Here is a 72089-nt window from a genome sequence, read left to right as displayed (position 1 = left end):
AACTTCTGTATTCAAGGTTTCTCTAGATTTGGCAGAACGAAGAATTAATCCGAGAAGGATAAGAAAGGCTGATTTAGCTAAGTCATGTTTATCTCTATGTCATGTTTATCTCTTATGTAAGCACTTAAGGCAAGTCTAGTTAAGTCATGTAAGCCACTAAGGCAAGTTTAAATAAGTCATGTAAGCCTCTAAGACAAGTCCTAGTTCGAGTCGTATAAGCCTTTAGGGCTAGTCCAAATAGGACTCATTGTACCCGATCTTTATATAGAGGGGCTGGGCTTCTTTGTTTAGGATGGAATTGAATGGAATGAATATTGAGTTAAGTTAAGTTTATTTACCTTTCATTACTTATCGTCCTTATCTTTTACCGTAGCTGTTAGATCGTCATTATCTTTCTAGGAGTATATCTAATTTCGAAACCCTAATTCTAACTCCAACCAATAGCCACCATCACCTCCAGCAGCCACCCTATCCTGCGGCCGTCCACCACCACGCTTGGTCATCTATCACCCTCCCACCGCAACATCTGATATTTGCTATTCTGCCTCATTTTGATCTTGCTCCACTATTTTATTTTTAGCTTTTCATCTAACCTCCGATTTAGGTAAAACAAGAATCATTAGAACCCTATCTCACGAGGCTACCTCCACCTAAATTTTCATAAATTTTTTACATCTGGATCAGTCCAGATCTGATTCATAACATATCGCTGCATGGGTGCATGTCGTTCCCTCTAGCTTGTGGGTCCCATTTTGCATGGGTCTTTAGCTCTTCCCTTGTACGTGATGCACTATCTTGGCCTTTTGCACCAACTTTCACCTTCTCCTTCTTCCTCTTTGTTAGTTTGTGAAATTTTGTGCTGGAGTTTGGCTTTCAGTGGTCGCCTTCTACGCCATATTCATATTTTGGGTCCTTTGGTTGCTCAATGATCTGCTTGGGGTTTCCCACCCTAGGCCTTGCTTGTTGTAGCCTCACTCTTTGTTCCCCCTAGTCTATGCATCACTCTCCTTCTTGGCTTGCGTTAGACCGTAACCCATGGGCCACAGATTGCTCCATGTTCATCATTTTCTTCTCCAACTCCATCCACGTCGTTCACATTCTCTATTGCTGCCCGGTCTTCTTCTCACTATTCTCCTTCTTCCTCTCTAAGCTCTCTCATTTGGTTGAGGAGCAAGCTTCCAACTTGTGGCCTATCAGCCCACATCTATAGCAAACCGTGGGAATCCCCTCATAGATCGTCGTTTGTTCTAACTCCTCTAAAGTTGGGGCTAGCCACACCACCGTCTTGAGCGGTTTTGATAAGTTGATCTCCACACATATGCGGGTGAATCGAGTTCTCAGATGATCCAAGGTGGATTCATCCATCCTGAGCGTTTCTCGAAGTAAACTGCCACTGAGATAAGGGCTTCCAACTCCTAGTATTCTTTGGGAAGATTTGGTAGTTGAATCCATATTGGCATAGTTGCGAACATTCACTGGTTTGAAGTTATTCCGCTAAGGTATTAGCTTGAGCACTTTCCCCATGATTGTCCAAGGACCATTGAGCAAGGGGTATTCCATATCTTACTCGTTATCGAATCTAAACACATAATACCCGTCTTCCATGACTAAAACTGAGAAGCCTTCTATCCCTTGCCATAGCCTAGCAAGGGTTCCTTTGAGCCTCTCCAAAGGGATGCCTCTTCCACTTCTCCTTGCATTGCTCGAGCACTTCTGTAACACCCGTCACCAAGTACGTGCTCCTCACATGAGTAGAACCCACATGATTATCACATGTCCTACTGGTCAATGTTTCAACACAATATACAAGCGAAAAGCCCACATTTCTATAAATAATACAGACAAGAAGCCCATAACACCAAGGCCACAACAAGCCCAAAATACATGTCCAGAACAAAAAATAAGACAAAGCCCATGCTAGAGCTACAAGCCATTTAGCTTAATTTACATGAATAAAATAAGAATAAGAATAAGAAGTAGAACAAGAAGACTCAAGCCAGTCTTCGCCAGATATGGTACGAACTCTAGCTCATCTACTAATCTGAAAATATTTCCACCGGAAGATGGTGAGTATAAAGCCTAGCAAGTTTCTGCTTCTACAGTCTAAAAGTAGTGCAATGAATGATGCAATAATAAGTAAATATGAATATGCGTATCATGATCAAATCAATGCATCAGTCCAGACTATCAAGTTCTCAACTCGAGCTCACACTGAGCTCCGCCCATAGGCCATATCAACACCACACCACATAATATGCATTATCTCAAACTACCAAGTCTGTAATATAGGATCATACAGAGCTACGCCCGTAGGCCACATCAATCCTCACACTTGACCACACACATACCCCTAAGAGAGGGTAGACCCTTGCAGTAGAATCATCTGCCCATCACCCGGCGAATAGCATAACCGATTGTTCGCCACCGCAGAATAAGGACCTCAGTCGTAAGCCCATCACCAAGGTTAGTATCGCACATCGATACTAACATCTGAGCCCTCAACTCTACATCATCGCACCATTATGTGAAAATCATGAGCCGTCGCTCATGGACGCCCTCACCCTACATCATCAGGTATCACTAGGTCTACGTCATCCTATCCTTCTCTCTCTATCTTAAATACCTTAAAGGGTATGACTTTTATCGATCGACAGTAAATCACCCATCACTCGATGAAACATCTATCTGATTATCTATGATCAACAAACTAAGAGGAGCCTTTTCGCGCCAACCGGACACAAGTGAGCTAGCTTTCTTTTGAACACTAACCCTTCCTCTATTTTTCAGATCTGTAGGGGAACCAGTGTAGAGGATCGAGTCATGGAGGAGCTTGAGTCAGAGTTCAATGATCGGTTCCCCAATTTCACACCTTGAGGATAAGGTTGTGGTCGCATGGTGGATTGATACTATTCGGACTTGAGATCCTTTCCAAGCTTTCTTAATAAGCAACTCCTTCAGTTCCTAGCCAAACCTTGAGATCATGGCTCAATAAATATGCGTACACATCATATTATGTGAAATCTTACCGAACTGCAAAATATAATTACCATGCATGACATACAATAATAACGGTAAGAAAAACATATGCATATGCATGATATGAATGTGATTATTTCATAAGGTACAATATTTCCTTCTCTACACTACTCCTAGATTATAGAAGTTTCGCATGCCTAAACTGCTTTCCTGATACTAGCAGTAACTATGCCACGAGATCATTATCATAGAGTACGGAGTCCACCTCAATAAGAAAAGTAAAAGAAAAGTATGAGAACAGTATTCCTATCACTAATTAGTTAAATAATCTTATTGATGTGCACTACAGGCTTGAGTAGGCCCATCTCATAATTTCTACCTCTAATAATTAGGTAGAGCCAGCACAGCTATAACAAGGCCTAACACATTATTAAACATAATAAAAATAATCTCCTCAAATTATCGCCCAAATAACTATTACCAAAATTTACGGAAGATCGCATAGCCAATATTTAATTAATAAGCTTCGTAAAAAAAATACAACTTGTTTAATATTAGTTTCCTACTTTTATATGTATTAATGGTACAATCCTCCTCGGATTAGGTTTGATCTACCTAGTTATCAAACTTAGACAAGACCTGGCACATAACTTTAGAAGGAGATTCCTGAATATATAACTGTTAGATCAAATGTGAAATAGCCCTGGAAAGGAGCTTTCCAATGAATTTAATTTCAGGTAATTCAGATGACGGGATCGGGAGATATCTTCAAACAAGTGGGAAAACGTCAAGGACTCTGATCTACAAGATTTAGATCAGAATGTGGTTTTAGAATCCGTGGATGGGGCACGAGATCCTGATACGATTCGGACTTCACCGACGTCGTCTCGAGCATGGATTCACTTTAGGAGTGTTTTTATTTCAGGTTTTAGTGTTTAATTTCCATTAAAATAAGTTTTCTATAAGTCGCGTTCGAACGCGGGTGGAGTGAGTTCGAACGCGTTTGTGAACGGGGTTGTGAACGTGGAGAAGAGAATGTACTGTGCGTTCGAATGCGGTGCGTTCGAACGCACTGTGAACGCCTGCATCGCGTTCGCAAATACCGACAGGCGCGTTCGATCACGCGTTCAAACGTCTGCATCGCATTCGCAAATCCAGAAGAGCTAATTCGGTGCGTTCGAACGCGGTCGGGCGAGTTCGAACGCGGTCGGCGAAAATTGTGTTTTAGGGTTAATGTGAGTTGTTGGTTAGCCTATAAAAGGATGTGTAGGGCAACCAAAATGATATTGATTATTGAGATTGAGTTTTACCTTGCCTCCTGCGTCTTCTTCGTTCCCGTTCTCTCAATCCCCGGCGACGCCGCTTCTAATCTCCCTCGTCCGGCTAATCACCCTAGTCCCTTAGGGGTGGCCCTCTTCTCCCCCTTCGTCCAATCTATCCAACACTTGCCCTAATCCTTCCATCAACCACAACCGTTCCACCATCACTTTTCACCGGTGCCACCACATTAACGCCGGTCCACCACCATCCACCATTACCTAGGATCTCGTACCTCCATCCACGAATCCAAAACAGAGCATCCTGACGTTCATCCACTAAACGAACGATATCTCGAGATCCCCAACTCCGATTCGCCTGTAACTAGATTTGTTGGAAATCTCTTTTACGAGGCTACAACATATCAAAATCTCACGTCGATCCGACGACAACATATTTTGGGATCTAATTTCAAAGTTCCGTGCCAGATCGTATCAAGCTGGTATCAGAGCTCCATAGCCAGAGGTGTGATCGTATCAGATCCTAGGTGGAATATGGAGGGGGTAGGGAAAGATTATGGATGATGGAAAGGGTTGGGGCGAAGGTAGAGAGATTTGAAGAAGGGGGAGGAGTGGGCTGCCCCTAAGGGACTAGGGTGAGTGGCCGGTCGAGGGAGGCTAGAGGTGGCAGAGTTGTGGGATGAGGGAACGAGAGGGAAGGAGAGGAAGAAGATTAGGGCAAGAAACTTAATTCATTCATAATATTTTTGGTTGCCATCCACACCTTAAGATGCTAACCAAACAAGTCAAAAATAACAATTATTAACCCTAGAAACAGTGGATTTTCGCTGACCGCGTTCGAATGGGATCGAAGGCGTTCGAACGGGGTCGAACGTGTTTGAACACAAAAATTACGTTATCTATCGATGCGAACGTATGCAGGCATGGCTTTCGAACAAGGTCAAGCGCGCTTGAATGCACAATTTGCATTCTTTGTCGATGTGAACGCCTATAGGCATTCGCAAGCGCGTTCGAATGCACCCACTCGCATTCGAACGCAACCTACAGAAATCTTATTTTTCTCTAAATAAAATACTAACACAATAAGAAAAGACACCTGTAATGTGTATCCATGCTCGAGACGACTCGATGAGGTCCGAATCGTATCAATTAATTCTTCGATAGGAGCACTTAATACAGATACACTCGGACCACCGAGTCCTTTGATAAAATTGAATTAGCCCAAAATTATAATCAGCAAAAGTGAGATTGATCTTTCGTCTAGATAGCCCTTAAGACGAAAGATTAAGTTTTGTAGATGAGTGGAACCTTGATAGTTGAAGAACCGATGTAGCCTCAAGAAGTCTCCTTCAATAATGCTTCTTCAACCACCCTCAAGATAGGGCATCGCAATCCTTATATATGATCTCCAAGATAGAGCCAAATCTAAGTCTTATCCGTACTCACGAAAGTCCAATTTTATCAAACTTCGTTGGTGCGTTCGAACGCGGCCCGGGTGCGTTCGAACGCAGCCCGGGTGCGTTCGAACGGCATGACTTGAACTTAGGTGCGTTCGAACGGGCCCGAGTGCATTCGAACGCGACAACTTGAATTCTTCAGGTTGCGTTCGAATGCGTTTGTGAACGCAGCTCTCGGTCTGTGTGAACGTAGTACCCGTGTTCGAACGCGTTTGTGAACGCGGCTCTCTGTCTGTGTGAACGCAATACTCGCGTTCGAACGCGTTTGTGAATGCGGCTCTCTGTCTGTGTGAACGCAGTACCCGCGTTCGAACGCGTTTGTGAACGCGATGTGAACTCGACGGCTTTTCTCCAATAATCTTGCAATTCTTCAGATCAGAGATATTCTAGACTTGTGTAAAGCTCATATACATGAAAAAATACACTTAGAATATTTTGTACACAATTGCTAACAAATAAAAACCTAACAATCTCCCCCTTTGGCAATTTGTGACAAAACACCTAGGTTACAAGATATTACATACACTTCAAATTGAGCAATCAACAAGACTAGAATATTTTGCACATCAATCCCTGCAAATAAACATATATCAATCCAAGATCAAGTGAAAATAACTTGAAATGAATAAACAATCCAAACACAAGTTATCAATAGAGCATAAGTTCAAAAATACTTAAACAAACAAAGTTCACAATTTCTCCAAGCAAAGTTATAAGCAAGATTAGAAAGACAGAAAGACTCTAATAAACTCCCTGTATTGACATGCTCCCCCTACACACCTAGACACCTAGACACTCTCTCCCATTTTGCCAAAAATGCCAAAGACTAGGAACTCAGAGGAAACTGGCGCTAAAGAATCGTCAACACAGAATCAAGGACAGTACCCTGACGAGCTTGCTCAGCTCGTAAATCATTCACTGCCGAATAGAGACCATGCACTTGAGTACTAAGCTGATCGAAACGGTCAGAGTACTGTGGTAACTCCCCCTCAGAGTGAGATGTGTCACCGTCAGAGCTATCATCAGAACTGTCGAGGTATGAGGAGCAATCAGCAGCGGAAGAGGATGGCTTGAGAGGAGACGACTGGTCGTGAGCTTGACTCCGCTTAAGAGTAATCCGATCCAACGGTTTGTGCGAAGTAAGAGAAGGTTCCGAAGCATCCACACGCACCCCACTCTGAGTGCACAAATTTGTAATAAAGATGCCAAATGGTAACCCCTCACGAGGTGCTTCTTTCTGTGCAGCTGTGAGTATTGAATCATAGATCACCCCAGCCAAATAACTGAGATGCCAGATAACATTGCATGAAGAAGAAATGCATGATCCAGACTAATGCTTGAATGTCGAGTCTTGGGGGTGACATTGTACAGACAAAACAGGTGAAGCATGCGAGCCACTGGTGTCAGCTTCGCATGCGGCATCATGTTCCCCTTCCAATGTTCCCCTTTGATCAGTACAATGCCAGCATAGTCATCGACATCAGGAAGTGGAGCAGACGTGGGGTACTGGAACTCACCATCAGGAAGACGAAGTTCAGCGCGAATGACATCTGAGTCCAAGTACACAGACACCCCACGAATAGTAGAACGAATACAATGTTCTAAAACTGTGGCATTACTAAAAAGTTCCCGAACAACTTCCACATAAGCAGTTCCGCTCATCCGACACACCGATAACCATCCTCGCTCAGTAAATATCTATTCTATCCCCAAGGTAGAAAAATCGGAAATGACCACGGGTCGTTCACAGATAACAGAGCGGGTCCCAAAATTATGTTTGTATCACCCGACAGCTATTGAAGTAGAAAACTTTGGAGCCGAAGTAGGTGAGGAAGGCGGCCTAGGTTTCTTGGAAACCTGCACTTTTCTAGGCATTCTTGAGAAAGAAACAAGATGCAAGATTCAATATATGCCCAAAGCAAACAAAAAGATAGCAAGAAATAAGAAAATCCAAGAAATCATGAAGGCCCTAAATGAAATCCATCATCCACTTGAAAACGCTAAGATATCACGTTCAATCACACAAGAATCAACACATTTGTAAACACATTTGTGATGACTAAGATATCTTTTATAAACACATTTGTGATGACTAAGCATGAGGTCAAACTGTGCAAATCAAGGTCAATCGTGAGCTATTTAAAAAGAATTTCATGATGTCATGCTCACACAAGAATATACACACGTTATGGGTGCATTAATTTCAGTATAATTATCATAGAAATCGAGAGAGTGAATAAATCAGAAATAATACAATATACTACAAGATGACAAAATTGACTATAATAACTCATAATCAAGAGAAAAATCATATTCATATGTCAATAGTATATTATTGAATCTATGAGTGCATCAATTTTTTTTTATGACAAAAACTCTCGACAAATCTGAAACTAAAACCAAAGAAAATTTCAGAGTAAAGAAAACCTACAAAGAGAAAAAAAACTCATAAAAATGAAACATGCAAATCAAAACACGCAAACCAAAACAAAAAGAAAATCAATCCAAAGCACAAATTCCTAAAGAAGTACGAAGATACTCAAATCTCTGTAAATCCAACGGTTTTGTGAATAGATCACCCAACTGTTTCTCCGTCTCAACATGTTCTAGTGCTATTATTTTGTCTTCAACTAACTCGCGTATAAAATAATGTCGGATGTCAATATATTTTGTACGCGAGTGTTGAACAGGATTTTTCAATATATTAATAGAACTCATGTTGTCACAATAAAGCACCATAGTATCTTATTCAATGCCGTAATTTTTGACCATCTGTTTCATCCATAGTAACTGAGAACAACAACTTCTCGCTGCAATATACTCGGCCTCCACAATAGATAAAGATATCAAGTTTTGTTTCTTACTATGCCAAGCAACTAGATTGTTTCCAATATAAAAACATACACCTGAAGTATTTTTTCTATCATCACATGAACCTGCCCAATCAGATTCTGTGTATCCCGATATGATAGCACCCAAGTCATAAGTAAACCAGATACCTAAATCAACTGTGTCACTGACATATTTTATGATACGTTTCACAGCAAACAAATGTGACTCCTTAGGTTCAGACTGAAACCTAGCACACACACCGACACTAAATGCAATGTCAGGTCTACTAGCAGTTAAGTACAAACGACTATCAATCATGCTCCTATATAGTATTTGATCAACACTTTTTTTGAAGTGTCTTTTCCTAGTTTGGTAGTTGTACTCATAGGAGTTCTAGCATGGCTTGCATTGTTACATTTCAGATTATGTGAAGTTCTAACAACATAGCAATTATCAGATGTTCTAGATCCAAAACATATAACATTACCATCATTATCTAGAATAGTACAATCATTTTTGGAGAATTTTATCTCATAACCTTCATCACAAAATTGACTGATGCTTAGTAGATTTGCTTTCAAGCCCTTAATATAAAAAACATTTTCAAGAATAGGAACACCTGGAGTACTTACCTTTCCTTTACCTATTACCTTGGATTAGTTACCATCTCCAAATATCACAACTCCCCCTTCATGTTCTTTGAGATTAGAAAATAAGGATTTGTCGTCTGACATATGTCTTGAACAGCCACTGTCTAAATACCACAAGTCAGAATTTAAAGCTTTCAAGGCAATATGTACAACATAACATTTCAAGTCACTTTTTTTGACCCATATGGCCTTTGTTTTCATCACATAAATGAAAGCACTTCTAGTTTTTTGCAAAAATATGCAATGGGGTCGAATATGCCCTAGAATGCCGCAATGAAAGTATGTTGGAACAAAACCTTTTCTACTCACCTTTTGTCGAGGAGTGTGACTAAAGTTTACCTTTGGTACCGTTGAAGATTCACCAGTTTGTAGATTCAACTTCAGTTTAGAAGCATTCATCCAGGATTGCTTTGTAAATGCGGTTGATGACTTCAGGTATTCTTCCTTTTGTATACCTGCAGAAACGAAGACAGTTTTGTTATTTTTTGAATTTCCAATGTATCCAACACCATATCTGTCTTTTCCAGAGATCTGAGCTTTTAGAATCTCGTCAAGTTTGTTCTTCTCTTTTAGAAATGTCACTTCCTTATGCAATCGCTCTAGTTCAATTTCATCAGCCTTCATTTTATTTTTCGCATTGTCAAGTTGTTCAGAAAGGTCTTTGACACGTTCAAGCTCCAATTTGTACTTCTCCTCAAATTGAATTCTTTTAAGTTCAATTACCTTGAGTCGTTGATGTAGTCTAAGATTACTTTTCTTGAGTTTAAACAACTCTAGGTATAGGTCATTATATGCCTTTTGAATTTCAGATTCATCTTCTTCAGCTGGTAACATATCCTGATCATCTGTACTATCAGTATCAACAACGGAATCAATATTGAGTATAGAAGAGGCAAAAGCAACAAAATTTTCTTCGTCTTTTCCAGAATCATCATCAAATTCATCTAAGTCATCCCAAGTAACTTTCATAGCTTTACTCTTCTTCTTAAGGCGATTAGGGCATTCTTGTGCTATGTGTCCAAAACCCGAACATTCAAAACATCAAACTTTATTCTCATAATTCTTATTTTTCTGTTTGACACCGTTGTTGCTCACACCTATGTTCGAACTCGCAGTATTCTTCTTTTTCACAAATGCTTTGCTTTTCTCAAGTTTTTCAGCATTCAACTTGTTTGGCTTCCGAAAGAATTTATTGAACTTTTTAACTAACATGGCCAACATCTCAATATCTAAATCACCTTCATCATCAGGCTCCTCTGTACTTTGTTCAACTGTGGATAGGGCAATCCCTTTGGACTTCCTCGGTTTTGAAAGGCTGGACTCAAATGTTTGTAGATTTCCTACCGATTGTTCAACTTTTATAGAATCGATGTCCTTACTTTCCTCAATAGCTGTAACTTTCGCCTGAAATCTCTCTGGAAGAGACCTAAGGATCTTACGGACAATTCTGTTTTCAGGAATTTTCTCTCATAGGTTGAAACTGGAGTTGACTATATCACTCAGCTTTGCATAAAACTTATCAAATGTCTCATTCTCCTCCATACGTAGAGTTTCAAAACTAGTAGTCCACCTCTGAAGTTTAGAAAGTTTTCTGACCATAGTTCCTTCGTGAGTAGTTTCTAAGATCGTCCAAGCTTCTTTTGCTATCTCACAAGTAGAGATTCTTCTAAATTCTTCCGAGGAAACACAACTAAAAATTGCATTTATTGCCTTGCTATTCCATTCAACTTTTTCATAGTCTGACCTATCCCATGACTCTATCGGTTTATCAGCAAGTTTATCATTCACCATGTACATTGGTGGACTCCAACCGTTCGCAACTGCAAACCATACTCGTTCATCTATAGACTTCAAGTAAGCTCTTATCCTAGCTTTCCAATATCCATAATTTGATCCATCTAGGATAGGAGGTCTAATAGATGATGGTCCATCTCTATGAAAATCCATGCCTATCTGATCTCTCTCAAATGTGAGAGAACCTGCTCTGATACCAATTGAAAAAAAATCCCTAGACACAAGTATGTATCTAAATACTAGGCAATGATATCACTCGTTCGCTTAAGTAAAAGTCCCTAGAAATATTAAGAACGAAAGCAGAGATGAACGCCAAGATTTTAACGTGGAAAAACCCAAACAGAAAAAAAAACCACGGATCCAAACTCGGATAAAAACCAATCACTAGAATAGTAGCAGTTACAAGACTGACTCACAAAACAACCCGTCGATACAAACGACTTTGTTCCTCTCAGTCTTGATCGCTAGAACCCACGATTCACTACTTCTCGTGATTAAAGTCCAATCTCAGTAGCCCTCGAGATTGATCTTTCGTCTAGATAGCCCTTAAGACGAAAGATTAAGTTTTGTAGATGAGTGGAACCTTGATAGTTGAAGAACCGATGTAGCCTCAAGAAGTCTCCTTCAATAATGCTTCTTCAACCACCCTCAAGATAGGGCATCGCAATCCTTATATATGATCTCCAAGATAGAGCCAAATCCAAGTCTTATCCGTACTCACGAAAGTCCAATTTTATCAAACTTCGTTGCTGCATTCGAGCACGGCCCATGTGCGTTCGAACGGCATGACTTGAACTTAGGTGCGTTCGAACGGGCCCGAGTGCGTTCGAACGCGATAACTTGAATTCTTCAGGTTGCGTTCGAACGCGTTTGTGAACGCAGCTCTCGGTCTGTGTGAACGTAGTACCCGCGTTCGAACGCATTTATGAACGCGGCTCTCTGTCTGTGTGAACGCAGTACCCGCGTTCGAACGCGTTTGTGAATGCGGCTCTCTGTCTGTGTGAACGCAGTACCCGTGTTCGAACGTGTTTGTGAACGCAGTGTGAACTCGACGGCTTTTCTCCAATAATCTTGCAATTCTTCATATCAGAGATATTCTAGACTTGTGTAAAGCTCATATACATGAAAAAATACACTTAGAATATTTTGTACACAATTACCAACAAATAAAAACCTAACAACATGTGAGCCGGTTGGAGCCCCAATCTTACGTAGATATGCACTTCATCGTCCTTCCTGACCCATCAAGGGAGGAACAACTCCGACTTCTCTAGGTTTACTTTTTGATTGGACAGCCGAGAGTATTTAGTAAGACAGTCGAGCACCAAGGTCGCATTTTCTCCTATTGCTTGAACAGTGAGAAGAAGATCATCTGCGTAGAGCAGATGAGTTAAACAAGCCTCCCCTACTTGGTAGCCCGTTAGTAGGCCTTGGTCCACCCTCCCGTTCAGCAGACTGGAGAGGTTTTGCGATACAAGGATGAACAGGTAAGGGGAGAGTGGGTCTCCCTGCCGGAGCCCGTAAAGGTTTTAGCCATGGCAACGGAGACCTATTTATAAGGAAGGCGAAAGTGGTGGAGGTATAGGCTGCGCAACCGCCCCAATCTATCTTTGTCCAGCCCGTTGGTCGCATCAAGCCCGTTGGTCGACGATTTCCACACTGGTTGTTACACCAGGTGTAAGGCAGGCCATCAAAACCAAGGTCGCACAAGCGAGCCATGTTGACAAAGTTTGCAAAAGCTTTGGACTTTGGGCCTAGCTCGACCGTGCCTTGGCTCTTTTTCTCGTTTGTGCTCAGGTATGCATTGAAATCCCCGACAACAACCCAGGGCATATCCATGGTAGACAATGGCAGTAGTTCCTCCTATAGCCCGCGTTGTTTTGCCGGGTGGTTACTAGCATACACAACACTGATAATACAAGATTCTCCCGTCATTGGGGAGATCACCTGCGTATCGAGAAGCTGCCACCACCTCCACTAGTCCAATCTTTGTCTTCCACAGTAGGATGATGCTGCCGGATGAGCTGACCGTCGGGACAGCGAACTAGGACCAACATCTCCCCATGGCTTTTGCCACAGTGCTTGCCTTATCTCAGTCCACGTGCGTCTCTAGCAGCCCGAGGATCTCCATCTGGTATTCTCTGTTCAAGTCCCTATACTTGTCAAGGACTTCCTTCTTCATAACTCCCCTATAATTCCAAAATAGGGCCTTATTCCAACTCCCTCTTCAGTTCACTCTTCCCCGTTTGGAGGAAGGCAACTATTCGGAGCCATCAATGGCCACACCTGTGGAGTCTTTAGCTTCGATGTCAACTACTACACCTTGTTGGAGCATACTAGGGGCCACTAGGACCAGTTGCATGCAAGCTTCTTCCATTTCCATATCTTGTTCCTCTGTGTTGCACCGATTTGGCAGCAAAGCTTGTCTGACAGCCCTCACCACCACTTCATGCTTTGCAGCTGGTTGGGCATCCATTTCGGTGGCCGACTTGGAGCTTTTGCCTGCTAAGCCGTCCTGGTAGATTTCTGCTAGATATGGGTTGTTCGTCCTTGCCCTCGGGTCATACTTCTTTAGTGTTTTAACATATGCCGAGCGTGTTGTCCCTTCCTTGCCAGACCCCAAGCGTATGGCTCCACCATTAATGGTAGCCACTCCTATGACTAGCCTATGCTCTTCTTCTGCATTCCTGGTGTCCAAGCATCCCATGCCCATTAAATGGCCCTCTGTCGTGAGGCTACTTTTGGCTCTTCTCTCCCTTCCTACACTTCACCCTTCTTTGCCACACTCCTATCACTTCTAGCTTGTTTTGGTACCTTATTTTGTGGCTTTGATTGAGTGGCAGTCTTGTCGACCTCCCCTATCTTGGCCTTATCCTTTGCTCCACTAGCTCTTGGGCTATGTCCTTTAGCTTGCGGGGCCCACTTTGCATGGCTCCTTGCAGCATCCAGGGTACGTGGCCTCCCTTCACTATGCTTTGCAGTTGCGCTCGCCGGTTCTGCCTTCCTCCTAGTATTCTGCAACTTAGTATCATGGCCAGTCACCCTTTGCTCCTCCACTGAATCGTACTTTCTTTAGCTCGGGTTTGGTCCCCGCCTCGCTCGAGGGAGCTCTTAGGCTTTAGCTCCATTTTGATTGCTTGCCGCCACTCTGCTTTTGGTACCATTTGACATGCTTTGCATTCTTCTTCTCGGCTTTCGTTGGACTGTGTCCCATGGGCCATAGGTTGACTCATGCTCATCTTCGCCACCCTCAACCTGGTTTCCTCCACTACTTGTTTCCTTTGCCGTCTCCTCAGCAGGCACCTCCTTTCGCTCCTTCGATTTCTCACCCACCTTCTTTGTTGGCAAGCATAGTTCAACCTTGTGACCTATCATTCCACATCGGTAGCAGGTCGCTGGTATCACTTCATAAGTGGCCAATTGCTCCAGCTCATCCTCCTTTGGTCCTAGCCACACTACTGTCTTTAGTGGTTTGGATATGTCTATCTCCACGCATACCTGAGCATATCGGCTACGCGTGTGATCCAAGGTAGTTTCGTCCACCCTGAGTGGCTTACCAAAATATGCAGCCACTGGAATTAGTGCTTCGAGTTCCCAGTACTCCTTGGGAAGATTTGGTAATTGTATCCACACCGAAGCCATAGCTAAAGCCGCTAGTGAAGGTCTGAAGTTGTTCCTCCACGGTATCAGCTTGAGGACCTTCCCTAAAACTGTCCCAAGGACCCTTGGAGAGAGCATACTCCATGTCTTCCAGTTTGTCAAATCTAAACACATAGTACCCATCGTCCATATCAGACACTAAGAACCCTTCAATCTTCTGCCATAACTTGGCTAGGGAGACCTTTAGCCTTTCTAGGGGGATTCCCCTTCCCAGGAATCTCCCAAATAGGGACCTCCTCCACTTCTCCCTACACCTCTCCAACACTTCCGACTCCACTATGACGCAGTCGTCGGTTTGTTTCTTCAGCCTAGCTAGGAGCTCCTCTGGAATATTTCCCTTCTGCTCCTTTGGCCGTGGAGCTTCCGCAGCTACCAATGCCCAGGATCTAGGCTGTGGCTCCTCTCGGTCCCTTGTAGACTTGGATGTCGTAGCTCTCCTTAGGTGGACATCCTCCCCTCCTACCGGGGTGGGAGGCTCTTTTCCTTCACTATCGCCAATGCTGTTGCCATAGCTCATTTTTTAATTCAGGTTTCACCTGATTGATTAGATCTTTTTGATATCAAGAGCTGAGAACTCAACTAGTGGTTACATCGCGGGTCCGAACGAACCCCAACCTATCCGAATCCAGAATTGTTACCAATTCCCGAGGTAGCTTATCGGCCCTACACCAATCGCTTCCCACAGCTGATTTTCTTCCTAGCTTGGCCAGCCAATCAACTACTCTATTTCCTTCTCGATAGGTGTGACTAAACTTAATCTTTCGGAAGGAAGACAAGATAGAAAAACATCTTTGGGTGATTCCTCTCAAACTCCAAGGGCCACTATACTCCCCTCTAAATACTTTAATCAGTGCTAGAGCATCCGACTCCACTATCACTCTATCCCATCTACCATAGGCCGCTTCCAAGCCCATCTGCAAGGCCCACACTTCTTGTCGGGTCTGCAGCCGCATGAAGTAGTTGCCCCTCCTCATCTCTAATGATGTACCCAGCACCACCCTGGCACTCACTTATCTTGAAGGATCCATCTACATTGATTTTCACCCAGCCCATTGGAGACCGTTCCCAACGCACTGCAATTGTTAGCTTTCTTGGCGTTTGTATTCCATCAGGCTCCATCAGGTACTCCCGCGCTAGCAAGGTGGCCTTCCAAGCAACTGCCTTGGCTGTTGACCGCTTACCATGAAAAATTCTTGCATTCCTCTCCTTCCAAATCCCCTATATTGTAGACACTATTGCAGACTTGATCCATGTATCTTTTGACATGTCTATGTCCCACCTTTGAGTGATCCAATCCGGTCCCACTAGCTAGCTTTGCCACCTCGTTTCCTTCATCTCCATAGCCAATCTTGCCCACACCTCCAGCGCAAAGTGACAGGAGTAGAACAAATGAGTTCCAGTCTCCGAAAATAGTCCACACATCTCACATTCCAGCTTCAGTCCACACTTCATCCCATAGAGATGCTCACGGGTTGGAACCCGATTCCAAAATAGCTTCCATAGGAAAGCTTTGATGCGAGGTGCCAGGGGTAACTTCCACAACTTCGACCAACCTTCCCATTCTAGATTTTCGCCACCTCTCAAGAAGCTGTACACCGATCTTGTTCTAGCCTCGCCGGTGGCCTCTGGAGCCCAAACCCAGATATCATCCACCTCCTCCCCACCTATCTCCATTGTGACAATATCGAAGGCAACTTCCCTGTTAAAGCAACCCCGGATCTGATCTACATTCCATTTACCGTTCATGAGGAGGTCAATCATCGTTGACAGTCACTTATTCTGCTCATATCTATAACGCTTGGCAGGTGGCAAAACAGGATCGCTGACACCCACGGCTCTTCCAGCACACTAGTATCTTGTCCATTTGCCAATACTCTTCTGGAACCCCTCCCTCAGCTCCTTTGCAGTGTTGCAGATTGCTCTCCAGAACCATGATGATTTTGCCGCTGGCTTTGCCACCCATGGGTTTAAGCGACCATACTTTGACTTAATGATATTCATCCAAGGTATTGAACGACCCCTAAGCACACTGAGCACATGTTTGCCCATGAGAGCCCACTTAGCTGTACGCAGACAGCGAAGACCCATACCTCCTTCCTATTTTGGCCTTATCATTGTTTCCCAGCTAATTAGGTGAATCCCACGACGTCCTTCTCCCTTCTCCTAAATGAAACCTCTGGCAATCTTCATGATGGACTCCAACACACAATCAAGCACATAAGTTGAGCCCAGCCAATAACATGGAATGGCTAAAAGGGTTGATTGCACTAATGTGATTCTCCCCGCCAGAGAGAAAGTGTTGCGTTTCCACCCTGCAAGTTGCTACTTCACTCTATCTACTAGCTCCTGATAGCCAGGCATAGGAATACGGTACCCTGAAATTTTTACCCCGAGGTAAGTAAACGACATCTTATCTAGCTTAAGATCCAACCGCCTACAAATATCCCTCTTAGCCACCTCCGGTAACCATGGCGTAAGAAAGATCTCGGACTTGTCAGTGTTCACTTTCTGGTTTGTAAGCTCCAGGTACTGCTCTAGAGCATCCCTTAGCACCTCTACATTCTCTTTAGTTGCCTTAGCCACCAGAAGAAGGTCGTCGGCATATAGTAGATGAACGATCGATCCCACCTCCATGCTATAGCCCTCAAGCAGCCCTTCATTAACTTTTGTCTTCAGAACGGAGGTTAGGACTTGCGAGCAAATAATGAAGACACCTGATTGATTAGATGTGGCACTCCTTGGCGTGGTCGATCAGGTTGGGACCAAATGCTGGCTGCAGGATTTGGTGCAACGTCATTGGCAAGGATTTGATGCATCTAAAACCTATTTTTAATGTCTGTGTGTCACCTGAAAACTTAGATTTTTTTCACAATTCTATCATGCACAAGCTTAGCACGTCTTCTCCAAGCTTCATTTTAGTAATAAAAATGATTTTAATCAATAATTGAGCATTTAATATAGTGAAACTTTAGTTTAGAGAACTTTTAAAATGAACTAAAAAGACACTTATGTTTTAACAATTAAGCTAGTAAAAGTAATATTCCAAGAGTATATTAAATTGGCATCCAACTAATTATTTTCATATTAACAAACGTTTTTGTCAAGATGAACTGATCCAATATCTCCATTTTTATTTATTTTGGTGACTGATCCGCTAGGTTGAATAATTCTACTTGCTCCCCGTAAAATATCTGTCTGTGGTCTTGGCCTTGATAGAAATTTGCAGAATTCTGTTTTCTAATTCGCTGATGACACAATTTTCTTTTGTGAAGCAAATGAAATAACTTTCCTTCAGCTTAAATGCGCCCTTTATTTATTTGAGATTGCTCCCGAAACTCAAAATCAATTACTCTAATCCTACCTCATTGGGATTCGCCCTAATTTCCCCTCTTCATATTGGGCATCTTTAATAGGTTGCCAATTTGGGGTCTTTTCTTTATCCTAATTGGGTCTTCCCTTGAAGACGGGTCTACTTCATTCTAACTAGATGCAAATTGTTGACAAGTTTGAAAACAGAATATCATTTGGCAGTCACTTGACCTTAGTAAATACCGTTTTGTCTACTACTCCTTTATATTTAATGTCATTAATTTGGATCGTATCTTTTGTTATCAAGAGGTTAGACAAGACTAGAAAAACCTTTTCTTTGGAAAGATAAATGTTCTCGTTCTATATTCCATTGCCTTGCTTATTGGAAGATGGTGTGTAAGCCAAAGCTTATATGTATTCTTGTCTCCGATTATGAATATATCTCTACTCCACAAGTGCTGGTGGAGATTACTCCAACCTGATTATCATTCACCATGGAAGGATATAACCTTTTTCTCTCATTATGGAAGGTGGATTCCTACGAAAGAATCACACTCTACCTTATTTTTCTACTTCTTTAAAGTTTTTTCATTCACTTGTGAAATAAGGCTAATTCTAAAAGAAACATTCTAATTTTTAGCACATAAAGAAGAGAGGTAATACCACTATAAGCAATTCTACTGTTTAGTTAAATATTAGTATAATAAGTAATAATTATATTTGATGTGACATAAAACTAATATTAAGATAACAAAGTATAGTGAATTTATATTGGGAATTAGTAAACTAAATAATAATTGGTTGTGGCAAAATAACAATCTTGGTTTATTATTAAATTAATTTTTAAAAATTATATGAAATAAGATGAGAGAAAGAATGATGAATTAGTATACCAAAATAAGTTAAATTATTAATTAGCTACTACACGAGAACAATAAAATTTATTCTACAAATTTATTTCTATTTAACAAATGAACGCGGGGCTCAGAGTGCTTTCCGTTTGATATTGCTGGATAATGTATCAATGACTCTTTGGACATCATTTTGGCTTGACAGGTGGCATGATAATATTCCTCTTTAATAGGATATTTCTTTTACCATTCCTGGTCAACAATTAAAAGCTGATCACCTGGTCCAACCCTTGCTTAACTTGGCCTCGTCAATGTTGTGCAAACTGCTTGAGATTAAATCAAAGCTATTATACACACCCTATCGATAGGGTTCACCTCTTCCTAAAACATCTGCAAAGATTTTCCTTCTTTTATTTCATCTTGTAGCCCTTGATAACTTGTGAAACAAGAATAATCATTTTTATTCTAATGTAATAACTAAACAACACTTACTTATTCTGGAATAGTAATTTATCATTCTGTCTCATCTTATTCTATATAACTTTTAAAACATAATTTAATAATAATTTATAATTATTATTTTGCCAATAGATTAGACAACACTTAATTAATATCACCTCAACTACTATTGAGATTCCCTCTCTCTCTCTCTACTATCTCTTTTCTTAAATATCGATCATCTCAGCTACGGTTTAGATTTTCTCTCTTCTATCTCTTCTTTTAAATATTGGAATCTCATCTATAGTTGAGATTCCATCTTTTTTTAGACTAATAAATTCTGCAGAAATAGAAGAAAAAATATTAAGCCAGCACTCTTTTCTCACGATGCGAGCCTTGCATTACCCCCACAATGTCTTTTTATTTTCCATAGTGCATGGTCATTTAGATAGAGTGTGTAGTTATAACACGCATTACCTTGCAGTGCCTATTTATTTCCTTTAGTGCATGATTATTTTATATAGAGTGCATGATTATATCTGTAGTGCCTCTTTATTTCCTCTAGTGCATAATTATTTTATATAGAGTGCGAAATTATAACCTTACATTACCCTGTAGTGCATCTTTATTTCCTTTAGTGCATGTTTATTTTATATAGAGTACAGTGTTACAACCCCATATTACCTAGTAGTGCCTCTTTATTTCCTCACATAGACCTTCCTTGCCGCCAACGCACACGTTACAGAGATTAAGCAAGCTACCTTGGTTATATAGAGTATAACCCTACAGTGCCTTTTTATTTTCTTTAGTGCATAGTTATCTTATATAGAATGCAGGGTTATAATCCCGGATTACTTCGTAGTGCCTCTTTATTTTCTCTAATGCATAATTATTTTACATAAAGTGCGGTGTTATAACTCTACATTACCCCTCTATTGCCCTGTAGTGCCTCTTTATTTCTCCTAGTGCATGATTATTTTACAGTATGCAAAATTATAACCCCTCATTATCCTATAGCATCACTTTATTTCCTCTCACTTTTATTTCCTCTAGTGTATGCTTATTTTATATAGAATGCAACATTATAATCCCGTATTACTCCACAGTGCATTTTTATTTCCTCTAATGCATAGTTATTTTAAATAGAGTATGGAATTATAACTCCGCATTATCCTACAGTGCCTCTTTATTTTCTTTAGTGCACAATTTTTTTACAGATTGCAAGATTATAACCCCACGTTACCCCCACAGTGCATATTTATTTTCTTTAATGCATTGTTATTTACATAGAGTACAGAGTTATAACTTCACATTATCCCACAGTGCAAACTTATAGCCCAGCATTACCCTATAGTACATAGTTATTTCCTCATAGTATAGGCATATAAAATATTTTAAGTCCACAATTGTAATAAATAATAAATATCATTTAAAAAATTACTATTTACTACTACTACTTTAATATATACTCAAAGGTATTTCTATCATTTAACTTAAAACATTACCAATTCCCAATACAATTTTATTATTCTTTAATACTTTAATATCAATTTTACATCACATTAAATATAATTATTACTCTATATACTTATATTGAACTAAACATTAGAATAACTTATACTAATATTAGCTCTCTTTTCTAGTATTAAAAATTAGAATAGTTATATCTATTATAGCCTTATTTGACAAGTGAACACAGCCGTAATTCTTAACTTTCAATTAATATATATATCTAATTAAGCCTTAATCCTCATTTCTCCGAAAAGATAAAATTAGTCATGCTTTCGTGCAACCAACAGAGGCCAAAGCAAGACAAATCAAAACAAATGAAATTTATGTAATATGAAAGCCATTGGTGTTCCATTTCCTCCTACCAAATTAGATCTCAAACAGACGAATACAAGACCTATGTGCATGCAGTTCCAATCCACTATATTACTAAATTTGGAAACATATGGCAAGGATTTCGTTGACTTTAATTGTCTTGGCACTTGCCATTTCATTCAAGGTGAATCATGAGGGACCATAGATTGTTTCTTGCAAATCTTCTTGGCACTTGTCATTTCGTTCAAGTGAATCATGGACTGACCATAAATTGTTTCTTGTAACTCTTGGATAACATCCATAACTCAGCTCATAATTGTTACAGAATGAATTACTTGCATTCAGATACAAGTAATCAACAATATTAGCCGTACAAAAAAGTGAATAGTTAAAATAAAATATGAAAAAAGAACTACTAGTGTTACATTATTCACATTATAGAGACTGTACATACGAAATACATGGGCATAGATAGCTCTCCATAAAGCTAGCTAGGCTGATAACCTTCTATATTTTGACTGTCCTCACATCTATAATAAGGTGCTGCCACAAAAGGAGACACCATTTTGATGGAGGCGCCAACAATATCAGCCAAAATTTCCTCATACCAATGAGAGGTGATCTGCGCAAGTAATAAAATACATCCAATTTGTAGGCACTGCACTGCAGCTATAGTTGGCCGAGGCGCTCCTGATAATTCAATAAATAGAAGGAAAAGCAGGCATGGAGGATCAGAGAGTCATACAGTAACACAACAAACAATTCCTAGAATCATTTCAATCTCATCAAATATTTCCTAACAAGGCAAGTGACTACAGATTATTGTACAGTATAAAAAAAAGTCAAATAAAGTTGATCTTACAAGGCATTTGTTGATCAAGCATACAAGCACATTAGATTTGTTCACAAGAAACAACTGCACAATTGTGACGACTCATTTTAGTTTGGATACCTAAAATTGCGGGGAATAGATTTATTCAGAAGAACAGAGAAATAATTGGTGACAAATGGCTCCCAAAATTGGATCAAAAAGCTACAAAAGTCAAAGGCCAAAAACAATTGGCTACCCTTGATCTTTAGTAGTTGGAGTATATTAGTAGTCATCTCACAAAATGACAAAATGACAAAATGGTTAGTCTAAGTGCTAGAAGTAATGCTCTGTGCTTTTGTAAATTGGCAACACAGTAAGAATTACCTCTAGTAATTGTCACAAATGCAAAGCTGTACTGTTTCGTACTTATCTCCAACCTTAAAGCATCAATAATTTAATTATTAATTTCTTCTAGAATGAACTGAACACATTTGACTGTCAATCGGAGGCTTTTGCAAGGCAAAGCACATTGTAATAGTTACAAAAATTGAGCTAGAAAGCAATTTTCCATAACATAAAATAGTGATATGTTATGATTATGCAATCTAACAATTGAAAAGATTATTCACTGTATTAGACTTTAGTTTCAAATAGGGGTATTTTTTAAATAAAAGTAGGGGTTCTATGCAAAAGTATTGCTCATGGTAAACAGACATCATAATGGGTACAAAAATCAAGATAGAAAGCAATCTTTCCATTACATAATAATGATTTTCTATAATTATGCAATCTTAAGAATGGAAAGGAATATTGAAGACGCATGAATCTTCAGATTAGAAGTCTATATTTAAAGAATAGGTCTAGTTCTTCGGGTTATTACTCTTTAGTTCCAGGTAGGAGGAATATTTTTGGAATATATGCTAGAGTACTGCTCACCATGAAAGTACTACAGCTGCAATTACTGTTTAAGATACTGTCATCTAAACAGTGGAAGTAATGCTTTTACTTATTGTTTGACACGTGCTAACGTTTGTTTTGTTTACATTTGCGTTCTACCTGCAAAGGGCTCAATTGGCAGAACCTATGTGGGTGCTGTAATTTGAGAAAAGGCTTGAAAGCTTGGTTTGGCTGTTGCTCCTGTTTTTTGTTCTTTCTCATATCATTTCTTATGCACTCTGTCTCTATTCTAATCCTGTCCTCTTCTCTACTGCATATACATACTTCATGGTCTTTTCCAGTCCCTTCATCTAATATTTATCATACACTAAGATATTATTTTTCTATCCCATTTTCAGCAATGGGATAGTAGAGAACCATCCTAGTTTTATACCATACATTTATTTACCCATAGGCCCATCATCACATTGTACGTCATCTTTACCTTGGCTTCATCACATAGTAAGTCAATTAAATAGTATCGGCAGTATTAGAATTCACCACACTGACTGATCTGGAGTAAATGAACATATTGACCAACACTAAACACAGGTCAAATATGGCCATAATTATGACTTGTAATGAGACGGCAATGCATTGGCCAGGTATTTTCTTAAAAAACATATGCCAATTCAATTGTCTAACTTAATCTATTATGAAGAGACATAAATCAGAAGCCAAGACAATCTTGGCAGTTTGAAAAGGATGAAACATCTATAATGGAAGATAGTACAAAATGGTAATATTATTCTAGACACATTGAAGCTACTTGTCTTGTCGTAGAGAAGACTAAGTAGTAGCTCTACATTTTGAATTCATCATCAAAATTTCAACCAATATTGCAAAATTCAGGTTGAGATCATGTAGTATCTCTAGATTAACCTTACTATAATAAAACATTAATTTTATGATTTTTCCAACCTTCTTTTAATTTTGTTCATTTTACCTCAATACCTAGCAGCAGCGGTATCTTCAACAAATCTCATGCCATGTGCCAATCCTATTAACACAGAAAATACCGGCCAGCATGGAATGCGCCGATACTAGCATGGCGATCCCACTTGGCATATGTTCATCTTCATTTAAATATGCTTCCATGTCCAAGTGCTTACAAGTTCTAGTTGTGACAAATTAGAGAGTTATGCAAGCCAAGAACATGCAACAGTTTGTGAATAAACAAGATACAAATAGCTGGATATCATATAAACAGATTGTTAAAATCAACGCATCAAACCTGAAGCATCTGCATTAGCTTTGGATGCTGCTCCAGAAGTTGGCAAAGCTTATCTCGATCACTTAGCAGGGACTATTAAAGAGCAACAAACTATTCATCAGCATGAACTGAAATGCAGTGAAAAAAGTAATATTATGTAGTAGGAATAATTTATATACTATGAACCTGAATGGCTTCAGGTGAAGCAAAGTATTGCTGTAAAGTCATCCCAGAGTCATTCTGATGCTGAGATGAGCTATCAGCTTGGATATGATGATCTTGTGATTGTACTTGCTCAACTGCTTGCCGCATAGGTTGCAAAACTTCCTGCTGATAGTACAGCTGTATCTGAGGAACATGAAGCTGCTGCTGAAACTGTAAGGGAACCTGAACATGGATAGAATTTTGTGGGAATGGTATCACTTGTTCAGAATGTACTTGTGGCATATGAATATGAGTGGGTTGTTGTGGAGACTGAGAAGGATGAGGTAGCTGTGGTGGCGGTGGCGGTGGTGGCCTTGGCTGTAATGATGGAATTGAAGGCTGAGAGTTAGGGAGTGTTTGTGAAAGGCTAGACAAAAGCTGGCCTTGAGGCAGAGGTGGCGAGCTAAGAACTGATCCAGGTACTGAAGAAGGTCTACTAATAAGCCATGGTGGTGTAAATGGAGGTAGCGAATAGGATATAGTAGTTCCTGATGAAGGAGTCATTCCTAAACTTGTATCACTATTACGAGAGGAAGGTGAACGCTGATTTCCAACATAATTGGTATGGTTATACACTGAAGCAGGCGAACCAGAGCTTAGTGCAGATGGAGTGGAATATGGTGGAGGAAGTGGTGGTGTTGGTCGTGAAGAGGTAACAGAAGAGAAGTGCTCAGCATGCAACCTACTTCCAGTAAATGAATTCCATGAGAACTTTGACTCTGGATTTAGCAGCGCATTTGAAGATGAACTGTTGCCAGTTGGTAACATATTATTCTCTGTCTGAAGCTGAAAATGGAAGTCAGTACAGAAGAATATAAGGAACTCTCTATAAACAGAAGTCTATCTTCTCTTACCTGAAGCCCTGCAATGGCATTAGGGCCAGTGACATCAAAAGCATGAAAAGGATATCCAGTAGGAAGTGGTGGTTGAGTATCTCCTAAATTGTTCAGTTGAGGTAATGCATGGCTCTGAATAAGGTCAGCATTTTGAGCTGACATGGCAGGAGCTGGAGGGGGGGTAGAAGGCAAAGGTGGCTGGTTGGCAGGAAGCTTCTGGTGGCCATATGCTTGAGACCCCATGGCTGAGGAAATATCAGAAGACATCTGTGAGCTTTTCCTCTGATAGAAATTAGAGGGAGGTAATGTGTTAACAGGTAGCAGTGCAGAATGTGCACTAAGGAAAGACGAAGGAAAGCCAGCTATATTTGCTGAAGGTTGAGCATCAGAGCTCCTTAACCCAGTGATTAGAGAAACAAACTTTGATTCTTCTGGTTGAACATGTGAGTGTTTCTCTCTGCCTGTTACTAAAGGATTTTTCTCCGGAGGAACATTTATATCTTGCAGAGATGGCATTACAGACTTGGAAACTGATTGTCTTGAAGCAACAGCAGCACGTGAGTTTCCATCAGCTGTTGATGATGGCGTACCATTCTGAGGAAACCTACTATTTTCATTTTGATCTCCTTCAGTCTCCTCAGCAGTTGAACCTGGAGAGCTTTCCCCAATAATGGCCGGAGGTGATTGCAAACTGTCATCTGTTTGAGGGAAAGGCAATTTATCATCAGATCCTGATTCTTCATCAAAGACAATGTCAATCTCTTGTTCATCATCAAGATCAGCCTTTGGCTGTCGTAGTTTATCAATCTTCACAGGATCATTATCAATCGGAAGAGACAAAGTCTTGACTTGAGCTGAATTAACAGTCGCTGCAGGCATAGTATTTTGACGCTCCCTTTGCCTTGCCATAAATTCATCCACATGGATTGATGGAGGCCTTCCACTAATTGATCCACCCCGTTGGGACAAACTTACAATATTAGAACCACTACTCGCAGTATCAATATTTCTCTCTCGGGCAACATAATCATCTACATGCATTGATGGTGGTCTGCTTGTGTTAGGCTTGCGCTGACGGAAGGTATCCCTACGAGTAGGTCCAACAGAGACACTGGGGATATTCAGTCCTCGTGAAAATGCATTTAATGAAACAGCTTCAGACCCAGCGTTATCCCGTATACGTCTACCAGATCCTTCTCCTATTGCTAGTTTCTTTCTTGCAGATTGAGTGGGCATCAATTGTCTATCAAGAGAAGAATCAGAACACTCCCACACAAACTTTTCACCAGCTCCTCCATATGGAATATCAGCACTATTCTTTTCTGATTCTACAATGAATTTCCAAGCACTCAAGAAAAATAGTGCAGTTTCATCATCCAACAGAATTCTGGTTAAAGACGGCATTAAATGAGATGTCATAAAGATAGACCGAACGACATCACTTGGGGATTCAAAGCCATCACTAAAAGCAGTGGCTTCTGTGGTGGGTAATGTTCCAGAAGAGCTCTTAAGCAGACACATCATTGATTTCAGATGCTCCTTAACCTACAATTTGAATATATGTACTCAACAAGACTTGCAACAAGTGAAAGCATATATAATAGAGCATACCTCATGTAAGGTGGATTTTCCAATTATAGTAGTCAAATTCTCATTCTCACTAATCTTTTCTTCAAATGTTTTGATTAAATTCACAACTTCATTCAACTTCTCATGAAAGGAATCTGCAGCACCTTCCAGCTCATATGGGAGCCCAAAGAGGCACCTCAAAATCACAATACCCTCCAAACTAGCAATCAATAAAATGAAGTGATCAATATGAGATACTGAATCTAATACCAGAAGATACCTAATTTGCATACTTTAGATAGTAAAGAGCCTGCAAACATGAAGCTGATAATACAGAAGTAAATAGTACAAAACATCAAATGTACAAGGTCATCAAAAGTTTAAGAGCATCCATCAAAACTAATTGGAGGCCAGCTAGTCCAAGCCCATCAAAGATGGCAAATTCAGCATGACATCTGTTGCTCAATATATATCAGTGGAGAAGTCTTTTCATGATTTCAACAAGGAATTCAATGCTTGTGTAAAAAAACTCAATTAAATTGCCAAAGCCTAACTGACAACACAGTTGCATACTTGCATGTAATATGCACCAAAAGAAGTATCATAACCTCTACATCTAAAAAGATAGCCTCACAACAAGGTATCTCACAGTCCGGAATGCACAAACTAACTAGACAAATAAACTAATTAAAAGAAAAATAAAGAAACCAACATAGACAAGCTTCAATAATTGGTTGAAATTACAGATAATACAAGTAAGATTCACCAAATCTTTTTAAGCATCATAAAATAAAATAAGCAAACAGTCAAAGCAATTTTGCTCTAGTAACATGAGAATCTTTATAGTCTCTGATGAACCTTTAGTCTTCCTGACCACCTTGTGCTTTTTCCCCCTTACATGGGATATGTCAACACCTGCATATTACACAGGATTGGTGCTACTCCCAACTCAAACATGAAAGAAATGTTGCCCTATAGTAGTGTCTCATCCATCTCAACTACTCACATTTTGAGCGCATTGCCAACTTTCAAGTTTCAACTAAAACAGTGTAGTCCAATAAATCTAATTATGTGACAATCAATCTGAGATAATCAAGTTTTATTTCTTTTTCTTATTTACTACTGACATCTCGCGACTATCATTCTACTTATGAGTTTATCCTTTACTTTCTAATTTTACCAATATCCCATTGTCCAGTCTCAGATTTTCTTATTCTGAAAAATTATCAGATTCAATATTCATCTCCAGGATTCTAAAGGAGTTTGTCCCCCACTTAGATCCCTCAACTGAAATGACATCATTAGAAAACAATGTATAATATTGAACCTCCATGTTCTATAAGTCATCATAATTAATGCAAGAGTTAAATTTGAACCCTAGCACTACCATATCAAGGTAGGGCATCCATTTATCTCTCAACCCTTCGAATAATTAGCACTCTACTATACATGTCCTTAATTACATCTGCACATATTTATACAATATGTAATGAAAGGGCATTGTTTCAAAAAAAATATCCATTATGGCGACCAGTAGAGTGGTTAGCTACTATCGCCACACCATGGGCTTGGCAGCCCATTATGAAAATTTGGGTTCATGGGGAGCAGTATGGCAACCGTAATGACCGATAAGGTGCCAAACTGCCAATGAAGCAAGCATGGCAGCCAATATGGCAGACATGGAAGGATGTCTGGAAGGAAACAACTAATACATGCATTATAGTATGTCAGAACAATGTTTACCTGTTCATAACATGCTTGCTTGCAAGCAAAATGAAGAGATATAGTTAAATTGGACCAAGTATACTAGACAAGAACATGAATTGCATATGAACAGGTAAATATACTTATGAATTGCATATGAACAGTTTTCCCATATAAATTGCAGATCAGTTGACAATCTTTGAATCTACCAGACAAGAACATGCAACTTCTAAATATATGCCTTGCCAAATGCTATACCTCAGACAATCCAGAATTACGGGCAACACAAAGTCATCTTCTTGATGAAATAAGTATATCTTTATATATGATATATGTTAGTTGTTATTTAATATTTTTGTTTATACTTAAAATATGGCATCAACCACCTAACTTATCATACTAAATTTAATAATACTAAATATATCCTTTTAACAGATCAAGATCACCCAATACAATCAGAGAGAATCAGTCAGATGCATTTATTAGGAAATGCAGTTGCATTAGAAGGTACCAAATGACCCCTTTAAACATCATTCAACTCAATCTTCAGTCCATGACTAGTAGCCAATTCAGCGAAAAGTGCTCGCAACTGCAGTATGGAGGCAGCCACCCCACTCCATAGCACATAAGGGATATGCGGGTGTCTGTGCAGCCTTACATTTTAATATACTATATATAATATTTGGTTAGCAACAAACTAGTATACGCATTAGGTTCAATTGGGACATCGTTAAGTTCTCATTTTTCTCAAAGAAAAAAAAACTATTATATTTATAAATGAACTAAATAATATGTCTAGAACTATATTATAAGCACACAAATAAAATTTGTAGCAACACATTATAATTAAATATTTATTAAACTACAACCCAAGCCCACTCAATCCCAGTGTTTTAAAAGGCGACCGGCGACCCAACTACCTCGCCATGCAGCTAGGCGGCCTATTAATGGCGAGCAAGCTGTCATTTGTTTTTTGGGGGCCCGCGTTGCCATTTGGCGGCCCGTGCAGCCCGCTTCGTTGTTATAGCGGGTCGAGTAAGGTCATACTATCCAATGGATAGTTAGTGACAATTTTTTTATATAAAAAAAAATAGTTGCTAGCCCTAACCCTAATATCGGATCGATCTCTCATCTTCCTCTCCATTCTCTCTTGAGTGATGCAGCAAACGATAGCAATAGTGGCAGCAGCGACAGCGGCAGCCGACAGGTAACTCTTCTTTCTTGTCTTTTCCTCTTCTCTTTCTTCTTTACTTCTTCCCTTTCACTCTCGACGCCACCGATGGCAAGTAGCAACTAGAGGAAGCCGAGAAGGATTGTCTCAGAGAAAAAAGAAGTTTAAAAGGCCACGTGCTCACCCAAAAAGCTCTCCCTCTCACTAGTTGACATGCACCCAAAGAGCCTATTAATTTTAAATGCATTAATAAAATATATAATATACATATGTATATATACATATACATACATATTTGTAAATTATGATATAATGTTATGATTGTAAATGACACTATTAAAAAAAGTAATATATATTATATCACATATAATTATTTTTTATATATCGCATAGGCCATATGTAGCCTAGCAAGGCGGTGGGGTGACTGCCCGCCACCCGCGGCCGTCTTTCAATACATTGCTCAATCCACCTAAATTGCCAAAATGGTGCCTCAAACCGGCAAATGGCCGGCAAAAACTGCACATGGACAGGCAACAATTGGATATGCAGTTCAGCCGCCTTGCTAGGCCACATACGGCCTATGAGAGGCAGTCCACAAGCAACCAACACCAAAGGCAGCCGCCTAGGCGGCCATCAAACTGCCCTTCAGAAAAGTGCTAGTAGTTGTTCCAATATTGCACATTTAATATTCTCATAAGCTCAAGTCTCCATGAAAAACCTTTATAGAGAGTGAAGAGAGGGAAGAGATCAATGCTAAAGTAGTAACCGAGGAATATAGCCAATTAAGAAAATATAAATGATCTGTGATATGCCTTGGATTCATGGCGCCTGCTATCCATTGCACACCATGAATCCTCTTGGTCATCCTTTTTTCCCAACACACTTTCTGGAACATTGGCAAAATCTAAATTTAGCTGTGTAAAATTTTTTTTTAAAGAAAAGATACTTCTCTATAAACTCATCATAAATTTCTGTCAATAGAGACCATGAAGCATCTACAATATTTCTGTAAAAGAAACAAGATGGAGAGAAAAGACTGGTTCAAGACAAGAAAAAGAAACTTACTTGTCACCTTCCAAGGCAAGGCAAATAGCACTCAAAGACAGCACATATACTGTTTCTATTACTAAGTTCCCAGTAGAGTCGGTAGAATCCAGGGACATTAAAAACTTCTTCCAGCATTTCAAGAAGGCATGAGACTGCCTCCAGTCATACTCATTGGAATAGTTATCATCAGTATCCATTTCATCTTGTTCTTGGTCCTCTTGATTAGAAGATTGGATCTGTGAAAAGATCAATGCAAGAGCACTTCTACCTGGACAAGAAGAAATTACCTCCTTGAAAGTTATGGCACATGCTAATAATTCCCTTCCAACTGGTAGTACCTGACAAAGAAAAATTTATCATGATTGCTCAAAACTAAAGTGGACAAAAATAAGCTAAATGAGATCGACCAACTTGAAATGAAAAATGGTTCAAAAAACACATTTGACAGGAATTATATTACCAAAACCAGAAAAGACATCAGATGACTCGGAACAAACTACTATCAAATGTTTACACATGAATTGTGAAACATTCAATTTCTCCCACTTGACATTGACAGCTGTGTCCAACATTATGAAAGACATTCATTTCATCAATTCTAAGTTAATGTCAACCTAAAGAATTTTAATTAAAGATATCATAGTTTCTCACCAACATCCAGCAATGTTCAAAAGATAATCATTGATCTTAAATAAAACAGTTATTTCTACAATCACCCTCTGCCATTGCCCTTGCCAACAATGTAATATCCACAATCAATACAAAAAGAAGGTTTCCCCTAACCCCATCTTTATCTATCTGAAGGTGAATTTAAACGACAAATGGGATGCATGTTTTCAGTCCATATATAATTTTGTCAGGTTTAACTTAAACCTAGACTTAATACTCAAAGAAATAGCAGGACGATTTCCCTACCCACTTCTCTTAAATCATTGAGCAGTGAAAGCAGCACCCTCCTCTCTCTCTCTCTCTCTCCTTCCCTCCAACAGCAGTAGCTACAGTAGGCAACGCAATTGAACTGCCGAACTCTCTTAGATTTCCCCTTGCGATGGCAAATTTCCATAGTCGATAAGGCAACACAAAGACTATGCCAATGGTCAACAGGCCATGAGCACACCCAAAACAGATATAAATTTAAGGCCTCAAATATGAATTGCTTTCAAGTTTCAATCAAACTTGATTAACAAGTATCCTACAATTTCCTCTAAAAGAACAAAGAAGAAAACTACTATTAGAATTAATCAATTGAGAAAAGGGACTCTTACATTCAATCCAAAATAGTTATGAAAATAGAGAACAATAGCAGTACAAAGAGATTAATGGACGAAAAGGATCCATATAGCCAACTCCAAATAGATGGACTAAAGAGTTTAAATGATTTCCATATTAAACACAACAAAATAACTCCAAGGATCAGTAATTTTGGTAAATGACTACCACGAATGCTCTTTTGCAGAGCTCCACTTATTAAATAATTTTCTTAAATAGATAAATAATGAAGAATTATACAGTTCTATTAATAGGAAAAAATTAAACTTTCTGACCGAGAAGCCTAATTTGTTCAGAATATTAATTATTTTTATTACTCATCTCCTAACAAAGTATGAAAACTGCCCATCACCTTCCAAGTACTCAGAAGTAAAATTTTAAAATAGTCAAACCATTTAAAAAATTAGGGGCATTATTAACTTGGCCATTTAGAAATATTTGCTAGTTAATTAATCCCATTGGTATAATAATTAATTCACTCATAATACAATTAAATTAGTTTAGAGACTTTTTCTTATTCGCATTGCATCTACTTGCAAAAGCAACCCCAAGTCATTTAAATAGACAACCATAACCTAGCAAAATGCATAATTTACCTGTAATAACTTCAAGAGATGGCACATAATTAAGGAGCTTTCGTCTACGCTAATGCTCTCATGCAAGGACCTATAATTTTCAAGGGAGGGCGTTAAGAGTAAACAACACAAAACACTTCATCACATAAATACAAAATAATTAGTTAAGGATTTACTCATCATGCAGTTGCAGTTCTTTCACAGATAACATGGAATTGAAGATGAATGCTAAAGACTTTAATAAGGGAAGCCTCCAACCAAGCAAAGTGACATTCTTGGGAGGTACTCTGTTCTCCAAAATCAGCTTTTCTTCTGAGTATGATGCACTTGTACATCTCTGTAGTACTTTCCTAAGTATCCTTACAGTCTCTGTCTTACATAATAATATCTGTACAAAGAAGAATAATAAGAGCCAAGCAAGCTTAAGTAGCAGGACTATTTCAAATATAAATCAAGTAACCTTGGCTGTGGGATGCTCTGACAAGCTTGCAACAAAATGAAGTAATTGATGCACCTACACATGATCCATGGCTCCAAGTTTAGTTGATCAGATGTAAGTAAAATATAAAACAGAAAATACGATCTTATTACCTTAAAGATATCCATATCTGATAGGGATGTTTCATCAACATGATCATCCAACCAAGAAATAATTGGCCGTAGGAGGACAACTGCACATTCTGTCTTCTGGCAGGCGATACGGATTATGAGAACTCTGAGCATATCTTGTATAACTACCAAGGCCTGTAAGAAATAACTAGGTAAGATCACAAATTAACAATATAGCATGTAATTACATAACAAGCAGAATAGTCTAAACAAGTCAATTGAACAATGAAAAAGATGAATATCCAATACATACTGAAGTTGCAAAATGCAGGACAATTTGTGCAATTCTGTCAAGCTGTGGCGTCAGCCGAATAAGTAGTACTGATAGATGTTCTGATTTAAAGTACCAGTTGATTTCGCTCTCTACTTGAGGTCCCAAAACTGTTCCAATGCTCAAGGTTCTAATGGCACTCAACGGGGGGATTCCGTTTTTCCACAGCCATATACCTTCATCTGGAAATAGATCACCCTTTTGATGCAAGAAGCCACAGTATATTTGTTAGATATGCTAGTCATGAAAACATAATTGAAATACCTAACAGTTCTATCAGATCATGAAGCATCAAATGCATCATCATTTTACAACCATAAAAAAAAAGCATATGAGAAACATGCATACCAGCAGGGAAAGCAGACTGCAGGCATCTTTTGGACCCAAGGCTAACAATGAAGTGGCCTGGACATTTTCAAGAAGGCAATGAAATAGGCCTGGTGCCCAACCAAACACTGGCCAGCAAGCAAGCGCCGACGTGATAAGATGGCAGGTGGCACCAAAGCCAAGAGCAGAGCAAGGATACAAGAAGGATAAGTCTGCAGCAGATGCTGCTAGTTTTGGGCTGGAGTAGTAACATTCAGATTCAGATAATATACATACTGTCAATAAGAGGAAGATAAGTAGAGTATATTTACCTAACTTCCCGATGTAGTTGTAGAAGTGCATTCAGTAATTTTTTGTTGCGATACTGTTCCTTCGTTTCCTACAAAGATTGATTTATATCCAATACAAATAGTCAATTATCTTGAAACTAATAGTGAAAACAAAAATTATAGGTCAAAGAATACAATACTTTGTCAAACAACAAAAATACTATATCCTACAAAAACAATGACAATATAAGTCAGTATTTTTAAATAATTTTATTTCAAGAAATACTTTAGTAAAATAGGTGAGATGCAAATCTAGCCATTTTGTTCACTAAAAAGGTATGTTTCTAAACTAATAGGAGAAGTGGTTTGTTAAGTCCAACAGAAGACATGAGGTGCAGAAAATGATCAAAACTTTAAGAACACTTTCATAGTCGATGAATCCCTTTCACTGAAAAACATCTGCTTTCACTGACAAATGCTTGCACCTATTTTGAAACAGTTTCCTAGCTCACTCATTTTCTTAACTACTTCGAAAAGAAGATACATGACATTGACATCATTTAGTGTGACAATAGGCTTACTCTTACATCCAAGGAGTCATGGAAATAACCCCTTCAGTAATGAGAGCTCGCAAGCATCTTGTCCTCCCTACTCTCTCCATTGAATGGTTGAAACTTGAAAGGAACCTCTGACACTATCATACCTTTTTTATATTTTGGAAATAAGATAATTAAAGAAAACAAGAACTTATGATTCGGTGTCCCATATTATCGTTACTTTAATACAAAGTTTCAGTCAATACTAAGAAAATAAGATATAAATATAAATATGAAGGAATAAGAGCTGAAGATAATATAATTGTCAATATGTTGACATATGCTGAAGCTATAAATTGTATTTATTGTGATAATCCAACTCATTTTGTGCTATTTTCCTATCCTAGCATTAGCCTATAGTTAACTGACTCAGTCCTATAAACCAAACTCAATTCATCAAACTAAAACAACTATAGCTAGCAACTGTTGACTCTTGAAAAGGTGTTATCAGGGAAGTTCCATCTTTTTCCACTTAAAAGTGAAGGGAAATCAGCTGCCTGCAATCTTCATCTTACATGACCTTACATAGCACTCAGTTGGACAGGCATTTGGACTTCAATATCATTTGAGAATAAAATGAAGATAATCTGCTAAGCAGATTCTTCACTTAAACATCTAGATATAAATAATTACATATCAGCTCCTATCTTCCTAGCATAGTTCATCAGATCTTTGCAAGAAAATAGTCTCAAATTTGGTGCTTTGAAACCTTACTTTTAATCTTTGCAAGAGATTAATCAGCAAGACAAGAGAGGGAATCATAAGATCAACAAGGCTCTGCTCATGACTACGGTCCAAAAGCAAGTCAGTTGTAGAGCTGAATTCTGCTCCCTCATCAACGAGATAATCTGAAGAAAAAACAATCAGAATTCAAATGCAAATTGCATAGTATAGAACCAATGAACAACTAGAGAATCATGATGATATAGATATTGCTGAAGGAGTATAGATCAAAGACATCATCAGTCACAGGACAAGGAGTACATAAAGACCATGTGTTCTATCCAGTATCCACCAGCCTAGGCTCTGAAATAAGTAGCTGAAAAATAAACATGACGAATGACAATCTAGTGAAATTTCATGTATAGTTATCTAGCTAACAGATAGATTATCAAATCAGAACTGCAAATTGTCTCCAAACTGAATATTAGTAACCAATAAGTTGACAAGAGTACTTAAAGGAAGGTATATGACTACATGTAACTCTGTCAGACGATCTAAAATATGTTGGAAAATCGTAAGTGAAAACATAAGTGAAACTGCAGGCATGGTACAGAGAAAGCCCGAGTAAACCTCCACTTACCAGAAAATATAAATTGTAACATTTACAGGGAAATTCAAAGAAAATGTCTTACACTCTACTGCCTCAAACATTTTTAGGTTATTATTGTGTTTGTTATAGTCTAAGTCTGTATTGAGTACGAGTCCAAATTAGACCGAATCCCTGAATTACAGGAATTTAATCTGCACAGTTCCAAAAAAATAATCAACAAATTATCAAAAGACGTCCGAAAAATATGAAATAAGAGAGATTGATTAGTAGCATTGTGATCTACGTTTTTGGTTTTGAAAATCTGTTCAAATTCGGACTCTATCTCGGGCGGAAGTGTGATCTAAGGCTTATTAGTTTGTTTCATTTTCGATTTTAGTTATCTTAGGACTATTTTAATTCATCTAAATTGAGCGTTATGGCTTGTATCTTAGGCATGCATTAAATTATTGAATAGATTACTCTTTTCTTCTGTCTCTCTCTATCTCTCTCTATCTCTCTATATATTTATCTTGGCCCTAGCCGTCTCTTCCATCTAAGACTTCTTTCCCCTCGTCTCTCTTTGCCTTATCCATCTCTACCTCCCGTACAATCTCGTCCTTGCCCTTGCCATAGCCAATCATAACCTTTGGCCATCTATCATATCTACAAACCACCACCACCATCAATTGCTGAGCCATCTCCACTACCCCACTCGGTCATCTTATCACCTCTAGCCTCCAACCCACAGTCAATCTCCATCTCTAGTAGCCCCACACCTCAGCCCTAGCCATCTTCCACTATCACCCTCATTAGCTCAAGCTACCCATTTACTGTATCGAAAATATAGATCTTTATACCAATACCACCTAGCTAAGCCTTTCATAGTCCTACTTTCAATCCAACTACCACCAATCAGCCTCCCTCAATCCCTATATGCCACCTAAAGCCCCATCCACACGAGCAAGCTAAAACAAGCCTAACCTGCAAGTCAGTCTGCATTAGTGCGCACCCATGGATCTCAATGCGCACCGCTTTCAGGAATTTGAGAAGAACTCTAGTGCCAAATAGGTTAGGTGCGCACCCGCCAGGCTCTTCGCAGCACCACCTTCAGAAATTGAGTCTCAAGTGGGTGCACTTGCTAAGCCTGATGCACACCGCATCCAAATAGCAAGCTAGTAAAGCTTTTTGCAGTCTAAGGATTCAGTTGCAATCCTTCACCGGGTTGCTTCATTAGAGGTATCCGAGCTAGTTAATCACATCATTAATAGTATCAGAGCTAGTTGGATTGCATCAATTTGGTTTCAGACTTGATTGGATCACACCAATTTGGATCCAATGATTAATAGCAAAGATCTATTAACTCCCTAAATAAAAGAGGTGGAGGACTAGATTTCAAAAATTGAGATAATCCATAGTTAGATGATGTTCTACTGAGTTCAATACTCTAGTCGTATCAAATCAGATAAGATACTCATTAGTCATTATGTATAATAGTTTTTGAAAATAAAAATAGTAAAACATATGCACTTGGATACTTCAAGCATATATCTTAAGACACTTTTCAGCAAGGATTGTTGCGCCAATGGGCACGGGTGTGCCAATGAGCTACATACATCTGGCACAAGGTATACACCAATAGGCTACAAATAGTTGGCACGAGGTGAGCTGATGGCATAGCCCCGTGTCATGCCATGACGAGCCTATATCCTCCAATATTGGTACAATATGTGGCAGCACCAATTGTGTCAAAGATACCCATCGTGGCAACAATTTCATTCTAGGGCTATGATCTTCAAAATCTAGGAATCAAAAAGGAAATTTGATTTCCTCAACTTTTTAAAAATTTTGAAATCTTTGCACTTAATACCACATTGAACTAAGAAATAAAATAGATTAGGCCTCGATTGGTTGTTGGTTAATGGATTCATTCTAGATTAAGGAACACCATTATAGATTTTTAAGCAAACATAGGATTATCCCTAAATCAGATTAGAAACAGTGCTCATGCTAGTTTGAAACTTTGAATCCCATTCCACATAACCATCTCAATTATAATTTACCCTCAATTTGACTAAAGTTGTTTCACATGTCATGTCAAAATCCTCTCATCCCTACCACCCACCTATCCATTCTAAAATATGATTAAACTGAACGGGAACTTTTAGTTTGAATGATAAAGTGAACTAGTTTTTCTCCTCAATTAGAATGAGTTTAGGCATAAAGTGACTTACCATTTTATCTTGCTAAAAGACTAAATGGCAGGGCTTGTTTTGACTCGATCAAGCTCGGGTGCAGGAAGGCAGTCTATGCAGTCGGAAGAAAATATTCGTCAGATATTCTCCCGCAGCCAGAAAATTACGAAACATGATGATTTTTATAGATTTTTAAGCAAACATAGGATTATCCCTAAATCAGATTAGAAACAGTGCTCATGCTAGTTTGAAACTTTGAATCCCATTCCACATAACCATCTCAATTATAATTTACCCTCAATTTGACTAAAGTTGTTTCACATGTCATGTCAAAATCCTCTCATCCCTACCACCCACCTATCCATTCTAAAATATGATTAAACTGAACAGGAACTTTTAGTTTGAACGATAAAGTGAACTAGTTTTTCTCCTCAATTAGAATGAGCTTAGGCATAAAGTGACTTTACCATTTTATCTTGCTAAAAGACTAAATGGCAGGGCTTGTTTTGACTCGATCAAGCTCGGGTGCAGGAAGGCAGTCTATGCAGTCGGAAGAAAATATTCGTCAAATATTCTCTCGCAGCCAGAAAATTATGAAACATGATGAGTTCGATCTGTAACTTCCTGATCTACGTTTTTAGTATTTACACCCTTCCCAGATTCGAATTATAACTAGGGCAAAATATGGCGAAAATATGGAAGTGTTGTTGGTGACGGGTGGTGGTGATAATGGTGGGGATGGAGTGGACGTGGGTTTCGGGTATGGTTTGCACAAGGTGCAGTAGGGTGAAGAAAGGAGGGAGAAAATGGTCGATATCCCAAGAAAGATGGAGAATCCGACAGTTGAAGGAGGCTAGGGGTAACCGACGACAAGATAGCATGTGGCTAGGGTTTGAGCGAGGAGGGAGAAGCTTCAAATTAGAGAGAAAAAAATAGGTTACTTAATGATTCCTTCGATAAAATCCTGATGAGGCTATCTTCCACATATTTAGAGGCTAGTCTAGCAACCAAACAACTAAGAAAAATAACTCTAATACAATTGTTCTCATCGCGGGACGTTCGAACGGCTCGGGAGCATGGTTCGCCGGATCGGCCGATCCCGATCTAGGCTTGATTCGAACTCTCTTTCTCTCTCTCTCTCACTCTTTCTTCTCACTCCTTCTCTATCTTTTTCTCTCCTTACGATATAACTATTGTTTCTCTTACGAAAGGATCTAGCTCCGATGAACTGCGACAACACAAGATCTAACTCCGCGAACTCCAACAAACTTTAGTATATAATTTTTAATTTATTTCTTTATTTCTCTCAATTTTTTACATTTCTTCCACTCTCCCTTTTATTTATTTTGTTTGATTTTCTTCCACTCACTTCTTTCTAATCTCTTCTTTTCAATTTTTATTGCACCATAGTTTTTCCTTTCTTTAGTTTCTTATTTTTGGTAAAAAAAATTTCTAAATTTTTAGAAGTTCTCTTACATTTTTAAATAATATTTAGAATTTTATGTCATTAAAAAATTCGATCTAATCTAGGCGGCCGATACGGCCGATCCGACTGTTACATATCGTCTTTTTGAAAAGCCGATCCATCCCGATTTTTCGAACCTTGCTTGCCAAGCATTCCAACAACCAAAACAGAGTCTCTGACTTTGCGAACGTGATGCAAGCGTTCAAATATCCCTTTTTTGCATTCGAACGGCCTAGTCAGAAAAGCTTATTCATCAAAACATCCTCAATTTACGCTGCACTCCACATTATATATTGGAGGCTAACCAGTTACCAAAACCACAATAAGTTCAATGTTAAATTGACACGACATAGCCTTTAATGGTGCTATCAACCCAGATAGTAGTCGTTGCGGAGAATCCGGCATAAGCTAGGAATGAGATTTCGGTTTAGACTTCCACCTCTGGTTTAACATCATCTTCATCCATGTCATCTAGCACCATCACCGTTGTCATCAATCGAGCACATTTGTGCCTTGCCGTGTATCTTTCATCATAAAAAAAAACCCTTCGCTATTAAACATGCTCTTGAGTTGGAAATCTATCCAACCCCGTACTCGATTGCTCACACGTTTGAACTCTTCTTAGTATGCCCTCACCGTAGTCTTTTGGGTCAGTTGGGTGAGGGCGGCTTAGAAGTCTTCATATCTGAAAGGTCCCAACCGAATACAAATGACGTCGACAGATACCGATAACACCTTTTGTGCATTAGGTGTTCGCTGGTACTTGAAAAATTATTCTGCTCGATAGGCCCGATCGACCAGATCGCCTCCGTTAAATTGCGGAAAGTTAAGGCAAATGGTTCCACCTTGGATGGCCACTTCTTCTTTCTTTGGTGGAAATACTCTCCTCTGCTCTATACCAACAGCTCTAGGAGGAAGTCTTGGTAATGCTGGTTCATCAAGCTCAGCCCATATGGCATCCTCTTCGTGGCGACGAAGTAGCAGTGCTTGATTGCGGAGAATCGTCGATGGCGGTTATGTTCACCTTTCAAGAGGCGTAGACAACAAAGGCCTTCTAGGTTGGCCACCCCCATAGCCCATGGATCCCAAAATTAGTCACTCCCAAGTCAAATTAGCTGATCCGGATCAAGATCAGGCCGGTTTTGGTCCTATTTCGAACAATATCGACCGATATAGGCTAGTTTCGTCCGTATCGGCTGAAAACAACAATATCGGCTAAATTTTTTTTTTTAGATTTAGGTCGAATCTAAAATGTATCTAACCTAGGAGACATTAATAATTGATGTCATCAACTGTTTTCTTTTTAATTTTTTAATTTTTACTCTATCTCTCACACACACTGTCCTCTCACTCTTACACTTCACCGAGTTTATTTGGCGGCCATTTCAGTGAGCTCCTTTGGCTAGTTCACACTTTGGTAAACTCAGATGAGTTTTTTTTTTCTTTCTCACCCACTTTTAACTCCTATTTTTTTACTATTATAGAACAGTAAAGAGATATCTCTCTCTTCATGTTATTCTGCAATAATAATTTGAGTATAAAAATTCGTCTAATTCAAGATGAAATTTATTATAGTTTTGAGTATGTTTTTCTTTTAATTTGTTTTTCTTTTAGTTTTTAAAGTTCATATATGACTATTTTATTTCTTATTTTTCTGTTATTTTTTATAAATTTTTAGAAATGTTTCTGCATTTCAAATAATATTTAGAATTTTTCGTAATTAAAAATAGTTCGATCCGATACGAGGGACCGATATGACCGATACAGACAATACGGCCGATAAGTATCGTTTTTTCTAACGGCTGATCTCGATCCCAATACCAAGTTTCGAAACCTTGCCATAGCCCTCATTTTCCTCCTCATATGCAGCATGAGATGATAGTGGAGGAGCCACTGGATGAACAGGGACAGTGGTACCTTCATGATAATACCGATCAGCCCCGTTATTAGGCCTCAGATCAAAACTGCTCATCGCAGGTGATCACACTGTTGGTTCTTCTTGGTGTCTTTGGCATCGATAGAGGAATCAGTCGTGGTGGTGAGGTTGACCTCGGCAGCGTCCTCGCCTCCAAATCTTCCATAGTGGTGTCCACGGGTTGAGAAGTCTCCCATTGGACTCTTGCAAACATGGCTCTTATCATAGTCATGGTGTCCGAAGAACAGTGGGTCTGATACCACTTGTTATGACCCGTCTCAACTACTCGATCAAGTTTGGGTGCAAGAAGGCAATCCGCGCAATAGAAGGAAGTTATTCGCCATATATTCTCCATAGCCAAAAAATTACGAAACTAAATAGGTTTGACCTATAACTTTCTGATCTACGTTTTTTATATTTACACCCTTCACCAATTCGGACTGTAGCTAGGGCAAAATACGGTGGAGTTACGGTGGTAGTGTTAGTGACGAGTGGTAGTGATATTGGTGACGATAGTGTGGATGTGGGTTTCGGGTATAGTTTGCCCAAGGTGCAGCAAGGTGAAGGAAGAGTGGGAGAAGATGGTCGGTATCCCAAAATAGATAGAGGGTCTGACCTTCGAAGGAGGCTACGAGTAACAGACAACGAGGTGATGCGCGGTTAGGGGGACAAGATAGGTTAACTCATGATTCCTTCGATAAAACCCTAACGAGGTCGGCCGTCTTCCACATATTTAGAGGCTAGCCTGGCAACCAAACAACTAAGAAAAATAACTTTAATATAATCATTCTCATAGCAGAGAATGAGCTTTAATACAATCATTCTCACAGCGGAGCGTTTAAACAGCCTCGCAAGGCATTCCAACGGCCAAAATAGGGTCTCTAACTTTGCGAACGCAATGCAAGTATTCGAATGCCCCTTCATTGTGTTCGAACGCCCCAATAAGAAAAGTTTATTCATCAAAACATCCTTAATTTAGGTTGCACTCCACATTATATATTGGAGGCTAACCAATTACCCAAACCACAATAAGTCCAATGTTAAATCGACTTGACTAACATAAGCTGAAAATAGTTTAAATTAAATTATAAAATTAACTCTCTATTTAGATAAGTGACTCATGCCATGGGCCTAATGTCCATGAGGTGATCCCATTTAACCCGGATTACATCAAGCCTCTCATTTCATACCTAAAAACCTATTATTTTGTACCTAAAAATCTGCATTAATTAATTACAAGCAAGCATTGCATACCTATAAAGCTGCATTGCTTATATAGAGGTAATTATGATCGTATAATTAGCATTGTTGTTTTACAAATACAAATTCCGATTGTGTACATATAACACCACATTGCAAAACAAAGTTCATAAAATTACAAACTCTTCGAGGTGCATATTAATTTTAATAATATTATTTCGGTGACTACATCTATCAACTCCAAAAGGTATTTTGGTCAATTTTCATGAGATATCTTCAATCTCCACTCCTTAAACAAGGATACGGAACACTTTAATTTGAATTTGTGTCAAATCAAAAATAATTCCCACTACCAAATGTATTTGCATCAATTGACGAAAGCCAAGTAATTCCCACTTCTTATTTCTACCATTACTCAACTTTATGCCACATTAAAAATAATTATTATACTACTTTTCTAGTTTACAAACAAACACCCTATGTTCCTTAATCAGATTAAAGGTATAATTTTATTAAAAAATGAGAAAAATTAAACTAGATTTCCCTTTAACCGGCAACCAAACAGCAAGGATTAGATTGTTTCTAAGGCTTAGAGGTGATAAGAGTTGATAAATGATATTAATCTCAAAGATGTTTTACTTCTAGGCATGAATTCTCATAAAGTTTAACAAAACTATTTAGCATAATACACGTAAACAAGATCATGGAGGGCCGTCCCATGGAATGGCCCGTGCTGGCCAGTGGTCGGCACATGCCGGCCCTGCCGCAAGAGAGGAAGATTAGTAGCGCTTCATCGTCGTCATCGCCGCTCGCGAGATTCATAGCTTAAGAATTTATTCGAATCGACCCGACAACCCGGCCCAACAAGGGCTAGGGCATCCACGTCGCGATCGATGACCTCGGGCATGGCGGGCGACGGCAAGGTTAGCGGCGACGAAGAGTCTTTAGTGAAAAGCTGATCGGAGGGGTGACGTGCGGCACCCTTCATGCCACGTGCCAGTATGCAGCTGGCACGACCATCGTTGAACAAGATTAATAAGCTAACCTAATCTAATATGCTGCTTATGAGTTACAAGTATTCTTGCTTTCAGTTACCTATATTAAATTTGAATTCAGCAAACTGACTCCCTGCCACTTCAACAACTTGACTAATTTAATCACTTCAACAACTTCACTAATTTAATCATCAGTAACAGCACAGCAGAAAATATCAAGCTATGATGTCCAAATACGAGCCACTGGAAGGCAAATTTTAAGATCTAGCAATAAAATTATGAGCATGCTCATTGGAGTTCTTCCACCAAAAGAAATAAATTTTTCCTTTAATGGAAACATAATATTGGTTAAGAGAAATTTTTCTAAGAGAACATTTATACAACACCATATGTAAAATTAAATATGGTACCACTAGCAAGTAGAATATGCTAATCAACGATGGTCGTGCCAGTGGCACGTGCCGTGCCGTGCCATCATAAGCACGGCACACCCTGCCATGCCAGTGGCATGCATTTAAAATATTTATAATAAACTTAGGATATTTAAAGATGTTTTTCAGTCTTCGATATATCAATCTTTAGTTTTTGGTTTAAATATATGTATTAAAAGTTTAAAACCTACATTATAATATTTTATCTTTAGATTATTTTTGTAAATGACATATTTTATTAAAGATAAAGCAACAATTAAATATAAATATTATTCAATACATACTACGATTGAAGACATTCATTAAAACTAATATTAATAATTTTAACTCCATAATATAATTGAACACATAATATTAATCGATAATAGTTTAATAATGAAAATTAATATCTAGTTAAACGTAAAATGACGAGGAGAATCAAATCCTTCATTTGTCAGCACAAGAATAACACGAAAATGTTGCATTAAATACTGTCGATATTCTTCAAAATTCATTGGCCGATAGTATTATTCGTTGTAACGTATCATAGTCTTCTTACAAATAAAAATTTTGTAATTCTCCTATAATATGATATGAATATCATACATGCAACGGGAATGAATGACACCAGCACAAACACACAATAAGTATATGCAGATTGTAAATATAGAGTATAATAATGGTGTTTTGGCTTTAGTAGGTATGATTGATATGATAGTAATTATGATGAACTCATATCATTCTGTGGGTGCACATCTCCTAATGTCCTGCTACCTACAGACTCAAGTCTTCTGTAAAAAGAATACCTCTCTAAGAAGGTTGTGTAACAGGGACGCATATCTCATCTCCATTATCATCGCCACCAGACTGAGTCTCATTATTATCACCATCACCATCGTCATCATCATTATCATCTCTAGTCTTACTATCATTAATTTTATCTAAGCCTTCTAAATAATCAATTGATCAGTTAATTTGATACTGATTGATGAAAATAGAAAAAATTTAAAAAAAAAATGGCTCCACATGGCACAATGGCTGGCACGAGGCCGTGCCGAACGGCACACAACCATGCCAACCCGGCACGGGTCAACACGAGGGTGTGCCATTGGCACACCCCATGCCAAGTGTCGTGCCATTACTGGCACGGCAAGTGCCAATCGGCACGACCATCCATGCTGCTAATCACAAATAACCAGTAGACAATTATTTTGAAGATACTGCTATGATTATTTAATAATTATCTACTTATGCATTAAGACATGTACACAATGTAAAGGAATTCGATACAGCAACATATTAACAGAGCTTACTTATTGGATAAGTAGATTAATATCATGCTTCACAAAATTTCACATAAATAGACAAAATAACAAACATGACTAATCCCAATACTAGAAAGGCTGAACTTAAAGTACTGACCGTAACTATTTGACAAGCGCTCAAGCATAGATTTGCAGTTGACTAAAACTACATATACGAGTGTAACAGCACCTTCCTCAAAAAGAGCCGCAGCGACAGTCTTCATAATCAAGATCATGATAAGATAAAACTTAATGTTAGAAGAGAAAAATAAAACTTGCATACTATTTAGGAAAGCTGAAATAACAGTCCTTACTGGATCTTCTGAAACAAATGCCAAAATACGAAATGCCATTGTCAGTTGAACTATAGAAGAACTGCGCAGCGCAACACCTTCAAAGTACTTATCTGAGACAAACTTCCCCAGAAGATTATCAATAACCTGGCCATCTGAACTGTTGGTTGAATCCCCAAGCAAATTCTCAATGTCAATTGAATCAGAGACAAGTACACTGGTTGAAGAAAGATGGGCATCTCCACCAGAAGCTAAAACGGCAGCATAACGAAGAAGCCCGGCAGCCCCATTCCTGTGGTAAATAACACCAGCATCTATCCATTCCAGCAACCTTGTAGGAGCATCCTTTCTGTTAGACCCTGGAGAAGATGAGTGAAGAGCCTTGTGAAGCTTTACAGCAAGTCCAATCCAAGATACAAGTGATGAAGCAGTTGAATCTGTGACCATCACTTCAAAGATTTCTGCAGCAGCATGAAATATGGCAAGACTTAACGGAGCCGCTCCTGTAATAACTAAACTGGGTGAGTGAGGGATGCATACTTAATAAAATATTAAAATGAAAGAAATAAAAGATGAATCTTCATCTCAAAGAACAAAAAGGATTTGTAGTCTACCACTGTTCAAATCAGCTGCCTCTACATCCTTGTATGAATGCAACGAATCCAAAAGAACTGATACTGCCTATATCATTATAACAAGCATTAAACTTGCAGCTCAATAATTTAAAGGGAAATTTTCAAATAATACCCTACATTTTTACTATTTTTTTATTAGCATATCATTTTTGAAGATTTTGTAATTAGACCCCTCTTTTTTCCCTACAATTTAAATATAATACCCAGTGTTAACCCAACCATTTTCAAGCAGAAAGGTATTAAGTTATTAACCAATGAATATTTTATTAGAATACTAAGGCTAATTTCTAAAATACATAAATTACCCTACTCTCTCTTCTCCATTTCATTTAAGGGTTAATAACCGGCATTCTTGGTTAGACCCTTTTTCTCAAGTTGTTCGAAGCCCCTCCACCAAGCCATTGAAAGTTGTTTTGGGGAGAAAGGGCCTAGTTGGAGAGGAACATTCAGAGCTAGAGGAGCATATTGATTTGGTGAAGTGGACTATAATGGGGTATTGCCTTGGTGTGAGGAAGAGGGATTTGTTCGGGGGAGAGGGTTCCGATTTGCGGATAGACAATCGGTTTGCTTTAGTGCAGATCTAGATTAGAAATTTTTCTAAGGGTATTTTAGTAACTATATCAGTAGAGTTACATAACTCATAGAATTAGTTTAATGGCAATTAATCAAAGTCATGGATGGCCATGCCGACCGGCACGAGGTGTGCCGATCGACACTTGCCGTGCCAGCGGCGTACTAGCATGTGGCACGAGGGGTGCCGCACGGCACCCCTCCTAATAGTTCTGCCGATCGTCATGGACTTCGTCGATGAGCTACCCATTGCCGATCACTATCGTCGTCGTCAATTGTCGTCACACGAGCTCGCATAGGGTGCCCTAGCCTGAGGGAGGAGGAAGAGAGATAGAGAGAGAGAGAGAGAGAGAGAGAGATAAGGTTATCGGTTAAAAACTATCTGAATCCACAACTTAAGTTTTTAATCGATAACCTTCTCTCTCTCTCTCTCTCTCTCTCTCTCTCTTCCTCCTCTCTCGGGCTACGACACCCGACGCGAGCTCGGGCGACGGCAACAGTGACGGTAAAGGCAAGCGGCGATTGGCGACAGCAACGGCGAAGATGAAAGTGAGTATCCCTTTTTTTTCTTTCCTTCTCTTACGGCACGGCCGACAATTGTTGCGGCACGTTCTGTGTCGTGCTGTGCCGACTAGAACGTGCCGTGCCGTGCCGTGTGTCGACTAGAACGTGCCGTGCCGTGTCGACTACCATCGTTGATCAAAGTAACAGTATGGCATTATATAAATTATAGGAAAAAAGAAAGGATCAGATTACAAAATCCTCAAATATGATGTCATTAGTAAGAAAAAGAGGAAATTATAGGGTATTATTTAAAATTTCCCTAATTAAAAAGAAAATCATTGTGCTTCCAGAACAGATAAAATTAAGAGATTAGTAGCATACCTCTGGAAAGTAGCTTAGAGCCAATAATGCTTGACGACCAGAATCAGACCTGCATTACTTGGATGCAAGGTGCATCATGCACCACATGCACATAATTAGATTGTAAAAACATGTATCACTGAAACACTCACATCCTACATATCTGTACTCCATGTTCCCCATTTCAGAAGTATGTCAGATTGATTCTCTTTTTAGGATAAGTAAGATTCAGGTCCTTTGACTTATAAAATAAAATGTTGTTGCGGTTGTCCACAACATCAAACTCTGATAAGCATTGACAAAGTAAGCTTCTGGAATTTGAATTAACACTCATATCCTAAATGAAAAATATGTTCCCCATGTATCCCTATTTCACAATATGTAGGTTCACATTTTCAAGAATTAATAAGATTCAGACCTTTTGAGGTATGAAATAGATTCTTCTTATAGTGATTCACAGCATTAACATCTCATAAGGGTTGACAAAATAAGTATGTTGCTTCAAATAGCTTTTGAATGGCATATGAAATATGGACTTATGGAGTAATCAGAACTTAAATGTTCCTTAAAATTTATATATGCCATAGAAGATTTTATGGCATGATTGATCATTATTGAAAAAGAAAATCGTATGGACAATATGAATTTTTAATTTCTTATAATTTAAGCATTTGAACACATGACTCAAATGTGTTTTTAGTTTTTCTTCCCTAAGTATTAATCAGCTCATTGCACCAACCTATAGTGTGTTACTCTTTCTTAGTGTAATAGCACACAATTTACCAAATCAGTCACTCAGATAGACATCCTAGTCAAACAGAACTATGTCCGTGCCTGAAACATTGAATGAAAGTTAACATAACTAACCTGGAGATAGCACAAAGTTCCCAGAGAACCCATAAAAGCTCATCAGAATTCGGAGTAGCTGCAAGCAAGCGACCAACAGCAGTCCCCTACAATGCAATAGAAAAAATCAGCAAGTCAAGGAAAGTAGAGACAACAAGTACATTGAAAAATCAGAGCAAACTTTATCAGTAGATCTGTTAGTTCATTCTGGATGTTGTATACGCAGCTATGCAGATAGATATATACACACCTATATGCATATTACAATAGTGTGAACCAAAGGAAAATAATCAAGAATCTGTATAAAGTGGTAAAATAAAGAGCAAAGCACCATCTATGTGAGTACCAGTAACCAGTAGGAAGGGTTCTCTCTTGGTTTAGTCTATGCATGAAAAGATTCTTTTCATTTACCTTTCCCCTACCAAAGAGATACATGAATTTTATTCAAGTACTACTCTAGCTAGAGGACTATTTTTTGATTTAATGATAATAGTTCCATGGATTTCACATATTTAAAAGTTAATGACCTAACATACTACATTAACCGGAAACATGCTAAGGAACAAAAATAACAGATTAATACGATATTTAAAAGAGAAAGGATCCTAATTCATCTTGCTAAAACATTACATTCTCTTAAATTAACAACAAAGCTGTTGAGAGTTTCAAGGAACCATAAATGACTCATAAATCAAACAGAACTTGATTAGAATCTTAGACAAGCCTATGTTCATGAAGAGTACCTCAACTATGCCACTAATCATCTAAGGCAGGTCTAAATGTTCATTAGGAGTTCAGCTAAGCTAACTAGCTGAATAGTTGATGTCAAAACCAAAAAAATAGAGGTGGGTGCACGTGCTCTGCACGTGCAGCCCCTCCCCTCTCCCTCTCCAGCACGCAGCTGATTTGGGGGGATTTCATCTAATCCGAATTGGATTAGATTTAATCCTCTCCTAATCTATAATTAGCCCTAATCCTCTCTCTTTGGAACCCTAAGCCCTCTTTTCTCTCTCTCTCTCTCCCTCTTTTCTTCCTCCTTCACCGACGGAGTCGTCACCGTGGAATCGGCCAGCCGGAGCATCGCCGGAGCCAGCAGAGACCACCACACGACTCCCCCGTAAGCCCTCTTCCACCCCTCTAATTTAATTAAAGATTAAATAGGTAAATCCGAAATACCTAATTTGCGGAATTCGGCCTCGTCGGCAAATCTGGCCGGCCGGCGGCTTCGAGTCGCAACCGCATCATCACCGGAGGCTTCGTGCTTCAAGCCTGGTGTCGGAGATGTCTTCTACGAGGCCCTCGTGGCTCTTATCGGCGTTGGATTTCGCGTCGGCCATCGTTGCTGAGTCTTCCTCCATCTCGTGAGGACGACAGAGGAAGGGTGAGAGGGAGAGGAGAGGTTGAAGGTGGTCGTGAAGGGGTCGCCGGCGAGAGGTCGCCAGCGGTCACCCTCTCCCTCAGCCATCTTCTCGCGTCGGTCGCGAGGGGGGGGGGGGGGGAAAGGGTTGGCTGGGCTCGGGTTTCACCCGAGCCAACCACCTTTTCCTTTTAAGTCGGGTTCAGTTCGGGTTTGGATTTCGGATCCACAAACCGGAACCGAACCATTAAGTTGGTGGGCTGCGGGTTAGCCCGAGCCCAATTCAATTAATTCGGCTGGGCCTCGGCCCAATCCGATTTAGTTGATTTCTTTTGGATTGGGTCGGGCCAGCAGCCCAGCCCAATTGATTTGGGCTTATTTTAGCCTAAATTAATTATTCTTAGGTTAAATTGTATAAACATTTTTAATAATTGTTTTGATTAAAAAAAAATGATATTGTTATTTATTATTTAAGGTGGTGATTTTTAGTACGTGGGCTAGAGATTTGAGATTTTGGTTGTCTTGCCTAGACTCAGGTGAGTGGGTTCACTCACGTGTTTATTTTATTGTATTTCGTATTTTTGCCAGACCATGTAAATCTTCTGCGTGCAAATTATTTATTTCACCCTCATGTGTAAAAATTTAATTGCTTTATTTTCTGTGTGCATTTAATTATTATATTCAGTGCATCACCATACTTCGTGCTAATATTGAGAATTTTGAAAAGAAAATGAGACTAGTATTGATGACTTAGAGAAACAGTCCCGGTTTTCCGTGGTGACTCAAGTCTATTTGGAAGTCCAAGGGAAAGTCCTAAATTAGATCACTGCGGTGACTTTCTTAGGTGACTCTGGCGGGGTTAGGGAACAGTCCTAGGAAAAATGAGAAAATTTCCTAGGTGACTCTAACTTCTCTCAACGGTTAGAGGAAAAGACAGAGTGTGTTGATCACAGGGTGATACCTCGATGACCCTAACCGGATCAGCTACGAAGAAAAGTCCCGAGCGTCATCTCGAGGTGACTTCTAGTTGATGTGGATCCACAGGGTTTAGACCCATTGAGACATATGACATTTTAAATATCAAAAGGATGTTGATATGTGAAAAACATGCAAGGTTACAAATTGTGACATTTCTCTATTGTTATCTTGTTATTATTTAGAGAGCATGCCTATTGCATATTATGATATTGTTACTTTTTGTTTAATTTGCGAGCATTAATATGCGGTAAAAATTTATTTGGTTCGAGTGGATTCCACTCACTGAGCTATAGTTGTTGGCTCACGAGTTCTATTGTTTTTTTTTGTATTTGTTTATTTATTTCAGGTAATAGTCAGCGGGGCGCCTGAGCGTGATGTACCCGGATTCCACCTCCACTTAGGATCCACCCATTTACCTTTCCGCTCTTTTAGATTTTGTGCTTTAGATATAGAAGTTTTATTTTAGTTTATTTTAGTTTAGAGACTTAAAAACATTAACATTGTTTATTTTTTTTATTGCATTTTAGTAATAAAGTATTTTTTTAAATAAGCAAATTCTCATTTTATTTATTTATCTTATCATCGTATACGTAGAGAGTATTGCTAAGGCTTCGTGCATCTCAAGCATATTGAGATGCATGGCCGGTCATGATTCCTAATTTGGGTCGTGACAGTTGAGGTTCAAACTTCAAAACTTGTGCCTCCCTGAATCATCCCCATCTCGACATCATGCCACTCCATTCCAAATTGTCACTGACTACTACCTAGAACGAGGATATCCGCTAAAGCTAGCAATAAAGTCTGACAAAAATTATCGCATCGTGTAGCCAACAAATTGAGATATCAAATAAACTAGACCCTGAAATGTGGTGCCAATGACATGAGTCTTGTTGACCCAGATCCAGCAAAACCACATTCCATAGCATGTGCAATGCCAATTGTAGGCATTCCCTATCATACCGCTGCCATACCAAACCTCTTAATACTCTAAATAAAAGTTTAACTCTTTAGAACTTGAAATAGCTTTTAATGGCTAAATAAATGTCTTTTAGTCCTATACATAGGTGTAACAGATACAATTATGTGTTAGAAGAATGAGTCATTTTCAAGGAATAAAAGTGTGAAGTTAAAATGCATGCATGTTTAATTAAAATTGCATCACAAATTACAGTGAAATAATGAATCGATAAGGGCCTTGGCAGCAAACTAAACTTGCTATCTTGTGTTACCATATCGATAACGATGAAGATCACCTCCACAAACACACCTAAGCATCTTGTGTGTGAGCGATCAATGTTCACAAGTCGACTGATCGATAATGAAAGTGAAGTAGCTCAATTGAAGGTAAATCTACTTGAATCACAAACCAATTAGAGTCATATTTGACGATTTATCGTATTTATATTTTATGATTTTTTAAGTTGGAAAAAAAATGGAAAACCCTAATTTTGTATTTGTGGCTGAGATTTTAATCAATAAAGTGAAAACAACCCATATAGAGTAGAATTACTTAGATTCTACATCATTAGAATCCAATTTAATGGCTTCCCTACATTTTGCACTTCCAAAATTGAGATAAAAAATATAGGGAACATGAGTTTTGTTTACTTTTTACTAGTGAAATTTCAATCAATACTTGCAATCGGGTTGAGATCAACCCATATGTAGTAGATTTACCTAGATCTTACGATAATTAAGCTCCAAAATTAATGATTTTAAATAAATTTCCCTTAGTTTTTCTCAATAAATCTCAATAGATCGTGGTTCTTTAGCTTAGGCCCATGGCACTGTTGATATCTTATTGCCATGATACATACCACTGCCAGCCCTTCCGACAATTGCTGTCCTAAAATGCTAATTATAATTTATAAGTTGATTAATGTGACCATATATCAGCAATATCAATGACTAACCACATAGAAATATGCATATTTTCAGCACGGCAATCCTTGCCCTAAAATGTTAATTAGAAGTAATCATGGGTAATGATATATGAGAAATCATAGATCAGCAATACAGGAACATGCATATCTCATCCATTCAGCGTCCAGTCTGTGCTTACCACTTTAAGATGGAGTTCTGTGATCATTCCAATTTCCTGTGGGCGACAAAAGAATCCCTTTGACAAAAGGACAGCTACCTGTCTAAGAGTCATGCATTCCGTCTTATTGATATCTTCAACATCTCGAAGAGAAAGAATTAAGAGCTCAGTAGCTTCAGGTTGCATAAGCAGGAAAGAAAAGCCTGCAAAGCAAAAGTAGATAGATCATACCATCAGAGTTATAAGCTATGTCAAAATATAAATTTCTAGTCTGCAAAGAATAGAAGGACCTGAACGACAGAAAAGAAGAGAAAGAAGTATGGACTCAATTGATGAGGCGATCTCTAAAAAAATGTCCGATGTGCTCCCACTTGCTGATCGCAGTATAGGATACGATAATAAAGCAGCTGACAAGGGAAAAAATCCTCTCTCCTGTTTCAAAAGAACCAGTGACAAGGGCTAAGAAGTAATCCTTATTCCATAGGCCTTGTCAAAACCATATCTATACATTCTGAAAGAAAGCAAAACTCGCAGACTTAATATTACAGGGCTTCATATTCTAAAAAGCATGACAAGGAAGCAGCCCCCAGAAAAAAATCCTATATACCATACAACCAAAACATATAAGTCAAAAGATTATATAGTGTCGTATGGTAACCTAAATAATTAAGCAAAGATCAAAGAAATGAGATAATCTGTGGTCACCTTTCAACCTATTCTCACCCTAGATTAGACATCATCAGACAAGAAACGAGCAACACAAAAAGCTTAAATGGAAACTGCAAGTGATGACCGAGTACATGAAAGTAGTTGATGTTTATTCTCTAAATGATGTCAACCTTCTTCACCATGCATGGGCATTGTTATATTTATTTGACAACTAACACCCATATGCCGTTGCCTTACACAATAACACATCATTTTTGCTCTTTATAGAGCTTTTACCTCGTCTGGGTTTTGGCATCATGACAATTAGGCAACCTAGTCAGAAATGAGAAAAAGAATAACTTGAAACAATGGTGAGGCCAAAAACAAGATCAGATAGAACTTTCTGATCCATAACTACAAAAATGAATTTTCTGTTGGAACTGTCAAACACATGAAAAAAGGAAATAGATATAAACAGAAAAAAAGTCTAAAAACAAAGTCCAGAAATAACTGTCCTGTTAGAAACAGTGTAACTACTGTGGAAGCAACACACACAAAAACGAAATACACAAAATAGACCCACACAACTAACCCAAAGATAAAAAAAATTGGAAATAGGAAAATGAACACAAACACAATAATATGGAGGATTGGAGGAGGTAAACATTTCTTTGAACATTATTCTGCCAGTAGGGTGAAAAGGGCCAATTAATGACCCAAATTACGGATAAAAAATTGGTAAGAATAATTAAGGAATAAGAATAACTTATATTGAGATATAGAACACTCTTTGGTTTCTCAGTTTCAAACTGAACCGCTTACAAGGAAGAAGGGTTCTCAATGTATTAGTACCTTATTAGAAAAATATTATTCTCTCAAAATGTGTGATATTAATGCAAGTTTTAAGAATATAACAAGCATAGATATATAGGATATGATACAAAAAAGTAACCAGGAACTGAAATATAAGATATGCATATAGCCTAAAATAAACTCTTATACCACGAACAGGAGACCTGCAGATTTTCATGTTTACCATTGTACTGTATATATTAGAGTTTAGGTCAGCCAAGGCAAAGTATTCACAATAATGTAGGGCTTCAAGAATATCAAAAATAACAAAGCATACAAATATTTACAATATTACCTTGAGATGGGATAGCAAGTACGGGTCAACATCGAAACTGGTAAAACTATACTTGGATGTCGCCATAAAGTTGACAGTTGCTTTATAAGATAATAAACCATCAGAATTGTCCAAACTAGATGTTCGCCGTGCAAAATCCACCGATAAAGGATCATCAATAGGCCCACACAAATTTATCAATTTCTGCATCAATACTTATCAGCAAATAACAGAGACACAATGTGCTCAAGCATAAGTACAACAAAACATCTATACTGATCATTCATATTTATCCACAAAAGGTAACCAAAGCAGGAACATACCAAAATTTGCTTAAGCTGAGAATTTGCAGTGACAAGTGATGCAACTCCATCAGTAGTAAGTCGGCAATCAGCTGGTTGGTGAGCTAGTAAGGAAACAACAGCACACTGCAAATTGGAAGGACAGACTAATATAATGCTTACAAATGTTACAAAAAATAAGTTTCACTAGAATCTTTATATTAAATTTAAAAGTTTGGGAGATATTTTTACTATTTTCTTGTCCTTGATTGCAAAAAGCATTTGTGAAAAGCTAATCCCAAGATGGATTGAAAAACTCAGTTTACTTCATTTAGGTTCATCTTTTATGAATCCCAAGATGCATTCAATGACTACAAAGTTGTAAAAACTTTTGCCATAATTTTAACAAAAAGTTAGTGTGTGTGTATATATATATATAACCACATTTGTAGTGTCTTAACAAGTTGCAAACCTCATATCTGGAGAGTATCTCATAAAAACGCAAGCGGTGCAGTGCATAGGTTGCAAGAGATGCAACATCATGTCTTTGCTTTTCCAATAACAGCTTCAGTAAATAACAGTAACCATCACTACTACAGATTGGAATGTCACCATCTCCACGTGGCCACCATCCTAAATATGCTTCACATCCAATGCCATGCCGGGTAGCACACTCAATGATACCAAGTAAGAGTAATGTGATAACTGTTGACTTTTGCATCTGTTGACAACATAAATGAACAATATGCTCCATTCCACCACCACTAACAAAATGAAAGCAACTTTCTCTTGAAGAGCAGAGGAGAAGGACCAAGCCCAATGCCAAAATCAAGCTTTTGTTCTGAATGAAACAACAGAAGGATTTCATATGATTAGTGTAAAACAAAATCGTAATGCCTTTCCATTGATATATTAACCCATGTTTGGTTTGAGGCCAAGGCTACTCCTTAAACTTGGCTAGTGACCCCTAATCATGTTCATAACCAAATACCATTTTGTCCCTAACCATGTTCATAATAAAACAACGTTTCATCCATAACCAAGTTCACTCCCAAAAAAGAGATACTGAAAATAAAAATGAGTCAAAATTTGAATTCAAATCACATTACAAATTATTACAACTTTACCCCTGAAATGACTTGCATTTATATTTTACAAATTTAGTAATAATATTTTGGTACTATTTAGATGGCATATCCTTAATTTTTCTAAATAATAAATATTTTTTACTTTTTCATGTCATATCAAAGTAACAATGACACCTCTATTTCAAATCTTCTCCCATGTATATCTTTAATTTTCGTCAAAAACAAACATTTTTCCTTCCAAAAATAAAATAAAATTTACCAAATCCGCAATAACTTATAAGTTGGTTGAAACTTGCAAGCTTCTAACCCGCAATAGCTTACTTTGAATTTTCTTATAAATGAAGTTTGCATTATTAAAAACTTCTTTAAAAAATGTAACATTGTACACTTATGCATTACCAAATCGGGTGGGCCAAGCTGGGTTTGGACTGAGCTTTTTGAGCCAACAGAGCTTAAGAATTTTTTTCATGGCCCAACCCACCAATCCATCGGGTCATTACCACCCACTAGCCCACAAGCTATTAGGCTTGGGCCGAGCATAATAGGCTAAATTTAAAAAAATATTATTTCTTATCACGCCAAGTATAATAGATTTCTATGAAAATATTTTTATTATCTTTCGTAGGAACATACTTACATATTAATATCCAATTTACTAAATATCCGATATGAGATTAAAAATCTATAGGCATACGCATGCATAACAGGTTAGGGACAGGCGGGCATAATCAGTTGGGCTTTCGATCTGGGCCGAACGAGCAAAGGCTTAGCCCATGCTGCCCATTATCATCTCGAGCTTAGGTCAGGCCGGACCTAGCTGAGTCGAACATAATGATCATCTCTACACGTAGGCTTACAATCCCGCAATCAATGTTTTAAAAAGCTGCCGCGGGTGGCAGGCAGTCACCCCACCGCCTAGCGCCTAGGCGGAAGGAAGGTGGCAAGGCGGTCTAGCATTTTTAATATAAATAAATAAATAAGAATAGTATATATAGAAATTTTAATAGTGCACTAAACCAAAACACTAAATAACATAATCACATTGGCTAATTGCTTAGTAGTGATAACTGAATAACTGAGATATCTATTTACTAACTCTAGTTTATTCACATGAATCACATTTCAAAATCCTCTAATTATAAATTATATACTTAAATAGCAGGCAATTAGTAATTCCCTAAATTAATAATGCATGACAGTGAAAAAATTTCCTTCTCTGTAATCTTAATTCAATAATTCATAAAGCAATTAGCAATTAACTCTCTCTAAATTGGTTAGTTTTATTAAACCTGGTTCGCTATAAAACCCGACCCGCTCACTAATAACTGCATCTCGACTTGGCAAGCCCAAGCGCTAGCCCGCCAAGTCGGGCCAGGCGGCCCACCTAGCACTATTTAGCACCTAGGCAGCCCGCCAAGGCGCTTGGCCGCCTTTTGCCGATGCCTTTCAACATGGCGCGGCGGCCGATGCACTGCCTCGCCATGGTGGCCGCCTTTTCCGCTTTTCAAAATAGTGCCCGCAATACATATATATTGCAAGATTGCAGCTGCATAAGGCATACAAACCTGCACCCAAGAAAACAAAAACCCCATGACCTTAATTGTTATAGCCTTACAAGCCTTAAGCCCGCAACTATACGAACTAAAGGCTCGTAAGACAGCAAGCCATTAAAACTTGAAAAAAAAGCACAACACAATTTCCAATGGTTGTAGGCAAGGTTCCAAAAATTGGTATCGGGATCGGGATCGGCCGTCCGAAAAAACAAGACGTATCGGCCGTATCGGCCGCCTGTATCGGATCGGACTATTTTAATTAAATAAAATTCTAAATATTATTAAAAATGTTGAGAAATTTCTAAAAATTTAGAAAAAATTATAAGAAAATAAGAAATAATAATTACTCACATATAAAGCCTAAAAAGTAAAAAATCTCTCTTCCTCCCTCTCTTATTTTCTATCCCTCTAACTATTAGTCTGAAGTATCCATTCTCTCTCACACTTTCTCTTTTTTTCTATCTTTCTCTCTCTTTTTATCTTTCCTTCTCTCTCACTCCCTCTTCCTTTTTCTCTCTCTCTCTCACCCTCTTTTTTCTATCTTTCCCTCTCCCTCACTCTCTCTTCCTTTCTCTCTCTCTCTCTATCTCTCTCCCTCACTCTATCTTCCTCTTTTCCTCTCTCTCTCCCTCTCTCTCTCTCTCTCTCTCTCTCTCTCTCTATCTTCCTCTTTTCCTCTCTCTTCCTCTCTCTCTCTAGAGCTGTTGTCAGCTCAGCTGTCTGCTGCAGGTGGCAGCCACCTATAACTGGTTTCGGCCTAGATCGAGATCGGATATAGCCGATCCTGATCCGTTTCGACCAATCCCACTCGAGATCGGCCGAAACTGGAAACTATGGTTGTAAGCTTACAAACCTTAAGCATGCAACCATACAAACTTGATGATGTGTTTGTTTAGGGGATATAAAGATGAAATTGGATAATCATATCATCCAAAATAAAGGAGAAAATATCCCACTTAGGGGTGAGATGATATATCCCAAATGGGGAAGATAAGAGTCTTATTACTATATTGCCCTTATATTAGAAATAATAAATTTAGACATTTAGATATTATGTAACAAACGAAAAGTCTTAAATTTTTGTTTTGTTATCATTAGTATTTTATTTTATTTTCATTAAGCATTTTTATATTAACTTTATTCTATTATTTCTATTACCTTTGGTTTTAATTCTGATTATTTTGAACTAAACATGTTTAATAATATTTTATGATATAATATAAGTTTTAGATAATCAATGTTAGTTTAAAATAGTAATTGTCATTATTAATTTTCTTTATCGAGGATGATAATGTAACTTTATTTAGTTATCCCATACATAGTCAATTAGTCATGTATAAACCAATTAGTGAACTAAAACTAAAATATGGGATTAGTAATCCTAAGGGATATGTTATTCCTTGGGATAAGCTTAGGTATGACTTATTCCCTTTATCTAATCATACCATGGTTTGAAATATTGGTTGATCCTGATCCGTATCACTGATATAGTTGATTCGGCCGATCCTCAATCTTAATCCTCCGATATGGAAGACCAATACGTATCGTTTTTTCAAACATTCAATCCCGATCCCAAAATCAATACTTAGAACCTTAAATCCTACGACCAAGCACACCGTAAGGCTTGCAAATTACAATCATTTTGATTTCTTTCAAAAAGAGAAAAAGAAACTATTATTCGAAAACAATAATTTAATAATAATATTTTGGTACTAGCATATTTCAAAGGCAAAAGGGTCAAAGGGAATTTTGGTCCATTTACATAGCATATCTTCAATTCCCCTCCAAAACCATTTTTTCACTTTTTCATGTCACATCAAAGATAATAATTATACTTACAGTCTAAATTATAACCACACCCAATATTTTTAGACTAGTTTAAGGTAAGTAACATAAGATTAAGAAATGAGTCTAGCTAGTTGTAATCAGAGCATATAGACTCAAACTAAATGGAATCTTATATATAAGCATATGGACATACCAGAGAAAACAATGGAAGCTGATGAGGTGAAGCTGTACTGAAAAATGGGAAACATTGATTAAACATGTCAACCAGTAATTCTGCTGTAGGCAACTCGGTGCATGATTCTTCCAGATTACTTCCAGTTACTGATTCAAGATTCTTCCAGATTTCAAGAAGCTTATTCCTAGCATCATCGATAACACGGAAAATTTCCTGAGGAACTACTTTCCTGTCAACCAACCCACTCGCTAGATCTTGGTCCCAATGATGCACTGTACTGTCAATATTACTTGTAGCATATGAAGAAACAGCTGACACAACAGCACTTACTTTATCAGAAACCATATTTTCACAATCAGATATTTGACAAATCTTAAGGGTTAGAAGCAAAAAATGCTTCATTTCAGGTGAAATGTCAAGCTCGGGAGCACAAAGACTTAAAGATTTTAGTGAAGATACAGGCCCTTCAAATGTCAGCTTAGTTGAATGAAGTGCTGGTGGAAGGTCTTCAAGCTTTCCTTCTGATGGAGAGTAAACAACATTTGCCAGAGAACTATCCAAATCTAGATCAATGTTAAATTGTCCAAGGTCTTCAGCTGTATTTCCATAAACAACCAGAGTAAGGCTGCGATAACTACCTCGCAATACCAAATGGTTTGTAACTATGGCCTGCATTACATTGACAAAGGAACCATATTTATACATCAGGTAGTGGCAAAAATAAGCTTTCAAAAGAATATCAGAAAAAGATGAACCAACAGGGAAATCAAAATTAAAACAAAAAAAGGTCTTCTCGTCTTTGTCCCTATGTCTAATTCATTTTATTTTGGCAATAAGTGCTACAGCTTATACCTAGCCCAAGTAGTAGATTGAGAAATAATTTATAATCATAGAGAAGATAGAAACTTCAGTGGAAATTATTACGAGAGAAGCTACCCTTATAATTCTGCACCACAAAATAATCATCTATATCTATATATATAGATGGCACAAAATAATGCTATTCTTGAAGGGAGAACACTAGCTTCAAATTGGTGAGCCTATTGTCTGGATATTGTGTGGCATATCCACTGTACGTCAAACATGAAGAAAAATGGTTAGGTTGATGATAATAGATAAATAGGCCTTAATGAAGAGTTACCAGAGAATTGTTTTTGAGAAATCTTGATATGGTTCGAAGTCTTTATGTGCATTACAAAATACACCTGCTGTAAGTCCCTTACTTTTGAGTTCTTTGAAAGCTAACATATTATCTGGGACCTGCCTATCACTTATTTAATCAAGTTCACTGAGTTTGAAATTTTAAACAAAAGAAATAGCTTATACCAAAATGGACTGCATATAATAATAATTCCAATACCCTGTTGAAAAAAATTAAACTTTTTAAATTACCAAATATTCTGTTTTGAGAGGATGAATAAACTTTCAGAGAGACCAATAAACTTACTACTGCATATGTTTGATAAGAATTTCTGGTCTTCCTCACCCTCATTTATTTAGCCCATTAAGTCCAAATAAATAAGATTGATGACCACTATATCCAGAAGAAGCTATTTCTATTTTCAGTTATGAAAAAGCATGGTTCATTAACTGATCCATCATATTCTATAATAATTCCTCGCAACAGTATATAGTTGGAAACCCAATAAAGAAGAGACTAACACTTACCTCAACTTCCAACACATTTGATGAAGAATGTGAATATAGGAAAGGCTGGCAAAGGCGCCTAAATCGTGACTCCCCTTCACAATGAACAAAAACTTCCAAAGCAAATGATGGAGGTGAAGTAGCACTGTAAAATAAATCCGTCCAAAAGATATCAGGATTATTCAGAAAAGTGTCTTACAGACAAACAAGGGAAAAAAACAGAGAAATTAAAGTATCTGCTAACACAGGACATAGCGAATAGTGCACATATTCATCTTCTATGCCACCTATTCTTTGACACAAGCCCTAGGAAGCAACAACTCAGCACATAATCTAGGTGTGTCCATAACAAATACCATGGATAATTGGATACTAAAACACCCACTGGTAACTTCACTGATATGTATTGCATGCTTTCATCAACTAATCATATCTAAGATAGTTATTCAGTAACTTATTAATACTTTCAAGCACGCCTTTAATATATTTTTAATAAAATAATTAGGATATTTAAAGACGTTTTTGGATCTTCAGCACACAAATCTTTAGTTTTTGATTTGAATGTATGTATAAATACCTACTTTATAGTCTTTTGTTTTTAGATTATTTTGTAAATGATCTATTTTATTCAACATATAATATGACTGAATAAATTCAGTAAAATTAATATTGATAATTGGATACTGCATAATATGACTGACTCCTAATATAATTGAACACATAATAACATTCAACACAAAATATTAATTAATTATAGTTCAATAATTAAAATTACTATCTAGTTGAACGTAGAATGACTAGAAGAATAAAAAACTTCATTTGTCGGCACAAGAATAATACGAGAATATTGTATTAAATACTGTCAATAACCTTAAATCATATTGATGATGATGACTTCATTTGCCAACACAAAAATAACACTAAAGTTGATCAACGATGATTAATAAAAATAGAAAAAAAATTATTAAAATAATAGGTTTCACATCTGCACGAGTCAGCATAAACCCATGCAAAACCAGCACAGCTAAAGTTGATTAATGATGATTGATGAAAATAAAAAAAGTTTTAAAAAAATGGGTTTCACATCTGCACGGGTCTGCATAAACCCATGTCAGACCAGCACACTCAGCACAAGACTATGCCACTAACATACCCTGTGCCAAGTGTCATGCCACCATCAATACAGCTTAGCCATTATTGCTTTCAGGAGTCGAAGATAAATGGCAAATCCATTGAAGGGAGGATTATCTTCCTTCTGATTAGATCTACAAAGTGCTAATTGAGAAGATATTGACATTATTGCTATGTTATAAGACAAGACTTGAGTATTTCAAAGAGAACCAAATTAGGATTTTCTGCCCCAATAGACTCTTTCTACAATGACTCATATACTGAATTCTCTTCCTTGGCTTGCATCTTACTAATATAGCACTGTGTAGGGCAATCTTGTTATGAGAACTCAGCTTTTACCAAATGCATTGGAAAAGTACTTGCATATATATAACATGTTACAACTTATAGGTTGTACCTCTAGCCTGAATCAAATGAAAGCACAGATAAACACAGTATTTTATATGTATAGGCATGCATACATATACATTATACATGAGCACAATGTATAATTAGCTTATTGTATATTCATATCCTTACTTTTCATAATTTATCATATCAATGTATACATATTCGTTCCCTCCTATGAAGGGTGGATATGGTATGGATACGTCGATAAACAAATAAACACACATACAATAAGCTTAGGATAAGTATCTTATATGTGTATATATTTATGTCTACACATATATGTAGTGAAGTTTTGTGCCTGAGTTTTCCTAATTGAGGAATTATATAAATTTATATTGTTGCATAATATAGGTTTATATAAAGAAACCTCCAACTTATTAACTAAAAGAACCACATAATATAGGTTCAATATGTTACATGGTATATTAATAACTATGAATTAAGATAAATGAGCAAATGCAATCTACTAACAAGAAGAAATTGACCACCATAACGTGATTTCTTAATATAGATCATTAAACCTATAAAAAAATCAATTTACAAAGACGCATGACTCTCTCACCAAATGTCATCTGTATCACTGTATGGTGTGAATAGCATTGTAATGCCATGACATCCACATCATTGGTTCAATGTGGACAACATCATACAAAGTAAAAGTGCTGAAAGATGACCTTGAGCCCACTAGGTTTAATCCTCAACACACAATTTACCACCACCACTAACCATCGCTAGTTGTCTCCTAGTGGGAATTATAATTTCATTTACATTTTATTTTTTTGATGTACTTTTTAGCTAAAAAGTATATTATTTTAAATTTCCTTATTTTGATTAAATCTCCTAAAATCTAGGAGATTTAATTTCTAATTTGTTTTTCCAATAAGTTTTGTTAGGACTTGGTTGATTTTGAGTTAAAAAGAGTCCTGATTTAGTTATAGATTAGTTTAGGAAAGATTTTCAATTTTTTATTAGTTTAGGTTTGATTTGATATAATCATGGTTCACAAAATCGACCGATGAACCCAAAACTAATCTAGTGACTAGTTTTTGTCTGGGATCCGCCAGTTTTGGCCATACCCATCTCAGTCGTATCTACCAAAATTTGGCGGAAACTAAACTTTTTATGATTCAGTTTGAATCTAAAATATATCTAACCTATAATTGATATATCTAACCTAAATTTTTTTGGGGTTAATTATGCTGACACCGTTGTACTATACTCGATTTTCACAGACCCCCTAAACTTTTTTAGATTACAATGTCCCTCTTGAACTTTAGAAAACTCTCAATATCACGCTTCTATCAATGTGCCATGACAAAAATTGGACGAGTCAACTTACGTGGCAGTCATATTTTCCCAAAATGACCTAGATGCCCTCATTATATATTTCAATCAAATTAATAGAGATTAAAATACAATTTTATTTTAACCCTTTAATTAAATTAGGATAATTAAATTAGGATAACTAAATTAGATTTAAATACAGATAACTAAATTAGATTTAAATACAACTTCCCCTCCTCCCTTCCCCCACCTCACCGTCGGCAGCATCAGCGAGGAGCTTCCACCTGCAGCGACTGAGAAGGGCAAGGGTAAGGGCAAGGGCAGCCACAAGCAATGAGAGTGAGGGCAGCCAAGGTCGAAGTAGTGAGGGCGAGGGCGAGGGCAGCCGCAGGTAGTGAGGGCGAGGGTGACCGAGGACGGCTGCCGCAGCCATGGGTGAGGTCACGCTCGGTGGAGGACTCAGATCGGGCAGAGGATGCGGGTGGCCAAGGAGGGTGACGAGGACAACGGTGCGAAACAAGCAAGGTCACGTGCAGTGGACTCGGATCGGACAGAGAAGGGCAGCGAAGAAAGACAGTGACGCGTAGTGGGCAACGTCATGCGATGGACTCGGATCAGACAAAAGAGGAGGGGGGCCAAGGAGGGTGGCGAGGGCAACAGCGCGTAGCAGACGACGTCACGCACAGTGGAAGACTTGGATCGGACAGAGGAGGGTCTTCCATGCTTGCGCTAGAAGACGGAGAAGGAAAGGAGGAGCAGTGACGATTGGGTGGAGGAGGGAGGAGAGGGTGGCGCGAATCTCGAGGGAATGACGATAGGGGGGAGGGGGAGAAGTTTAAGTTAAGGGCAATTATGTAATTTACTTTTTTAATTTATTTTTATTTAAAAATTAATAATGTGATATATTAAGTAGGGGTATAATAATCATTAGTTGTATTATGTCATCGTTGTTTGTCATTTCACTTAGATCTAAAGTTCAGGGGGACATTATAATCTAAAAAAGTTTAGGGAGTCTTCATGAAAACTAGGTAAAGTACAGGAGGTGTTAGTGTAATTAACCTTTTCTTCCATCTATATAACTATGCTAGTATCAAAAGGATCCTTAAGAGATAAAACATGATCCATTGAGGCCTTACCTAGACCCAACAAATCCTATCAAGCAATACCATAGTAGTTTAATGAACAAAAAGAGAAGAAATCGATAAACCCTAGCCCTTTGGCCTATTCCACTAAAGAGATAAGAAAAAGAGAAGTTGCCCAAAGTCCAGTAAAAGTGTAAAACCACATATAAGTAATTGAACTAATCACTTGAGTAACGAAAGCAAACCCTAAACCAATCAAACTCTTTAAAATTAAATTATTTTAAGCAATGCTCCGATAGTCAGGCATTTGAATAGCTGGAAGGGCATTCGAACGTAACAAAGAACTTTCCTCTTTATCAGGAACGCTCTGACTCATTCAAACGTCATGGTGGACCTAGTCGGGCATTCACGTTTGAATGCTCGGCCTAAATTTCATCCTTTCCAACAAATATCCTCCTCCACTAGCTGCATGATGTCGCCTCCTCTGATAATTGAATTGGCAAGTTGTGACTAGACATTCATTCCTATCACTTCTTTCCCCTTAAAGACAAACATAGCCCTCAAGGTTCAGCTATAGAAACCACAGCTTCAACTCCTTGTGATCCTCCCATATAGCATCTTCCAATGACAATCATTCATAATAGACCAATGTTTGCTGCTTCTTAAGCTAAGATACATGAAACACCAGCCGTCTATAGACTCGATGTCAATTTCTCAGAATCATTTTGATATTCACTTACCATCCGCTGCAGCTTTTTCAAGGCTTCATCAAAATTATTATATTAAGATGGTCTGAACCTTGACATTTATCCACAAATAAACTCTGGACAGTCTGCTAACAGACCCATTTTTTTGAACCACTAGAACCACTGCAAGTCCTCATCTTGTAGATGGAACGCGACAAAATCTAACCCACTCTACTAGTTGCATTCCTTGATAGGCGAAAAATTGCCCTACGTTGAAGATCCAACCTAGAGAATCCTCTCTCGAGAACTTAGGAAAGAATAAATGGGTGATAAAAGGATGAAATCCTAATTTGTGCACACTCAACTGCCCTAATCGATGCGGCAACCAGCCTTCCCTCTAGCCAGGCCAGCATCTCTATGATGCATAATATCTGCTCCTTTAGCTCATCAATATTATTTTTCATCGCAAGTACTATTGCCTCATGTGCTTCCTTGCTTGTCGATGAAAAGTTACTTCTAATGCATAGAGATGGTCTTCGATTAATGTCATCAGTGTCTTCGACATCCTCTACAATCTTATAGCGTGTTGAATAATGGAATTAAGTCAATCAGCCACAAAAGCTCTAATACAAATTGATATCAAGCAATACCACAATAGTTTAATTGAGATCGGCTTGAATTAAGCTCGTTTAAAGCTTGAGCTCAAATTACTTGGCTAAGGCTTTGCTCAAAATAAAATGAGTCGAGCTTAAACTAGAAATTAGGCTCGAAATTAATTTTGAGTCAAGCCCAATCAGAGGTAGGCTCGCTCAAGCTCAACTAGTTTACACCCCCTACCAATCAAGGCTTGGCTAGGAATAGGCCAAATCCAAGGGCCAAAGGATGCCATTCAAAGGTTTCGACCATTGCAAAGACATAGGGCGTAAATTGGACCTATTTAGTCTAGCCTAAAGCTACCTTATTCCCCCACCATACTTTGATTCTTGATAGGGCACTAACACCATGAACATCATTGTGTTGGCCTATCAACGAACATTAAGAAACCCAATAGCCAAAGGGTTGTAATTGTTGATAAGAACCTATCATTGGTCAACTTACTCATGATCATAATGCAAGTGGCCATCTAGCATTGTGTTACTTCAGATACATAAGACCACTGACATATAAGGGCATAAGCTAGTAACAAACAGTTAGCATGCAAATGATACATGATAAAATAGAAAAGGTCACTTGGAGCACTTCATATCCATGATAGTGCTTATTCCATGCTAGACATGGTTGTTTAAATTATGTGCTCTCTAATCTATACAATTTTATGCAATATACACTTGTGCACCACTAGCATGGAGTTGTATGGGACCAAGTATCTCTTGACGACACCTAAAAGTTCTTGCTAGGACCTATGCCTAAGATCTAAGTAGAAGGATCCAAGAATTGGGTACGTTGTCTACCAAGTATGAACAGGTGTTGATTACTATCAATTGACATGTTCTAGTCTTATATAAGTCTTCCAAAAACATCTAATAAGGATAACTTAGGTTTGTCAATACCCGATGGCACAAGATTAGGGTAAGGGTGGAGTCGTGGGCTTGTAGGTGTATTCTGCACAGATGTGCACCACCCATAATTATATTGATGACAAGTTTTACAAGTGAGGTCCTCAGTCTATGGCTACAAATGTTCAATCCCGCTAGTTGTGAGGGCAATATGTATCGCCAAGTCCTACACTTCTTACAATGAGTATGGATAGTTACGAGACTAGTGATGCCCTAAGGGGCCTAAAAATGGGTTGTGTAATATTTGTACTGTAATGTGGTAATCTATGTCATAAAGTGGATGTCTGGCATATGTATATAACCTATGCTAGCAATCCTGTCTTACAAACTCATATGTTATATGCCCTTATCCATGCAATGTTCACATGTTTATTGATTGAGATGAGTTCAACTAACTAACCGCTAGGCTCACTCCTCTATTTTCTGATTCCAAACTAGAGGCCGTATTTATTTGAGTGTAGGAAGCTATACAACTTGGCAGAGCACTAGACAATAGACACCTTTATCCTTTATCTCTCATGTGGACGATTTGTAGTCAGATTAGCCTCTATGGATCTACTATTTTCTGACATGTCTCTTCAACTAGACCTATATTTGCACTTCTGATGGACCGTTGAGGTTGTGGGGCCTGCCTCTGGATTTTGATGCTTTATCTTCTTATTTCTTTGGTATCATTCTTATGTTGCCTAGGCCTCTTGGTCAGCCAAGCAAATCTCACGTCTAGGTATCCCACATAAGGGGCAAGTGGAGGCATAGGGTGTTCCACATCTCATTTGACACCAACGATTACATCCACTAGTGGTGGAGCAACCATGCAACAACACAGCGATAAGAGATTGGCAACTAAAGGAAATGGAAGCAGTTGGTGGTTGACTTCATGGTAGAACAGCATACTACATATTGCATTAGCCTTTTGATGAAAGCACAATCTCAATAGGGAATGTGATGAGCTAAGCTACACACACAGTATTTTGCAGCAGTACAGCACTTTAATTACTTTTAAGAATGCAACTACTAAAACACATATTATACTACCTACTTTAACTAATATATGTATCAACTGGTCCTTATCCAAAATTCCAAATAAATAACACAAAACAGGATGTCAACCATACCCAATAAGTGATATATTTGGTGTGGATGGGGAGGCATTCTGCTCAAGAAATTCGCAGGCAGTAACTACAACAGGTTCAGCAAATAGTACCTGGATGGAGTGATTATGTGTTATCAACATGAAAAACTGAAAAGGCATTAAAGAAGAAAGAAAGATCCATTCACATGATATAAATGCATATGGGTATCATCATAAGCATTCTTGCTTTAAAAACAAGCTGATATGAAAGTTAAGTTAAAGACCCTAAAAAATAACATTTATTAACTTCAGACTTTCTCTAGATAACTAGAAACGAATTAAAATAAAATTGATGTCTTTCTGCAAAGGATATTGTGATTATTGATTACCAATAAGCTAGAATATTTAATGCCCAACTTGAGAAGAAAGAAAAGGTAAGCCAAGGAAAGAAATCATATTGGAGTCCTAGCATAGAAGGTGAACAAATACATGCACAATTAAGATTAAAAGGAAAAAAACGAAGAATTAGAAGGTAATTGAACTACATATACATGGAAAGTAGACATCAGAAATAGACAAGCGAGACATTGACCATAGTTTTGCATGGAATAGATACCAAAACAATTCCTAGTTGATTTTGGGAATAAACATAAATGAAACAACACCAAGACAAATTAAATGGCCCCGCTTATGCAGTATGAAAGGCAGATGAGAGAGATTTACTGATTTACTAACCTCGTCAACATATTCATCAAGTTGAGAATGGAGAATTGTTTGTGCAAACAAGACAAATGGCTCCGGACGACCCATTATGTCTTATTTAAATCTAGGTAGACATGCCTGCAAGGAATTAGAAGCTCTACAATGGCGTTAAAGGAAACAACTACCACAGGACAAGTCGTTCCAATTTAACTCTTCGAAAAGCATAAGAGACATATTAGCATAATCTATGAAACATGAATATGGATAATGGATACGATATATATATATATATATATATATGGGACTGGGGAGATATGGCAAATCTTTAAAAACAGCGATATGTCTAGGATATGAGAACAAATAAATTAAGAAAAAGTATATATTTATAATCTAACGATAATCTATACATGTATATTTGCCAAAGGTAAAAGATAACATAAACATAAATTTGCATTCAAAATAACAAAACACCTTCTACTTATGATCATGCAGTATTGTAGCTAAACCTTTAATTTATAAATCCAATATTGAGGAACTCAATAAAAGAAAATTCCAACTTCTCGTCACTATAATTATCTTCGCAATCGAACCTTATACAAAGTCCAACTAAAAATATCCAGATAGGATGTACACATGAAAAAAAAAAACTACCTCCTCTCTCGGTATCAAGAGGGAAATGGGAAGATGGGCTATTAATCAACAGATTAAAAAAATTAATTCACTAATTCTTCACTATTAAACAACAGATTAACACATTTTCCTTCGGAAAAACATTCGACAGATTAATAAAATTAACAATCAACAGAATAGTAGATTAGCAATCAACACTCAACAGATTAAGTGATTAACAGATTAAAAAAATGTAGAAAATAATTGAACCGATTAACTGATTATTGGTTAACAGTGAAAACACAATCGACAATTCAATTAATTTCTCTAACTGTCTAGCATAACATATCAACAGATTAAGACAGATAATTGAAAATTAAAAAAAAATAAAAACATTTCGGTGAGAGAGAGTGTGTGAGAGTGTGAGAGAGAGAGGGAAAGAGGATCGTACGTCCGCCGCCAACCGTCGTCACAATCGTTCGTCGCCGTTGCCGCACGCTGCCGCTAGCCGCCGCCTTAGCTACTTAGTCGCTGGTCGCTGGTCACCGCTCGCTGCCACTGGCCATGGAAAGGAGAGCCGGAAAGGAGAGCCGGAAAGGACGTGGAAGGGACGACCGAAAGATAGGTTAGGGTTTTAGAGAGAGAGAGAGAGAGAGAGAGAGAGAGAGAGCAGCGAGAGAGATTATAGCAGCGCGAGAGTTTTTTTTCAATACGATGGTTAATGGTTAGTTACTTAAACCCGATCCATTAAATCAAAACCGACCCATTTCCAACCCGATTCACTAATTGGCCGCCTTATCAGGCCGGCCAGCCCCGCCACGGCCGCCAAAACCTCTATTTAATAGATTGGGATAAAATTATTTATACCTAGCAAAGCACCGAACTCTTCGATATTTTTCTTTTGTCAAAAATTACTTTATTCAATGTACTTTAAAATTACTAAATTTATCAAAAAGTAAAATGCTGACTTATTTTTGATATTAAGATTAGAGTGTACTCTATTCCGATAAATAAAATTTAGAAAATCGGTAGTCTGGTAAAAAAATCCTTATTAAAACATATACTTGGCATATCCCAATCCCCTACCTATCCAATAATTAAATTGAATCATACAATAGGAACTCAAAGAAGAGTAGTTTGCACCGTAAACCAATATAATTTATATTTTTGTCTTACTAGCTATTTTAATTTTTATTTACAACTTTACCCATTTCAATTATAAATGACCATAATGCCCTTATACCTATTTAAGTGGACCGTCACCCTCACCTACAATATTAATTAATATTTTTATCTAATGCAAACTATATCATATCGGATCACATCCTGGGGATATTGCACTCGATATATTGAGTTTATTTATCTTATATGCTTAAATAATTTAGTTAGAGTCCTAATAAATTAGAATTTATTTAATTAGCTAAATTTAATTATGTGCAGTTTCAAAAAATATTTATAGGATATTCATCAGATGTCCAAATATTATGAAACAAATTGAATAAGATCGATGACGTCATGATCTATGTAGTCAAAGTTTTCTCAAATTCGGGTTCTATTTGTGGTAGAACAAAGAACTAAGAGAAGGACAAGGAAGACTAGAGTTAGCTAAGTTTTTAGTTTGTTTAAGACTAGTTTGTTTTATTCTTTATAAATAAGGTATTATGGCTTGTACCATAGCCTTGAAGAATTAATTGGCTTTTTTTCCTTTGCCCCTATACTATCTCCCCTCTCAGCTTGGTTGTCGCCCCAACTCTCTCCTCCCTCTTCATCAACTATCGCTAACTTTCCTATTAGAACGGTCTCATCTTGCTTCTAATCTCCCTTGTCCATTGATCCCCTTAGTCCCGTAGGCTAATCTACTTCTCCCCACTCTTCATCTCTAAAGTATCAATCTATCTATTCATTACTACTATCATCAACTATCCATAAGCCGATCACACCCTCCACGCTATCTTCATTACCATCCTCAAAGTTGTATATCAGAAAGTTACAAAGCTATTCTAACCGGTTTCGTAATTTTCAGCATCAAGAGATTATTAGACAAATATTCTCCTTACTATGTAGAACTGTATACAATTCGATTCGACCCCAAATTGGTTAGTATCATTGTCTTTTTCTATTTTTATACTCATTAGGGAAGAAAATGAAATGTATACTTTGAAGAGATAAGGTGGAGAGAGGAAATTAATTCTGCATTCTTCTCTTAAACATTACTCTATCTTTATTCTAGTAAGGAAGAGTTTTACAAGAAACTCTTTATTTTTCACATTTACAAATGAGATCTCCTTGCATTTAATATAAGGAAATATTCCCAAAGTTGGTGTAGAGGTAATTCCACTATTTAAAAAAAAAATTGGGTGAAGCCGCAAAGAAAAGCTAAAATTGGCACTCAGATAAAAACATAAATTATATTGATTCATAGTGCAAATCAGCCAATTTAGAATAGTAAAAAATAACTTTTTTATAAAAAATACAAATA

The 72089-nt window shown here is 38.0% G+C and overlaps 1 protein-coding gene across 2 annotated transcripts; it reads right to left on the bottom strand.

Annotated features, from left to right (window-relative positions):
* Window positions 1–21329: 21329 nt before the first annotated feature.
* On the bottom strand, window positions 21330–70276 carry LOC140789932 (protein virilizer homolog). 2 transcript variants are annotated; one of them, XM_073139847.1, is made up of 29 exons: window positions 70062–70276; window positions 69035–69139; window positions 68343–68431; window positions 61120–61243; window positions 59470–60120; window positions 55320–55688; window positions 54890–54994; window positions 54588–54770; window positions 53083–53224; window positions 52814–52995; window positions 48438–48523; window positions 47592–47640; window positions 46116–46182; window positions 45523–46004; window positions 45327–45426; window positions 35190–35323; window positions 33922–33989; window positions 33632–33848; window positions 33266–33481; window positions 32995–33147; window positions 32864–32917; window positions 32580–32791; window positions 32425–32494; window positions 30578–30897; window positions 26680–26857; window positions 25087–26613; window positions 24215–25018; window positions 24050–24121; window positions 21330–21758 (listed from the first exon to the last, which is right to left on the bottom strand). In XM_073139847.1, the coding sequence occupies exons 2-29, from the start codon at window positions 69107–69109 to the stop codon at window positions 21738–21740; spliced, it is 6750 nt and encodes a 2249-aa protein (XP_072995948.1). In that variant the 5' UTR covers window positions 69110–69139; window positions 70062–70276; the 3' UTR covers window positions 21330–21737. The 2 variants fall into 2 exon arrangements, with proteins under 2 accessions (XP_072995948.1, XP_072995949.1); XM_073139848.1 differs by having other exon boundaries at window positions 24215–25012.
* Between the last annotated feature and the right edge of the window lie 1813 nt (window positions 70277–72089).

This window comes from Typha latifolia, chromosome 5, assembly GCF_019914945.1.
Source record: "Typha latifolia isolate L0001 chromosome 5, TyphaL0001v2, whole genome shotgun sequence".
NCBI classification, from domain to species: domain Eukaryota; kingdom Viridiplantae; phylum Streptophyta; class Magnoliopsida; order Poales; family Typhaceae; genus Typha; species Typha latifolia.
This window is presented reverse-complemented; position numbering and strand designations above follow the sequence as displayed.

Excerpts from the sequence above, each read along its gene's own strand:
- LOC140789932 (XM_073139847.1), bottom strand. The coding sequence starts at position 69,109 with ATGGGTCGTCCGGAGCCATTTGTCTTGTTTGCACAAACAATTCTCCAT. Across the intron at positions 47,641-48,437 it reads GAACTTTGTGCTATCTCCAG|GTCTGATTCTGGTCGTCAAG; the intron begins GTTAGTTATGTT and ends CAAGTAATGCAG. Across the intron at positions 33,990-35,189 it reads ATCTCTTGCAAAGATTAAAA|GAAACGAAGGAACAGTATCG; the intron begins GTAAGGTTTCAA and ends CAATCTTTGTAG.